This window comes from Phyllopteryx taeniolatus, chromosome 8, assembly GCF_024500385.1.
Source record: "Phyllopteryx taeniolatus isolate TA_2022b chromosome 8, UOR_Ptae_1.2, whole genome shotgun sequence".
NCBI lineage: Eukaryota > Metazoa > Chordata > Actinopteri > Syngnathiformes > Syngnathidae > Phyllopteryx > Phyllopteryx taeniolatus.
The window spans coordinates 8,348,001-8,420,089 of NC_084509.1; the positions used below are offsets into that span (position 1 = coordinate 8,348,001).

The 72,089-nt window shown below is 42.8% G+C and overlaps 1 long non-coding RNA gene across 1 annotated transcript; it reads left to right on the top strand.

The window, feature by feature from the left end:
- The first annotated feature begins 3,448 nt into the window (after positions 1-3,448).
- Positions 3,449-25,857, top strand: LOC133482140 (uncharacterized). Its single transcript, XR_009789702.1, has 6 exons — positions 3,449-3,695; positions 8,766-8,936; positions 10,964-11,097; positions 13,828-14,069; positions 15,500-15,770; positions 24,372-25,857. It is a non-coding gene; the product is annotated as an uncharacterized LOC133482140 (long non-coding RNA).
- Positions 25,858-72,089: the final 46,232 nt, after the last annotated feature.

The window sequence follows — 72,089 nt, forward strand, 5'->3', positions numbered from 1 at the left end:
ATTGTTTTTTTATGTTAAAGTTTTAATTCACTGTTGCAACTGTTTCTCTGACATGAATTACGCATGGTGCAATAAATTTTTGTTTTCTTTGAAAAACCATAACTCCAGAAATAAAAGTTGCATAACTAAATGAACATTACTGACTTCTGACTTTTGAATTACGGAGCTTGAACCGCTGGTTTTGTTACATTTTCTTCTGTGAGTTAAACAGAGGAAACCGGTGCGGAGGATGTGGAAAATATAATGCTACTGTAGCAGTTCAGTTATGAGGTGCTTTCTTTGGAACGCTGCAATTCCAGAACTGCATTCCCTCTGCAAAAGTCAGGGGATCATCACGTTGTAAAATCTGGTCACTTGTGTGCTGTCGTGCTTGTCAAGTTTTTTTTTTGTTTTTTTTACAGTTTAGTGGGCACACCCGTTCAATTCTGCTTGCATATTTAAGAAGTGGCAGTACAATGTGTGTAGAATGTGTCAGTTTTATTTAGGTGAAGGGAGGTGTGTGGGTGGTGGTGATGTGCCAGCAGTCATGCTGAGGTTATTTCAAGGGAGTATGACATTGGATATGTAGGTCAACATAACTTTCATCCTCAAGATGCTCCATTATGCAACTTTAGTGTGAGTCACAATGACAAGTACTGTAGAGGCACAATTTGTCTATAAGGCTATTATAACCCTTTGCTGGGTAATGAACTGTTATTTATTGATGGATTGATTTGATTTTGTATCTTTTATTGGGAAAGTAACTATTGATTTATTTTGTACTGTATTTAGTAATTTATAATATAGCCCTTTATTGGACAATTAATTGTTTCTTTGTGTATGTACTATTTAGTTCATTATAATGTAGCCCTTTAGTGGTATTGTATCTATTGATAAATGACTTTATTCATAATTAATGACTTTATTTATAATTTAGCCATTAAGGAACTTTTTTTAAATGCATTTATATAAGTTTTATTGGTCATGGAACTATTGTATCTATTTGTAGTTATTATGAAGCCCTTTTATTATATTATTTATGTACTCATTTATAAAATAGCCCTTTTTGGACAAAGTATTGATAAAATGTTGTTTTAATTTGTATTATTATTTATTTCGAGGGTGGCAGTGGACGACTGGTTAGCACATCTGTCTCACAGTTCTGAGGGGTTCAAATCCCAGCCCCGCCTGTGTGGCGCTTGCATGTTCTCCCCGTGCCTTCGTGGGTTTTCTCTGGGTACTCCGGTTTGCTCCCACATCCCAAAAACATGCATGGTAGGTTGATTGAAGACTCTAAATTGCCCATAGGTGTGAATTTGAGTGTGAATGTTTTTTTGTTTATATGGGCCCTGCGGGCGGCACGGTGGCCGACTGGTTAGAGCGTCAGCCTCACAGTTCTGAGGTGCGGGGTTCAATCCCCGTCCCCGCCTGTGTGGAGTTTGCATGTTCTCCCCGTGCCTGCGTGGGTTTTCTCCGGGCACTCCGGTTTCCTCCCACATCCCAAAAACATGCATTAATTGGAGACTCTAAATTGCCCGTAGGCATGACTGTGAGTGCGAATGGTTGTTTGTTTCAATGTTCCCTGTGATTGGCTGGCAACCAGTTCAGGGTGTACCCCGCCTCCTGCCCGATGACAGCTGGGATAGGCTCCAGCACGCCCGCGACCCTAGTGAGGAGAAGCGGCTCAGATAATGGATGGATGGGCCCTGCGATTGGCTGGCGACCAGTCCAGGGTGTACCCCGCCTCTCGCCCGAAGATAGCTGAAATAGGCTCCAGCGCGCCCACGACCCTAGTGAGGATAAACGGTACAGAAAATGGATGGATGAATGGATGGATGGATGGATTTATTTTGATAAAATATAAAGACGGCTAAAGTGGCCTTCAGTAGTATTCACGATGCAGTTCTACTCCCGTCCTGTAGGTGGCAGTACTGCACAATATAAAGTGGGTGCCAAATGCCACCGATAGGAATTGGTAGATGCAAAGCTAAGGTAGGTAAGTCAAAGTCGTCAGTGCATCCATGTGTGTGGACAGCATGAAAACCAAAAGACCAAGGATGCCAGCCCATTGTGCTGCATTCGGTTGCACACAAAGCTGTACAATCACAACAAGGGAACTGGGATAACGTTTCACAGGTGAAAATATTTTCTTAACTTTTTAAAGAAATGTAATGGATTGGTAGCACATGCTTTGGTGTTGACAAAAAAGTAAACCTCGTGAAAATAGGAGTAACATTGACCTCCGCAACATGGCCGCCACGTAGGTATGTCGGTTAGCCGGGCCGCTACAGCGCGTTGGCGTATCTACTCTTCATATCTATGCCCAAATGCAAGCTTTTTTGGTTCACCACAGCGCCCCCTGCTGGATCTGATGGGTCACTTCGCCTCAATGCAAGCGGACTGTTATGGCAAAAAGTGACAAATACATTTTTCATATCTGCAGCTTTACCCAGATATGTACCACATTTTGGGGGATTATTTGTTCTGGCCTACCTGCAAAGATTGTACAAATGGATTTTGTTGTGTGTGAGTGAGTGTGTGCATGAGTGTGTCTGTGTGTGTGTGTGTGCGCGCGTGTGTGTGTCTGAGTGTGTGTAGGTGTGTGTATGAGTGCATGCGTGGTACATGAGGTCAAATGCACTCTCAAGAGTTTCGTAGTTCATGTTGTGTCGAAAGCGCTCACAAGATCTGCCAAGCTGTATGGACCACTCTAGCCAACTAACATACAGAGAGTGAAAAGCATGGACAAGTGAAGGATGTGTTTCATCCTAAGTCCAAATGCTGAAGTCATGAGAAGCTGTCCGTGAGTGCTGGCTGGTGAATTTGCGAAATTATCAAAAAAATAGAATAATTTCACGTTTGGCCTACACGTAAGAAGTGGCAAACACACAAATATGGTTTCAGTAATCAAAGTGTTTGATTGCTGAAGGTTTGACACCCCTCCCATCACTGTATTTTGCATGTTTCATGTATTTGTTGAAGCCGTTAAAATTAGGGGAGACCATCCAACATCACAAAGTGCTTTAATGCAGACTCAGTCGATATCAATCACATGCATCAAAACGATAGAATAGGGAATAGAAATTAGACAGTGAAGACTGTGGTGGGAAAAAAAAAGCAGACTCAGGCAGTCATCTATAGGTATAGAACTTTTGGCTCATGTTCCTTAAACTTCACCGGAACGTGACGAAAGGGAACGCAGTAGATGGCAAGTCGGCCTCACAGTTTTTTTTCTTTTTCAGGTTCTCCCTGTGCTTTCCTGGGTTTTCTCTGGGTTCTGTGGATTCTTCCCGCATTCCAAAAAAATGCCCGGTTTCATTAAAGACTCGTAATTGTCCATGTACCTGTAAGTGTGAATGGTTTTCTGTCTCTACATGTAACTGCTCCCTGTGATTGGCTGTCGACCAGTACAGAGTGTACCAGTGAATGGGAGCGTCAGGCTCAGCTGGGACTCACAGCTGCTCCACGCTGGTCTTCCAGGAAGAGCCACGCCACTCGTTGCTATTTACCCGCAGACACTTTGCGTGGAGAAGTACAGAAACAGGCCAGGTCCACTTACGCTGTCCTCCTCTCAGCTGCCCCTCGTAGTTTGCAGCTGGATTCCTTGGAAATATGCTCGAAAGAGTGATGAAGTCTGTGGTCTGATTCTAACAGAGCATTTGGCTTCCATTTGGGTGGTGATTGGCTCTCAGAAGCCAGCACAGCTTCACTGGCCTGTAAGTAAGCAACATTAGATTCTGTACCACAAAAACGCTTGCCAATAAGCAAATCGTCATTCACACACCCCCGCGCCTGTTTGTGTCTATCCATGTACTTTGTGCTTCTCTTCCTGTTACACTCTACGATGGCACCCAAACACCCTGCTCCTTCTATGGTGCTATGTTAGCGGAGGAGTTGCTAGTGATGGGTCTTTTTACGGTATGCGACGTGGCGAAACGCATGCAAATGCACACTACTGCTTTTGTTACCATAACAACTGGGGATGGAGCTATGGCGTTGCGACGAAGTGAGGGCATATACACGTTTTATTGCTATATTTAGCAACTGTTTCGACCCCACCAGGGACTATTTTTGTAAATATCGGTGAGCAACAAATTTAGCCACTTTTTGGTGGTGTTACTGGAGACCTCTGGAGACTCTGAGATTCCCTTTAGAGCAAAAGACATTCGACCTCTCTGCGTCCAGACTGCAAATGAATCATGCTTGCGCAAAGCCACCACTGGCTAATTTAACCATAGAGTCCTACCCTCCTCGAAGATCAGATTATATTTTCACTTATCGAGGCAGGACCTAATCGCCAAGCCGCTGAATTACCGTAGGCCTACACTTTGTCAATTAGTGTGCATATCGTCAAATCACCCAAAACAAATACCCCCTACCTCCATGTTTACCACTTAGTCGGACATTCAAGCATGTAGTGCTTATCAGAAGACGCCATTTTGGTAATGCTAATCTGCAGCTCTGTTTAACTTTTGGCTTTGACATGATAGTGCTTACCGGCTCGGTCCCTATCCCCGAGAATAACACCCACACCTTTCCCGCTGTTATCAAATAATACGACCAAATAATATGGAGCTTCCACTGCAGCTATTGAAACTATTACAAGGTCTGCATGTTGTCTCATACTGTATGAACAAACAGACCAAACGTCACTGAGTTTGCCTTGCTTGTCTCACAGTTGTGTGAGTTGTGCACAGGGGACCACAAAGGTATGTGCAGGTGACAAGAGAGCAACGCCCACCCCCACGTGTCTCAGTGGGAGGTCTCGTGTGTGGCCGAGGAGGGGCGTGCCAGTGTGTTGGTGCTCATGGAATGTTTCTCTTTGCTCGCTGCAAGGGGTTTCATGTTCAAAGGAAATTCCCCTGAAAATCAGCGTGAAGCGTGTGTATGAATGTGCGTCAGTGTGTGTGTGCGTGCGTGCATGTGTTTGATTGCCTGGGAATTGAAGTTTTGCTTCTCTATACAAAAAGGGAACCAAATGTCCCAATCAAGAAAGAGTCAACCGAACGCCAAAAATGACATTTGAGCATTTTGTGTCAGATGTGCTTTAAAATCAATAGAGTTCTTGCTCTGGCACTGGGACAAAACCCCTAAAGGTTTGAAAAATAGTAAGCAAAATAATTGTATTAATCCAAAATGAATGGAGTTCTTTGATAAAGAGACTAAACAATCCCTTGAACTTTATATGGTTGGTGTGTGCAAAAAACTGTAACCGCAATTGTTAGCTTAGCATTAAGATAATGCTATGGAATTTTAATATTCTATGTCTCAGCATGATAATGAAAATCATCATAATAATTCACAATGAATAGAGTTCCTGCTTTGGTAAAGATACTAACAGTCTGCAGTGCAAATCAAGGTACGTGACATTGTTAGCTTACCATTAGCTTTAAAAACACTAGGTAATTTTACAATATTAAGGCATAGCAAAGTAAGCAACATAATAGTATTAATAAAAAATGAATACAGTTCGTCACTGATGGTGTCGTGGTACACTCGCCTGGCTTTGGTGCGGGCAACGTGGGTTCAGTTCCCACTCAGTGACGGCGCGAATGGTTGTCCGTATCTATATGTGCCCTCCGACTGACTGGCGACCAGTTCAGGGTGTCTTCCGCCTTTCGCCCGAAGTCAGCTGGGATAGGCTCCAGCACGCCCGCGACCCTAGTGAGGATAAGCGGTTCAGAAAATGGATGGATGGATAAATAGCGTTCTTGCTTTGTTGGAATGAAAAAAGCAGTCCCTTGAAGCTGCTATGGTCGGTGGATACAAATCGGGGTAAATTGGTAGTTTAGCATTAGAATTACCAGCATGCTATGAAATGCTAATATTACTTTTATGGAGCAGAATTGTGTCAGGGAAATAAACAGTACTAATCCAAATGAATAGAGGTCTAAACCTTCAAACTGCTCCAGCCAGCGGGTGAAAATTGGGGTGACTGCAATTGTTAGCATGAGATTTGCAATGATAATCTTATTGATATGGAGAACCATAAAAAAAGGTTATAACATTTGGAAAATTTAATGACGGGTAGAAATATAAGAACAAATGCTCTTAGCTCTGCTTAACACGAGCATTAATGAGGAACAATGTAACACTAAAACTGTATTATTTTTATGGAGCAGCGTTATATTATAAGCACTTTTGGGAAATATTGTGCCTGGTCAAAACCTAAAAAGAAAAATTGTTAGCTTCGCATTAACACTGAGAGCATGAATGCTTATACATGTTATACTGTACTATAATTCACTGGACCAGTTTTTTGGTGCATTTGGATGCATTAAGCACAACCATGTTGTATTTACTCTGATAAAAGAACCCTTAAAATATCAGTTACTGCACCATCTTCACCAATTGTTAGCATTGTTCTCAGTCACTTTGTATTCTCGCCTCTGACTCATCTTTTCCCCCCAAAATGTTCCACTGTTTTCAAGTTTAGCGTTGTTGTCCATCTATGTGTGTATTTTGGTATGTGTGGTACAGATCGAGATAAGAAGCAGCCAAAACGGCCTCAGGAGTCCGCCGTCATGCACGTCTTGCAGGCAGGCGGGAGGAAATGTTTCCAAAGAGGCCTCAGAGAGTCAGCTGTGTATATATTCAGTGGGGATCTGAAAGTGGCCGTGTACAAGTCCTCCCTCGCCTCCCACCATCCTCCTCTCCTCCGCTCCACAGCTTTCTCCCACAGTTGGGAGCGCTGGCTTGTGTGGCGGCCTGTTTATACTGGAGCGTGGACTTCCTAGTGGCAGCCTGCACCTATCTAAACATCCCCCCGGCCGCTGCTCTATGTTCCCGGCCTCACACTGCACTCCCCCTTTCCCCTCTCTGCCCACCTTCCTCCCATCCACAGCCTCCGTGCTCGATCTCACACCCTTTTTCAGTTGCACCACTCCTCGTCCTCTTGCCATCACCCTGTCGTCTTTTTCCACTTCTATCTTGTCGTGACTTCTTCTTCTGCAGCAAAATTTGTTTTGTGTCAGTATTTTGTCTAAGTAGCTCATTTAACAGCGCCTGCCCTATTTTTGTGAACGACATACATCTGCCGCAAGGAGGCGGTGCAACTGTGTGCCAGAGCCAGGTTCGACCGGTGTTAGTAATTTCGTGCACGAGCGCCACTGTGGGAGTGTTTACAACCAACTTCATTCACCGCCAATCAAAGTGGTTCCTCTCATTCCCTTTAAATGTGGCGCACTCACAGTCTCGCATGGAGACATCTGTGTGAGAAAGAGGATGATGCTTAATCGCAGTGATCCGTGCGTGAGTGTAGCATTATCACTGCTCTAGCCGTAGTGTGGAAACAAACGATGTGAGCAGGTATACAGAATGTGCTGGTGAAGACCGCTGGCGACTTATATATTTCTGCGGACCTCATTATCTGTCTGCCTGTGGCCTGATCAAATTCACCAAAATCCCGTTAGACCAGCGGTCAGTCTGGCACCAGTATTTAGATGTGGTCTGAGCAAGCATCTAGGTTTAGATAGACTTTCTGCCACCAAATTGTCACTCCGCCAGGCGCATTTTGCAAGGATGCACCCTCACTGCGTGGAAATGTCCAGCTTGGCGCAGACCGGTCTGCTAAATTGGGAAACACAGGCAACGAGCCTTGCACTGCTGCTTGGGCAGCCATGGCTCAATGGTTAAGATCATCGCCTGCTACCGTGGGGGACATAGGTTCAAGACCCTGACTGGACCATCCGCCAACATCACCCGGACTCATGGCTGTGGTGTCCTTGAGCAAGACACTGATACCCCGAAATGCTCCCCGGGCGCTTCAGCTGCTCCCTGCTCCAGTGTGTTCCACTAACATGTGTATGTCTTCACTGTGATGGGTTAAATGCAGAGAACAAATTTCGTGTGCATGCATGCATGTTCATGACAATAAAAGGTGGTTCTTCTTCTTCACTTGCATGAAAATCAGGATACGTCGGCATTTGCACCCCGCAACGGATGTTCGGTCTATAAGAATACAGCTATACTAAATACTGACTTCAACACACCTTTTTCCCCATTTTGCTTTCTCTGGAATGGGGAAACAAAGGCAACCTGGCAATTTTCCTGTCTTGTCAGGACAGTTTGACTAAACGTTTGACACATTTTTCCCACCCTATTGTGTTGAAAGCAATTGTCGCTATCAGATTAATATTATTATTTTTATTTTATTTTTTTATAATGCATCACACCAGACTACTTTTTTGTTTCCCAGGTTGCTGTTCTGTGTGAATCGTACAGATATGGAATGGGGTTGTTGAAGTTGACCCTCGACTTTCCCGGCTTCCGATGTAGTATTCAAGGTGGAACTGCATGTGTGTAAGGGGATAGTGGGAAGCCAGGACAATAGTCTGAACATCCATTACTCCTGCCCTGTTGTGTTAAAAGCAATCATCACTGTCTGTATTTTATACATCACACCAGGTCCTGGGGGCTCAGTTCATGTGACATCTTTTTCCAAGGTCTCTGTCCTGTGTGAAAGGTACAGATACAGAATGTGGGGTTGAATTTAACCCTTGAATTTGCCATTTTCCAACGTAGTATCAGAACCGACCAGACTGGGGAATAAGGTTGACCTTGGACCTTGCTGTTTTCTGTGTTGAAAACAAAAGCCCCTTTCAAACTGCCAATCAAAGTTACTATCCTGTGTAAAATGTACCAATATGGAACTGGGTGGTTGAAGATGACACGCGAATTTGCATGTTTTAATTTTATTATTTGTTTAGTGAATCAACCAATTACTATTTAAAATAAATTTGTTTTTTAAATGTATTTGTAAATTTCTTTATTTTACTGATTTTTAGGAAAGAACGGCTAACTGAATGCAAAAATGTTGGACTAAAGAACGGTGGAACGGTGGACGAGTGATTAGCACATCTACCTCTCAGTTCTGAGGTTGGGGGTTTGAATCCGGGCTCCTGCCTTCCTGTGTGAAGATTGCATGTTCTCCCCGTGCCTGCGTGGGTTTTCTCCAGGTACTCCGGTTTCCTCCCACATTCAAAACACATGCATGTTAGGTTCATTGAATATTCTAAATTGTCCTTAAGTGTGAATGTGAGTGTGAATGGTTCTTTGTCTATATGTGCTCTGTGATTGGCTGATGACCAGTCAAGGGCTCCAGCACACCTGCCATACTTTGCCCACCCCTGATATAAATCAATACAGAAGCACATCTGACAATGAGAAAGAATACTGGCTTTTTCCTGGTGTAGTGCCCCACAATTAGTGTTTTCATATAAAAACACGAATTTCACCAAAACTACTTGACTGATTTGTAACAACTGGCATGTGGAGTTGTGTTCACTTTCAATTTAAATTGTTTCCTAAATATCAGTCAAAATGCATGGGACAAAATTTAGGCCTTTACAAACGGTGGTGATCTGAATCAGGATCTACTCAGTGACATTCTGAATGATGCGGCATCAAATTCTGACCTTCTAATTTTTATGATGATTTATTTCCTTTGCATTATTTGGGCCTCTCCTGGGAGCCGTCACCTTATCATGGTGGAGGGGTTTGTGTGTCCCAATGATCCTAGGAGTTAAGTTGTCTGGGGCTTCACGCCCCTGGTAGGGTCACCCATGGCAAACAGGTCCTAGATGAGGGACCAGACAAAGCACGGCTAAAAGACCCCTATGATGAACAATATATATGGATCTAGGTTTCCCTTGCCCAGACGCGGGTCACCGGGGCCCCCCTCTGGAGCCAGGCCTGGAGGTGGGGCTCGAAGGCGAGCGCCTGGTGGCCGGGCCTGCACCCATGGGGCCCGGCCGGGCACAGCCCGAAAGGGTAACGTAGGTCCCCCTTCCCATGGGCTCACCACCTGTGGGAGGGGCCTATGGGGTCGGGTGCAGTGCGAGCTAGGTGGTGGTCGAAGGCAGGGACCTTGGCGATCCGATCCCCGGCTACAAAAGCTGGCTCTAGGGACGTGGAATGTGACCTCTCTGGCAGGGAAGGAGCCCGAGCTGGTGTGCAAGGTCGAGAAGTTCCGACTAGATATAGTCGGACTCGCCTCCACACACAGGTTGGGCTCTGGTACCAGTCCTCTCGAGAGGGGTTGGACTCTCTTCCACTCTGGAGTTGCGCACGGTGAGAGGCGCCGAGCAGGTGTGGGTATACTTATTGCTCCCCGGCTCGGCGCCTGTACGTTGGGGTTCACCCCGGTGGACGAGAAGGTAGCCTCCCTCTGCCTTCGGGTGGGGGGACGGGTCCTGATTGTTGTTGGTGCCTATGCAGCAAACAGCAGTTCAGAGTACCCATCATTTTTGGAGTCCTTGGAAGGGGTGCTGGAGAGCGCTCTCGCTGGGGACTCCATCGTTCTGCTCGGGGACTTCAATGCTCACATGGGCAATGACAGTGAGACCTGGAAGGGCGTGATTGAGAGGAAGTCCCCCCAAGCATAAGGGTGTCCACACGTGCACTTGGTACCAGGACACACTAGGACGCAGTTCGATGATTGGCTTTGTGGTCGTGTCATTGGCCTTGCGGCCGCATGTCTTGGACCCTTGGGTGAAGAGAGGGGCGGAGCTGTCAACTGATCACCACCTGGTGGTGAGTTGGCTCCGATGCTTTGGGCTGCTTTAGATTATTTGCATGACTGCGAACCAACATCAATGATGGTTTACTGTTTGAAAGAAAACAATGCATCCTGGCACTGCACTTACTGATTCCAGAGTTGTAGGGAGAGGAATGACAATTGGTGTCGCCCTGCAAACATAGCTTTATTTTTGTGTAAAATACCCATTACATTGATGCATGCACATCACAGTTCACACCTCCCCGGCGGCTTTCCACATTTTCCACCAAAATTTGGTGTTGGCGCTCTGCTCTCAATTGCAAATGAGCACCTGCGATAGGTAAAAAAAAAAAAATAATAAATAAAAAACATTTTCAATACACATTGTGATATCAAAGCCTCAGGGGATTATGAATAGCGGTATGAAGTATGATGGCAATAAGTCAAACGGTTTATGGAGAAGTGTGCTTCATATTTCCTATTCAGGTCGCATTTCAGTCAAAGCTGAGGAGCGGCTGACCTCAGCTGTACTGTGAGCCGCACCCTGTGAGCCGTTGGAACTGCCGAGAAGGATGACATCATCATGGTGATGCCATGCACGCAGAGGCGCTTGTTCGCAAGTTAGATACCTCCTATTTCTTTGTTAATGTGCGTTATTACATGGGGCATTCTCAAATTGGAAAACAATTTAGTCACCAACATTTTTTAAAAACTGTTCATATATTTTGTAATTTTCTGTTATGCTTAAAAAAAAACATCATATAATTTGATTCGTCAACCATCGATATACTTTTTATGAGATTTTTATTTCTCACAGCATATATTTTGCTTTCTTTGGGTAACTGTGTTACAGATACTGAGTCACCTGAAAAATATACTGTAGGTATATTTTTAAAACATTGCTGAATAAATTATTATCAAATTCTATCCATCCATCCATCCATCCATTTTCTACCGCTTATCCGAGGTCGGGTGGTGGGGTCAGTAGCTTTAGCAGAGACGCCCAGACTTGCCTCTACCCAGCCACTTCATCCAGATCTTCCGGGGGGATCCCGAGGCATTCCCAGGCCAGCCGAGAGACGTAGTCTGGGTCGTCCCCGGGGTCTCCTCCCAGTGGGACGTGCCTGGAACACCTCACCGGGGAGGCGTCCGGCAGGCATCCGAATCAGATGCCCCAGCCACCTCATCTGGCTCCTCTCAATGCGGAGGAGCAGCGGCTCTACTCTGAGATCCTCCCGGATGACCGAGCTTCTCACCCTATCTTAAGGGAGAGCCCGGACACCCTGCGGAGAAAATTAATTTCGGCCGCTTGTATCCGGGATCTTGTTCTTTCGGCCACGACCCACAGCTCGTGACCATAGGTGAGGGTAGGAACGTAGATCGACCGGTAAATCGAGAGCTTCGCCTTTCGGCTTAGCTCCTTCTTTACCACAACGGACCGATACAAAGTACGTATCATTGCAGACGCTGCACCAATCCGCCTGTCGATCTCCCGTTCTATTCTTCCCTCACTCGTGAACAAGACCCCAAGATACTTGAACTCCTCCACTTGGGGCAGGATCTCATCCCCGACCCGAAGAGGCCACGCCACACTTTTCCGACTGAGGACCATGGTCTCAGATTTGGAGGTGCTGATTCTCATCCCAGCCGCTTCACACTCGGCTGCGAACTGCTCCAGTGAGAGTTGGAGATCACGGCTTGATGAAGCCAACAGAACCACATCATCTGCAAAAAGCAGAGACGCAATACTGAGGCCACCAAACCGGACCCCCACTACGCCTCGGCTGCGCCTAGAAATTCTGTACATAAAAGTTATGAACAGAATCGGTGACAAAGGGCAGCCTTGGTGGAGTCCAACCCTCACTGGAAACGAGTCCGACTTACTGCCGGCAATGCGGACCAAACTCTTGTATCAGGGGGTTCGGTACCTCATACTCCCGAAGCACCCCCAACAGGACTCCCCGAGGGACATGGTCGAACGCCTTCTCCAAGTCCACAAAACACATGTAGACTGGTTGGGCGAACTCCCATGCACCCCAGTGACATACAGTGACAGGCAGAACAATTAAATGCTCTTCCAATAGATGGAAGAAGGTCCAATTATTCTTTGTATCCACCTGTTGTTCTTAATACAACAGATTATTTATTTTTTTAAAACTAAACAGGCCTTGATTTCACACAGAGTACGTAAAGTAAATTTATGAGTAAATTGAGACGATGTCATTATTATTGCAGTTTGCTTTTTTGACATCATTGTTTGGTGAGATTTTTGACATGATTGTTTTTTTTATTTGAGATGAGATTTTCTCATAAAAAATATGTTCCTTGGCTCTATGACGATTGGGAAACTCCGTCCTCGTCAGCGGGGTGACGCTAAATTACAAAACTGTTTAGCGAATGCCATCTAATGAGGCCGTTTTTGTTTGACGATCCATTTAATGATTTGCCATGAAAAAGGGAGTGCGAGGGCTCGTTCATTGCTTCTTGCACCTTTTATTATTATTATTATTATTATAGTAGGAGTAGTAGTATAATTATTATGATGATGATGATGATCAGACATTCTCTAAAATAGCAGCAACAGGATGTCAGGGTGCAACACAATAGCACAGGCTGTTCCTGTAGCCTCAGCCTCTGCGTGCATCTCTGTCGCAAGGCTAAAGCTGCATTCCTGAAAACTGGAAAGTCTGAAATTTCTGACCTCCGTCTAAGAAAAATGCAGTGGAATTCCATTCGTAGTTCCTATTTGCCTGGCAAATGGATTTACTGTACCTCGACTTCACAGGGATGCATTTGACACACAACAACGGTACCGACAACTGTGAATGTCCAATAATTCATTCATCTGTTTTTTATACTGCTTTTCCTCAGCCCATCCCAGGGAGCGAGGTGGGGAAAACCCTGGCCTGGTTTCCAGCCAATTGCAGGGCACATATTGACACACAAACATTTGCACTCACATGTGAAAATTAGTCCCCTCAAGACTTCTGATTCTTAGCAGGAATTAAAATTGTTCTTCACTTTTGTATATAAATAGTTAATGGAACGGTGCGATATATCGCTGAATATAGGAACCAAATCGTTAAGTTGGCAACACTGACTCGGCTTTTGTACAGTAGTTAATCGCTGTTCGCAGTCATGTTGTTAATGGAAGCAGTGCTATGTTTGACCATTTCAAATGAACTATGATCATCGATTAAAAGCCCAACCCTACTTTACACTATCCTACCTCCCTTGAATGTAGCACAATACCAAACTTGTCCCCCTTCCACAAAGATGAACGTACAGCACGTATTTGTGAGCTACTTCCTGAAGACACGCATGTGTGTATGTGTTGATGTTCACACTAGATAAAGAATGTGTGCAGCTTGAGGATCGGTGGAAGAGCGTGAAGCTCGGCAGACCGGCGAGAGCGGCGGCCGCGGAAAAGCTCAAGTGAAAGCGCCGCCGTTGCCGCTGCTGACAGATGAATGACTCTAATTAGAAATCCATAACATCCTGCCACATGGCCGCCTTATCCCCAGCGCGCTTCCTGCTCTGGGCCGGCCTGACGACAGCCAGCCCAGCTTGCTCCTTCCGTCACTCAAAGCCAGTGAGTGTCTCAGCCAATTGTCTTATCGGCAAGACCCCCACGGACCCCCTCCGCTATTTGTAGCCACGCGCATGTGTGTGTGTGTGTGTGTGTGTGTGTGTGTGTTTGTGTCATCCTGCTCTTTTGTGTCTGGTTCACAGTTCAACTGTCTCTATGACTTCCGCTGTTTTTTCCACACAGGGACACTCAAATGTCTTGGCTTTTAAAGGACCCCCTCATAATCCTAATGCCAATTAAACACAAATACCATATGTAGCCCTAAATTCCATAGGAATTAAAAAGGTGCCAATTTTACAGGGGAAAAGGTTGCATTGTTTATCCATCCATTTTCTATCCCACATTACAGTGGTTCTCGAACTTGTTATACCTAGTGCCACCTCAAAAAATACATGGCTCTCCAAGTACCATCATAATGAACGACATTAAAATACAGTAGCATAGTAGGACAAAGTGTTAATCAAAAATGAGGCAAAGGTTTTCTTTCTACAAGGTGTATTTCATATTAATTGTAATCCACTGTACCATTACGCACAGTTTAAACATTATCTCTGCGCTTATATATAGGAAAAATCCAAAAACGACTTAAATAATTATTCCATTAACTTGTATTGCACATGAAAGTTGAATAAAAATGGTACCTAAAAAAAGGTTGTCCTCTACTGGATTAGGAGGAAAAAAAACATTGAACATTTAATTCAGTGATTCTTTTGTTTAACACTAGAGGCCCACATACCAGTTGGGAGAACCACTGGCTTAACCTCATTTGGCTCACGCTGGAGCCTACCCCAGCTGACTTCAGGCAAGTACACCCTGGACTGGTATAGACAAGCAAACATTCACACTCATATTCAAACCAAATGACAATTTAGAGCCTTCACTGAAACTGATATGCATGTTTTGGGAAATTCGGAGAAAGACGGAGTATCAGAGGAAACAAACCTCAGACCTCTAAGGGGGATTGTGCTAAATTGTTTTTTTTTTTTTTTTGTGGATGAAAACAAGCTGTTGTCTTTACAAGAACAAAGACGTATTTTGTAAAGATAAAAAGTCGTAATGTTACGATAATAATGTATTTTTCCAAGATAGTAAAAATATTATGATTTCAAATTAAAATTTTAAAGAGGAAGGAAAAACATATTTTAACAAGTGAATTTCTAAAATACAATTTTGTTGTCTTTAAAATTAAGCCTTTTTTCCTTGATAAAATAAAATATATAAATAATAAAATGAGTTTATTATATATATTTGTGTTATAGTCACACCAGCCTCCATATGCTCTTTTTTATATTGTATTTTTTTTTTGCAAATTATTTTGTGGGACCCCAAGCTATAGCTGGCGAACCCCAGGGGGTTTCCGGACCTCGGTTTGAGAGCCACTGCTCTATCCCACTGTCTACCTCCTCCTTCTCATCCTCCTCCTCCTCTCCCAGCCATTCCTCCACCTCCCCCCCACGGTGTCCGGACCAGCCCAGGGCACGAGTTGAGCAAGTCCAGAGAGCAACGCTGGGAATCCAGACGATAACACGAGCTGCAGGCCTGGAGGATTCTCGAGGTGCCAACTCGGAGGATAAGCAGCAGCAGTGGGCCAGGAGAGGAACAGCCGCTCTCATTAAACAAGACATAATGGGCTTTCACGAGACATCATGAGCGCTTGCACAAAACCCTAACGGCCCTGCTGCAGCGTCTCCGCACCATTATGAGGTGAATAGTGTAAGCGCGTCGGCCCTACTGAGCGACGAGAGCGCTCACGCCGAATGTCTCTCACGCGACACACTTCATTAATACTCTCACATTTGTGTGTGGCTGTGTGTGTGTGTGTGTGCGGTGGGGCACAGAATGGTGTCCCAATGGGCTCGAATTTAACACTTGTTAGTGGGCGAGCAACTCACAATATGGTGAACTTCTGTTACCGTTCGTGTTGATGGAAACGACATTTTTGAGGGCCTGGAAGCACAAACTGCCTTTCAGAGTTCAACCACAAGCCTTATTGTCACAGCGTGAACTGGAAGGATACAATTCTTGCTCACGCATTGTGTTTTCCACACAACAACAATGGTGGACGACTAGGCTGCAATTGTGGCTCTCACAATCGAGAGTTTCCTTTCATTTTCAACAGTATATTTACAGTCCGAGGTCACTTGGGGAAAAATGCTGTCACTTTATTGATCGGACACACAATGTCGGTCAACGTCCACTTGGGGTGTCTGGTTGAAGAGTTGCTTGGTGGTTAAGTGCCGCCTCCATCAGTCAAAAAGCAATCAATTCGCATTCATTTATTAAGACTAGTCGTCATGGTGACCAAACGAAAGTCATACTTGCCCTTGGCCCCGAGTCGAGGTGAGCGTGGTTAGCAATGGCTCATTTGCATGTGACAGGAATCTCTTCGCAAAATAGACTGATTTCATACCATAATCCTTGGCATAATTTGAAAAAGGAATGTCACAAACATGTTAGTCACACATCTGGAAACTGAACAATACAAAGCAAAATATGTGTCCTTTTAGAGTTGTAGCTAAGAATTTAGAAACTCGTCATGTTACCAAAGAAAATCGAAATATTAAGAATTTGAATTGTAAATTGTTACCAGTTTAAGTCCGCAGGTCATAATGTTAGGAGAATCCGCAAACAAACCAAGAATAATGGGAGTATTTCGGTTTACGATGCGGTTGCATTGCGTCGAGGTTCGTTGCCCAAATTTGTGCATTCTTGCGCGGCTGCGCAAAAATTAGTTCATTGCACTTTGTCCGTTACCGCAAAACATTGTGTCGGTTAAACTAGGAACCGGCTGTAAAGTAATGATGTGAAGCTAATAAGTTCTTAATGGTCCTTAAATAAACTAATAAAAAAATTTCAAAAGGCAACGTTACAAGAATAAAGTTGAAATGTTACAAAAAAGTCGCAACGTTAAGAGAACCGGAAAAATTGTGATGTTGAAAGAAAGAAATTGTGATAGTATGGCAAAAGTCAGAATGTTAAGATAAAAAATGATTAACAGTACGCAAACAAAACAAGGTTAAAAGAACGGGTTGTCCTTTGTTGAGAAAAAAGTCATGATGTGCACTATTTCTGCTAGGAATTTTGGTAGTTACGCTTTTTCTTATTATTGCTATTGGGCCCTCAATAACCCATTTCATTCATTGTTTGTATTGGAATGATAAATAAACACCTCGAATGATTAAATAATGTTTAAAGATATGACGTTGTAATTTTATAAGAAGAAATGTGTGATTTTACACAAAAAGTCATAATGTAATCATAATAAGGATGTCATGTTAGGACTTTTTTGTAACATTATAGCGTTGTTGTCTTAATGTTAACAAAAAAGTCATAATGTTATAAAAAACGGAAATGTTAACTTAAAAAAGTTTCGACTTCATGCAACCTTTTTCTTGCAAAATGTTCATTTTTTTGAGAAACATTCAAAATTCTGTTGGGTTTTTTTTCATATTTTTGTTCAATAGAGATCCTTATACTGCTTTGCACATTGGCAGGTTAGTAAAAAGTAAATCAAATAGCACGTCAAGCTAGGATCACAGGGCTACAGCGAGTCTAGCGTGAGGTTTTCACGTTGTTTTTAGCTTCATCAAAGTGTTCAATCAACTCCACTTCCCTGTGGCTAGAAACACTGTCTTCCTACCAGAAGCGGGGAAAAAAGTTTGACTAGTGAGAAACTTTCCAAAGGATGGAAGCAATCAGTGGGAAATGGTGTTGCATTTGTTGGCATTTATTGTGTCATCCAAGGGGGGAGATTAGACCAAAACCAGAGCAGGAAAACTCACAACACCTGCTTTTAATCAGAATTTTTTTACCCTCCATTTGATCCTGGCAAGTGCTTTATTGCCTGGTACTCTAGGCTGGTATTTCATGGCTGGATTTCAAATGAAGTGTCACGACCTTGAACGAAGGGGGGGGAAACTGCACCTGAGCTTTTTTCTTTTTCTATTTTGCGTTGGGGGGGTTAATTTTGCGCAGACAAAGTGATGTGATGCACAGCAGTCGACTGCACCCAAGATGTGCGTCTGTGGCGGAAAAACAACAAGGTCCAAGGAAGTCTGGACTGCACTGGACGCGGCTGGCTTATTGTTCTCATCCCTTTTTTGTCTTTTGGGTGACCTCGCGTACACATGCTCACACTCACTAACACATGTGAGCGCCCACACACAGGCACCTTGTGGATTGCTTGCTTCACGTCTCAAATATGTTGTGCGTGCGTGTGTGCGCGCGCAGAGGGGCAAAAGTGGGACAGGGGAGCGTCAAAAGGAAGAAGTCCACAGAACAACGCCGCTGCGAGCAGCTGTGGCACTCCCAGATTCCCCTCTCGCCCCCCACCCCTCATTGCCCCCTCTCCCCCTTGATTGCTTTCAGCTGGTACTTGAACCTTGGGCCTTTTGGGTTTTGGAGACCAGCCCAGATCCCCCGAACCCCCGCCCCGACCACCCCGGCACCCCGTCCCAGCTGCATGACCCCTCTCTGACCCCGAGCTGAGGATAGGAAAATAAGAGCCGTGCCAAGCCAGAGAGACTCTTTTATTTTGCCTGCTGGCATGCTGCCGGTGACCAGGCCTTACATAATGGGAAACATAGCGGGACCCGGGAGAAGGAAGGCAGCCCCCTGCCCCTTGACTCCCTTTTTCCTCCCTTTTTCTCCCCATTTTTCTTATGCTCTCTCTCTTGCTCTGTTTGTCATATATCTCTTTGGGCCCACTCGCCCAGGAACATTTATTACACACAGCCTCGACACAATCCTGAAGCCGAGCCACCAGCAACATCAGCATACACGCAAACACACACGCACACACACACACAAACACACAAATAAATGCAGTTCAACTCGCATGTGGGCGTGCATTAGCATACTGAAGAATGTACAGCTTATGCATCCTGGTGCGCTTTAATGGAAGCTGGGAATGTGTAATGAAAGAATGTTCCACTTTCACTTAAGAACACACAGAAAGTTCCGATCTACTGTTCTTGCAATAACTTGATCTGAAGTAGATCAGTTGACTGTGATTAACCCGAGAGCTGAAAAGAAACACATTTACTCGTCTGACCTTAAACCTTTTGCCCTCATACTTTAAAATCAATCGAATTTTCAGCTCGAACGCTGAGTAGAAATATGTAATCATTCATCTGATCTTAAAACTCAGCTCCCTCCAGGATCTTGGATCAGACATCCTTCAAAATCTACAGTGGTCCAGCTGTGACGCATAGCTATAATTCCACCTGAGAGTAAAATGCGGGGACTGCATCAACTTTGATGCACGTCACTTGAAGACTGGGATCGCTAGAGCACCGAAAAGAAATGTGTATTTACTCATCTGACCATAAAACTCAGCTCCATCCAGCATTTTCGATCAGACGTCCGTTCTAGCTGTGACACACAGCTGTAAATCCAGTTTAGACTCAAATTTGGTGACGACGAGGGACGTAGCCTTGGAACACCGTCTCGCTCTCAGTCTTAGACCTGACTGCGTATTAATAAAAGGATTTCTTCTCTGTCACACAGATATAATTCCACCCTATTGTTCCGTTTGCAGAGTCCAGCAAGTCTAAAGAAAGTTAAAGATTGTGATTGCTCGAGTGTTCAAAAGAAATACACAATTACTCATCTAACCATAAAACTCAACTACCTCCAGCATCTTGGCTCAGACTTCCTCCCAAATCTAAAAGCATTCTTTCTGTGACACAGAGCTGTACATACTTCCAAGTGAAAGTAAAATTGGGGGTCATAAAGTTTGAAACATCCATCCATCCATTTTCTGAGCCGCTTCTCCTCACTAGGGTCGCGGGCGTGCTGGAGCCTATCCCAGCTGTCATTGGGCAGGAGGCGGGGTACACCCTGAACTGGTTGCCAGCCAATCGCAGGGCACATAGGAACAAACAACCATTCGCACTCACAGTCATGCCTACGGGCAATTTAGAGTCTCCAATGAATGCATGTTTTTGGGATGTGGGAGGAAACCGGAGTGCCCGGAGAAAACCCACGCAGGCACGGGGAGAACATGCAAACTCCACACAGGCGGGGCCGGGGATTGAACCCGGGTCCTCAGAACTGTGAGGCTCACGCTCTAACCAGTCGTCCACCGTGCCGCCAGTTTGAAACATATCAGTTGAAAATTGTGATTGCTAGAGTGCAGACAAGAACCATTTAATTACTTACCTGACCTTTGAACAGCATCTAGGAGCAGGCATCCTTCAAAATGTACAGTTTTGTAGCTGTGACAGAGCAATAAGCACATCTGAGAGTTAAAGAAATAATTCAGAGATTTGTTTCTTAATACATTATACATGTTTGAAGATAATCGCTGAAAAGTGCATAGACTGGGAACTATGCAGTACTCAATTGGAGCTATAGCGTTAAACTGATAGTCGTCATTTTAGTCACTTTTCCTGATTTTGGGGGCGTGGCTAAAACGACGGCGTGAGTCACACTTTGGAGTCTGGCATGATGAGCCTCTCCCCACTACATGGCTCAATTGTGACAAGCAGTTAGCTCGCTGGCTATGCCTACACCCGAAAATGCATTTTCCCTTTCAATAGTCCGCTGGCGTTGCCTCTTTAAGAGGGCCTCATTGTCGGCCGTAAGTGCGTGCACGTCACGGAGAAAAGGCTGAAGAGTGAGTTAAAAAAAACAAAACTTTTTTTGGAAATGAAGAGCCTGACGTGACAACCAGCATGTGGACAGGGTCTTTAGAGCGCCTCATTGTCGCGGGAGAGAAGAGCCCCGCTATGACCCAGTGGGTTATATTCTAGCCACCGGAGGCCTCAAGCGGATATATTTTTGCGGCTCAAACATGTAGCTATGTGCAGCCATAAGAAAGATGCTAAACGAGGTAGAATAAAATTTTCCAAATTTTGATTGACAGTTGAGCAGGGCGTGTTTTTTTGCGCATTCAGCGAACAAAGTTCGAGAGCGAAGAGAACGGCTTGATTGTCTACAATTTTGAAGCCTCATTTTATAATTATATATACTACAAATTTGGCAGGGTTGTTAATGAGACTCTTCTCTGCGGTGTGTCAAATTTAGAAGACATTTGTTTTCAGGGTTAGGGTTAGGGGGATTTTGGCTTTCTGTTGCAAGTTTGAAAAAAGTCGGTTGAAAATTGCGACAGCTGGAGTGCTGAAAAGAAACTGACAATTGACTTTGGAAACAAGTATTTAAATCAATTGCCTTCAAAGTCGACGGGGCTCTAGCAATGAGGCAGACAATTAGCTCTGCTTAAGAGTAAAATTTGGAGACTCGTTAGAGCGCCGAAAAGAACATTTTACGTTTGCAACATTTGATCTCATCCTTCTATCCCTTATGAATCTAATAATGAATTATTGCTTTCAGAGTACAGTAATCACTCTGGTTCTGTTTTGTTGTGTGTGTTGGTTGGCGTCACATTTGTACTACTCACAAGGATATCGAATGGCTGAATACTAATAACGCATTTGTCTATTTTCATTACATTCTGCTCTATTTTAGCTTCTTTTGGCTCACGCGTCCCGTCTGTGGTTGCTCGTCAGGCTTCGTTTAATGGGCCCCTCAGAAGAAGTCTGTCATTTTAGCAAAGCTGATATTTTAATGTTTAGTTTTTCATTTTGCCGTGGCAGAGCAGTGCTGCTTGTCAAAGCAGCGTGACTTTTCCATCCCAATGGAGGCCAATGGGAGTCAATTAGGAGGCGATGGCAAGCCAATTAGCAGCACAAGTGTTTTTTAGGCTGACATCACCAGAGCGCCGTGCAGCAGTTTTGCATAGGCCAGCCTGGGTGATGCAGAACCCACAAAAATAGAGAAAGGAATAAGAAATACAATGAGATCCAATTCAAAAACTGGGGGGGGGGGGATTCTGCCGTTATGTCGTAACCTCTAACAAGCCTTTTGTTTCCTGTTAGGTGAACAAACCGTCAATTACAAGACACATTTTGCAATATGTGACCACCCTGTAAGTACCACTGCCGCCTAAGAGATATTGTACATTTAGACTCTCCAGCCATGATGAAAGAAAGTGAGTTAAAATGGCTGGTGCGCTGAAAAGAAACAATTGTTAACTGACTTTGGCTTTGACTTTGAATTTTGCTACCTCAACCATCTTGGCTCAGAGCTGTAATTCCACCTGAGAGTAAAATGTGAGGACTCCATCAAGTTTGAAGAAGGTCAGTTGAAGAGTGTGTTTGCTCAAGCGCTGAATAAGAAATGATCAGCATCCTGAATCAGACCAACCTTCAAAATCTATAAGGTTCTAATTCGACCTCATTTTTACATTTGGAGATTCCATCAAGTTTTAATGAAGTGCTGAATAGAAACATATTTTCTCATTTGACCTCAAAACTTAGCTACCTCCAGACAGCATTCTGGCTGCGACACAGAGCCATGAATTTCAGCAGGAGAATGTGATTGCTCGAGCGCCGAAAAGGAAATGTATTTACGCATCTGACCTTAAAAGTCCTACCGCCAACATCTTGCATCATACATCCTTCAAAATCTACACAGTTTTTGCAAGATCAAAGAGCAACAATCAAACCTGGAGGTAAGATTTGTTGGCCCCATAATTTTTGAAGAAGTCCGCTTGAAGATTCTCATTGCTAGAGCGCCGAAGAAAAACTTGTCTTTACTCATCTGAGACATTTCACCTCAGCTACAACAAGCCTTTTGGATCAATACCCTTCAAAATTAACAATGTTCTAGCTTTAGTTCTGCCCGACAATAAAATTGGACTACTTTAGCACAGTAGATTAGACCACCGTCAAAACAGTGATTCTAACTGTAAAACACAACAATAATCACATTTGTAAATTTTGGCTTTGGTTGAAAATTAACGGGCGGCACGGTGGGCGACTGGTTAGAGTGTCTGCCTCACAGTTCTGAGGTCCAGGGTTCAATCCCCGGCCCGCCTATGTGGAGTTCGCATGTTCTCCCCGTGCCTGCGTGGGTTTTCTCCGGGCACTCCGGTTTCCTCCCACATCCCAAAAACATGCATTCATTGGAGACTCTAAATTGCCCGTAGGCGTGACTGTGAGTGCCAATGGTTGTTTGTTTGTATGTGCCCTGCGATTGGCTGGCAACCAGTTCAGGGTGTACCCCGCCTCCTGCCCGATGATAGCTAGGATAGGCTCCAGCAGACCCTAGTGAGGAGAAGCGGCTCAGAAAATAGATGGATGGATGGATGGATGAAAATTAAGGATTTCTAGAACATGTCACCTTCATGAAATCAAGAATTTGGGATCACTATCATCAATATCTTTCAACATTGATAGGTTTCCAGTTGTGACTCAAAGCTTTTGTCTTCCTGAGATTAAAACAAGAAACATTTTATTTCAGCTACAAATATTTTTGATAAATCTAAAGGGATTTTGTTCATACACACTGCAAAAATCCCACCTGAGAGTAAATTTCGGCCACTCTATCAACTTTAAGACTGCCGTTCAAATGTAATGATTGCGAGAGCATTATGTGTAAAAAACTGAAAGTTCTTCAATCCCTTAAATTGACTTTTTGTCAATGCCTATGACCTACATGACCTTGAACTAATTGTTTTTTTTTCCATCCTCGCCGAGTCACACCTACCAGCTGGCTCTCCAGTTCACCTCTCCTCTCACTCATGCGCTCCGCTCCTCTCACACATCCTCCACTCCTGAAAAGCTCTCAGTGGAACCGAGCGGAATAAAATTAATTCACTGGGCAAGCGTTGAGGGAAAACGCTGACCTCCTCTCGTCCCTTTTGCACTCTTTCATTTTTCACTATTGGCTCTTTTTCTCCCCTTTGGCGCTCCTTTACACTTCCTTCTCCTCCTCCTCCATCCCCACCAACCCCCTTCGGGCCTTCTTCTTCCACATTGTAATAACAGTCATAATGATAATAACGGTGATGGGCCCAGCGATGGTGATGTAAAGAAACATAATATTAGAATAACAAACAGCCTCTCGAACCAGTGGACATCATTTGACCTCTGTGCACATGTGTGTGTACGTGTGTGTGTGTGTGTGTGTGTGAACACACAGAGGGAGTTTGCTGGCATGCTGTATATACGGTCACTTCCTCTCCAGTTTAAACAGAGCAGGCTGTGCTGGCAACCTCTGTTCCCCTCTCTCCAAATGGTTTGCATCATGTTTGAACCCCCTTCCCCTGCCACCACCCACCCCATATCCCTCCCTCCCTCTGCTCCCTCTCTCCCTTCGTTTGTCTATAAATCATCAAAATCTCAACATTTATGTGCCTGAAAACAGAGACAATCCTTCTCCTTGGAAAGAGGGGCATGCATAAGAAAAAGCTATAAAACGGATTTCTTTCCACTTCAAACAGAGCCTCTCTGCTTACAGCCCCTCCACATCTCTGGAGGCCTGGGCCAGCCTCTCGTCACCCCGGCATCCTGATCGTGGGTACTTCCCTGCTGGATCTTGAGAGGCTGCACTACAGCGCCACATCAGAGGAGCTTGCTGATCTCCTGATCTCCACCAGCCTTAAAAGTCCTCCATGGCGAAGCCAGCCAGTTGCTTGTGGTAAAGTAGTTCCCTGCCAAGACGGGGTGAAAATTGTCATCAGTAGTGTAGTCAGCCAAGGAACATGAATGCACTATTCTGATCTTGGACCTCAACTACATCAATCATCTTGGATTGGATGTCATTCAAAATGTATCGGTTCCTACGGTGACACAGATCAATCATGTCCGAAAGTAAGCTCTGATTGGCTGAGCTCGCCAAAGGAACATGTTTCACTCACCTGACCAAGTATCTTGAATCAGTTATCCTTTGAAAATAATGGCATTGTTCGATTGTTCGACGAAACGATTGCGATACGAGTTACCCAACATACGAATTTTGCAAGGTACGAGCTGCTGTTTGGCCGATTTTTTTATGCTTTGAGATGAGAGCAAAAATTTGAGACACAAGCGCTGTCTGGTGGCACCGATCTCAACCCAATTAATTTCAGTTTGGCAGGTAGGGATGAATTTTTCAAAACAAGGGTCTTCAAGCTGTTTATTGCCACTCCTGATTGAAGTTTATTGTCAAACTAAACATATCATATTCAGAATTACACATTGTGTATTTAAAATTAACCAAATAGCTTGGCTTAAAGTCCGCTTAGCTTAATGCTAGCAACACCAGGAGGAGCAGCACAATCTCCATTGAATTGAAGCAAAAAATGTGGCAAAAACTATTTTAATTCGTTGCATTCTATTGACCTATGTCATTTCGGCACATTTTTATAAAGTACAATATTGTAGAGTGCTACTAATAAAAAACACATTCAAAAATGTTTCGCTGGCTGGAACGTATTAATGGGATTTCTATTCATTTCCATGGCGAAAGATGATTTGAGATACAAATGTTTTGCGTTACAAGGGTGGTCACGGAACGACATGAACTCATCTCACCACTGTATCTTGGTTTGGAAATACAGTTCTTCAAAATCAATAAGGTTCTTGCTGGAAGACACAAAGATAATGCCCAAAAACAAAAAAATGTTTTGCTGCAACTGTGATTGCCAGTGCTCCGCATGGTTCCTTCGTAATGAAAAGGATTCTTGCAGTGAAACAGACACTTTCATGTCCACTCATTATAGAAAGAATCCAACTCCTATGCAGTGTTCTTGTTGTCCTATATTGGACTGTTGTAATACTGTTATTGTTCTCTGCTGTTTTTGTTCTTTTCCGTGTCTGACTGCATTTTCAATAAATATCCATCACAATGCAAATAACCACAGGGACACGATATTAAACCCACAATAAAACAATACAATAAAATTCTTCCGGTATAAAAAGGCATACAGATCGGAGCCTAACAGGACTAAAATGTAACCCACATCCCAGGTCATGGCTTTACGTTTGTCGGCCTCTCCAGACAGTCATCTGCAACTTTTAATTACTGAGGGAGGTATTTTTCTAATATTTGGCACATCCATTCACATGCTGAATATGACTGCTCGCTCCACCACAAGCCACAGTGACCTCAAAAGTCAACATAAAATAAGAGTTATTACCTTCATGACACAACAAACAACAACATGTGAGAAACCTCTGCCACTATGTGTCATCTTGGTTCATTAGCAGACAGGTTCTTTGAATGCTGAGCATTCTTGCTAACTGAACGAGCGGCTCATTTGGTCATTATCAAAGCAATACAAATGAGACTTATTTGAAGTGAGAAACCACCGCAGTGAAGGCAGCCAATGTTGCATGCTTTAAACACGGTGGTGCACCAAAGGGGATTAAATGTTCCTTAGTGACACAGGTCACACTGCTGCTTATCTGATCATCGTGTTTCCTCGTGACAGGGTTGCAGCATCTTTTTTGGACGTCCCTTTGGGACACCCAACGCTGCCTTTAAGTCACAAAGCCTCAGGACTGAATTAGACGGAACATTTTGAGAGTCACCCTGGCACATGCATACACACGCACACACACTAATGTACACACGAACACATTTTTGGACATGAGTACCTAGTTGTGTACTAGTGATCACAACATAAACCTTCAGCGTTAAAAATAAGCGCACACACACACACACACACACACACACACAAAAACACTTACTCACTTTTTTCCCTTTTTTTTCCCTGGGCCTGATCCCGCCCCTCGATTGATTGGGTGGGGTCCTCAGTCGCCGCGGTCGGGCCACAGAAATTACAGGGCACTTCTGTCAGTCTTTGTGCATGTAAAACAGTATCAATTCACTTGAATGTATCCGCAGACACACACCCCTAGGACTCTTTCACTGGGTGTGGGGTCACGCACTTACTGCGACAAATAACTCATGAATATGCAAATCGCGTTTGTATCCCCTCACTTATACTCTCGGACTGTAGACCTTTATAATTCACATAATGCCACCACACTTCAGTTGCACAGCCGGGTTCACGACCCTGGTCCTGCATGCTTCTTCTCCTGTCCTGTTCTAGCTTGTCCTGTCCTTCCCTCACAAGGTGTAGCACTACAGCCCCATGCAACACTCATATTTAATGTTTCATTGTTGTAGATAATGTAATGATTTACTTCTCTTCTGTTTACAATTAGTGCTTTGTCTTTTGTCTATGTTTCTCTCTCCCTTCTAGAAACTTTGTTCTGTTCGACTGATCAAGTCAGATTCTCAATAAACTTCAATTATAAGACCACAGCGGAAGCTTAAAAACTCCACTGTGGCACAGTAAAACTGTTCCGGCGTGAAAGGGATACAAATTTTCCATTCTGCTTGACAAAAAAAAACATAAACCTTCAGCGTTAAAAATACACACACACAAAAAACACTTACTCACTTTTTTCCCTTTTTTTCTGCAAAACCAAGACAAATAGAACATCTCTTGCCTTGCAGCATAGAAGTTTAATTACTGTGCATGTGATTTTAGCACACTCTTAATGTAAACACAAAAATACCAATTCTTAGGACTTGCGGAGACTTAGTCTTGTATGTAGTGATCACAACTAAAACCGTCAGCATTAAACACACCTGTGTGCGCACACACACGTATACACACACACACAGACACACACACTCACCCAGATAGCGATTGATTTGAAAAGACAAGGCACAGCAACATGGGTGGGCACACATTACTGTCAAGTAGTGCTGATGAAAGAGTTAAGGCTGATGGAGACGAGGCAATGTGGGGACAGCGCAGACAGACACTGGCATATATATACAGAAAAAGAAGCCTCAGTGGAGCATCTCCCGAGAGGAACGTTTGTTATATTCCTACGTTACTGCACTGAAGCCTCAGTGTAGAAAACCTTCCACATGCAAATGGCATCGCCACTACAACACAAGCATTCCGCTCACTCGGCAATTGATCCGTAGTGATAAATCAGCAGGGGAAATCACCACTGTGGGTTTTGGTGGTATCTGGAAGAGGAGCAGGCATGTCTCTTTCAAACAAACAAAGTGTTGCCCTGCAGCGTGTCTCAGTCTATTGGCCCAGGATCAGAACTTCATCCACAGCCCCAAATAGTGAAGAAAAGCATACACCCCATGAACTCACCAGGTGTGACAAGAAGCATGTGAGTCTGAAAATCTTGTAAAATATGTCATATGTAGTAAAATATGTCAGTACTTTGACCTACCGTTGCTGACTAGACCATTTTACTGGCAGAGAGGCGGCCTTCTGCCTAAAAGTGTGTGTTGGGGGGAACGACTTTGAGTTGGTATTCCTGAGACCTGACAAAAAAAATCGGCCTTTTTAAGAAGACGAAATAATAGACAATACGGATAGTGGTTTTGGAACCATTAAAAAACAGCTAACTAACATAAGTACATATACTGAGTGTAAAGTGGCTAATGTGCAAATACCATATAAAGTATGACTGAGCAAGATTGTGGGACTTCACTCATGGCTTGCTTAAACCAAGGAATGACTTGACTTGCTGGAAATTTAGTTCGGCCTTGACTGGACTTGTTTGATGATTGCCACAGTAACTTGAGACCTTTTTGAAACTTGAAGGTTCAGACTTGAGACTCACTTAGAACTTGCGCATATGTGACTTAATTTGACAAAGTGTCGCAGCAACTGCTCTGTGGTCAGTGCAAAAGGCAAAGGTGTACAACTCTGCCAATTTAGGACCTTTGTGTGAAAAGTCAGCATTTCCGCTTTTTTTTTCGCATCAGTGTTTCTGTACAGAGTGTGTTGTGTTCAAAGCCGTAACAGAGACCTAACGTTATCAGCGTGTAAGGGGATGAACGGAAGCTGGGACCAGGGTGTGAAGTCAACACCAGATTTTCACTCCTCCGACCCTGTTGTGTTGAAAGCAATTGTCCCTGTCCGCTAAGTATTTTGTACTGTACATCACACAAGATGCTAGCCCTAATGTCATCTTATTATCGGACTGGGATGTTTTGTAGCAGTGTGAAAGTGTACACAGTTGCAGCAATAGCCCATATTCGCTGGGTTCTGTGTTAAAAACAAAGGTAGACCAATGCCACATCTTCTGTCATGGTAATTTGGCCGGATCTGCGTGTAAATTGGGCAAAAAAAGTAACTTGGAAATGCTGAGTACTTCATCTTTTGTGTTCTCATTTAACTTAAGTAATGCATTTTAATCATTAAATGTTACTATTTTAATACTATCGTCATCTTCCCTCCTGTTATGTCCTGTGCCTGATAAGGTGTTGATAATGTGACACAGGAATCATACAAAAATAATATAGTCCATATAGTCATAGTAATTAGACCAGCAACAAGCTTATGGCATGTTATTTTCAAAGCAAGCATTTACGGTCCAGTATATACAAGTCAAGCACTTTCAAGCAAACCCTAATAAAGTCCATCCATCCATTTTCTGAAATGCTTCTCCTCAGTAGGGTCGCGGGCGTGCTGGAGCCTATCCCAGCTATCATCGGGCAGGAGGCGGGGTACACCCTGAACTGGTTGCCAGCCAATCGCAGGGCACATACAAACAAAAAAACCATTTGCACTCACATTCACACCAACGGGCAATTTAGAGTTGTCAATTAACCTTCCACGTCTGGACAGACCACCTGACCTCCATCAAGGCCAAATGATGGTAATTTCCTCCCTCTGCTAATTTGAAAACATCTAATACTTAGACAATTAAATATGCTGGAGATGGTGACCTCATATGTAAATGTATTTTTCTGTTAATAAATGAGGAAAAACCTGCTGCTCATGCTTATGAATTACAGTGGCTAATGTTCCCCTCTGGTCTTGTAGGTGGCAATAACGAGCTTTACGAAGCGGTTGACAACTGGCAAGTTTTAAAATGATAAATGTTAATGAAAGCTCAATAAAAAGTTCCTGCCATGTATTTTGAGGCTTCGCCTTACCTTTCTCATGATCATCTTCACTCCTAACCCTCTTTAGTGTAGCATTGTGCTGGAGCAAATACTTTAAATTGCTATAAAATCATGTTTTCCTTTGTTATTTAAGAATCTACACAGCGAGATATACAGGGGGATGTAAATAATTTATGATATCATGGAAAACTATTACTGTTAACTATAATATATCTATGTTTTAGCAATTGAAAAAGTGACACAAAGTGAAGTATTTTCTGATTTTATTTTTTACAAAATTTGCCTTCTGAAAGTATTTTCCGACTGTATGTGTTGAATCAATCTACAACGGCAATTCCAATGAAGTTGGGACATTGTGTTAAACATAAATGAAAACAGAATACAATGATTTGCAAATCATGTTCAACCTATATTTAATTGAATACACTACAAAGACAAGATATTTAATGTTCAAACTGATCAACTTTATTGTTTTTAGCAAATAATCATTAATTTAGAATTTTATGGCTGCAACACGTTCCAAAGAAGCTGGGACAGGGTCATGTTTGCCACTGTGTTACATCACCTTTTCTTTTAACAACATTCAATAAACGTTTGGGAACCAAGGACACTAATTGTTGAAGTTTTTTAGGTGGAATTCTTTTCCCATTCTTGCTTGATGTACAGCTTCAGCTCTTCAACAGTCCGGAGTCTCCGTTGTCGTAGACAGGTCTGGACTGCAGGCAGGCCAATCTAGTACCCGCACTCTTTTACTACGAAGCCACGCTGTTGTAACACGTGCAGAATGTGGTTTGGCATTGTCTTGCTGAAATTAGCAAGGGTGTCCATTAAAAAGACGTTGCTTGGATGGCAGCATATGTTTCTCCAAAACCTGTATGCAGCTTTCAGCATTAATGGTGCCTTCACAGATGTGTAAGTTACCCATGCCATTGGTACTAACACAGCCTCATACCATCACAGATGCTGAATTTTGAACTTTGCATCCATAACAGTCCGTATGGTTCTTTTCCTCTTTGGCCCGGAAGACACGACGGCCACAATTTCCAAAAACAATTTGAAATGGGGACTCGTCAGACCACAGAACACTTTTCCACTTTGCATCAGTCCATCTTAGATGAGCTCGGGCCCAGAGAAACCGGCGGCGTTTCTGGGTGTTGTTGATAAATGGCTTTTGCTTTGCATAGTAGAGTTTCAAGTTGCACTTACGGATGTAGCGCAGAACTGTATTTACTGAGATTGGTTTTCTGAAGTGTTCCTGAGCCCATGTGGGGATATCCTTTACACATTGATGTCGGTTTTTGATCCAGTGCCGCCTGAGGGATCGACGGTCACGAGCACTCAATGTTGGTTTTCGGCCTTGCCGCTTACATGCAGTGATTTCTCCAGATTCTCTGAACCTTTTGATGATATTATTGACCGTAGATGATGAAATCCCTAAATTCCTTGCAATTTTACGTTGAGGAACATTGTCCTTAAACTGTTCGCTTATTTTCTCACGCACTTGTTCACAAAGAGGTGAACCTCGCCCCATCTTTGCTTGTGAATGACTGAGCAATTCAGGGAAGCTCCTTTTATACCCAATCATGGCACCCACCTGTTCCCAATTAGCCTGTTCACCTGTAGGATGTTCGAGACAGGTGTTTGATGAGCATTCCTCAACTTTCTCAGTCTTTTTTGCCACCTGTCCCAACTTTTTTTGCAATGTGTTGCAGCCATAAAATTCTCAGTTAATGATTATTGCTAAAAACAATAAAGTTGATCAGTTTGAACATTAAATATCTTGTCTTTGTAGTGTATTCAATTAAATATAGGTTGAACATGATTTGCAAATCATTGTATTCTGTTTTTATTTATGTTTAACACAACGTCCCAACTTCATTGGAATTGGGGTTGTATATAATAGATACTGGATGAGAAGGCCAACATTCCACAGGCCACAATCACAACCTGATCAACTCTATGTGAAGGTGTGTTGGACTGCGTGAGACAAAGGTCAAGCCAAGTCAAATCTATTTGTATAGCCCTTAATCACAAAAGAGTTTCAAAGGGCTTCAGAGGCCCACAGTTGGCAATAATTGACGACATCCCCTAATCTATACCCCCCAATCGAGCAAGGAAATACTCAAAACCCCATTTGGGGGAAAAAGAAACCTTGAGAAGGGACCGCAGATGAGGGGGTTCCCCCTTCCAGGATAAGCAGGATGACGAGTGGGCAACATTTATCACATAGTCTGGTGCTGTACAATGGTCATGGTCATGGTCACACCAGATACTGACTGCTTTTCTGACCCTTCCCAACACCCACAACACAATAGAACTGCACATTATAGAGTGGCCTTTTGTTGTGGGCAGCCTAAGGAAAGGAATACCTGTGCAATAATCATGCTATATAAACAGCATCTTCATATGCCACACCTGTGAGGTGGATGGATCGTATCTTGGCAAAGGAGAAGTGCTCACTAACGCAGGTTGAGACAGAAAATATTATAAAGAAATAATACACAGAAAAAGTCTTACGTTTGCATTCCACTCATGAAAGAAATGGAGCAAAAACAAAAGCGTTTATATTTTTGTTCAGTTGTATGAGTTTCACTTGTTCAGTTGAACTACTGAAATAAATAAACTATCCTACAACATTGTAAGTTATTCAAATTCACCTTATTTATTTATTTATTTATTTTCAGTTTTAATGACACATGGGCTTTGGCTAATTCACATTGATATATTTATTCGGGTCACTGTGGGAGCTTTGTGCCATGTGTTAGCATTTCCAGCAGAGAATAGTGATTAAACAGCGTGTGGATCCATGCACTTTTGCAGCTCGGTCGTAAAGTGTGCCCTGCTCAAGAAGTCTCTGCCATGTGCGGTACAACTGTGGTTGCAGGCCCTGCTTTAATTAGCCAAATTAAACAGGAGTCGCTGCTCACTTTTGCTTTCGACTCTTCTCTTTCATAATTAAAGTCATCCCAAAACCGCACGCACTCGGTCAGCTAAAAATAATGCCAGCATGTGCCATTATTTTACAGTGAGGAATCGCGTCACGGCCCCATTTTGGGATGCGGAGAGCGGGTTGAAAGGTTACCTCGTTGCCAGGGTTCACTGGCCATTTAAAACATTGAGTTTGCATCCAAAATTGGTGACTCAGACGCCGTTGACAGAGTCCACACTAGGTCTGCGGCCCGTGCAAATAGAAACCAGATGACCTCTGAAGTGCAGGTTAGACGATCACACACTGATTGACGACCTTGTGTTTTCACTGCAAGCGGAGTGTCGTGGTGTTAAATGTGGGCGCACGCACATTAAGTACACATTCGGTATTAAGTACATTAAGTGCCAAAGCCATCTAAAAGCAAGTGAATTCACCGTAAATCTGTGTGGTACTTGAGACGTACACCTGAACTATCTACACTATACAGTAAAATCCTCTATTTCAATGTATTCATGTAGGGCTTCAGATGAGGACGAAGGCAACGAGTGACGCCCGAAGATGTTACCGCATGCTTACAGGTGTGATCATGATGTGATTAATGATACATTAATGACACACTACACGTATAAACAGGAGAGGACACGCGGCCAACATTCTAACATAGCTAACAGGTGCATGTTGCGGCATTTGGCTTCGTTTTGCATTTCTGGGCTACTCTGTGTAAATGTCCTCATTGAAGCACACACAACATTACATAATTATCATTATCATGTCATGTGGCTTGCACATGACATCATAACATTTTCAACAAAAGCGCTCAGAGTAGAGTGCATTAGGTTTTTACAATGGTAAATTCCAGTTAATAATCCAGTATATTCCTTATACACTGGAAAGGTACTTAAGCATTTCACTTCTGTTACTCTTCTTTATTGAGAATGTGACAAATAAACTTAAAACAGCACAATTGCTTTCACTTTTTTTTCCCACAGCTAAATCAAGGCAGATACAAAAGAAGAAAAAAAAAGATAAATCAAATATGCCATTTTAAATAGATGGCATACCCCCATGTTATAAACATGTTAGATTCCCAAGCATTCACACAAGGAATACCTGTCTTACAGTGTCAATCAAAAATGAGTATTATTCCTTTTTTAAAGGGAGAATTTCATTGGCTCTTTTTCTCGCCTCATCCTTCACATTCCGGTGAATTTGATATTAATGCTTTGAGAAGACCGTCCAACGGTCTAAACCAAATGTCGTCCCAAAAAAACAAAAAGCATCAGAATTTATACTTGAGGAAACGTTTATATCTGCTCTTAAATGTGTGCCAATCCATCAAAAAGAAACTGATGAGTCAGAAAAAAAGTAGTATTGTGAGTTTTTAGGATGCCCCCCTGGGGAGTGCTGATGGCTATAACACATTGATGGCAAATCATCTAAAGAGGGTGAGTTCATTGAGGATTTATGCACCTGCTGCTCGGTCACTTTAGATATGTCAGAAGTCTTAACGTTCAAAGAAAAACTGCCTGGGGGTACCTCAGAAGGCTCTGGTTTCATCATGATGCAATTGATTCCTGACAATTACTGTAATCCCACCACTGCAAAGACAGTCGTCACATAGGCAATGCAGGCTTCGGTATTAAATCAAAATGTGTTTCGGGACCCTCCCAATCATCAGGTGTGTGCGTGCATGTGCATGCATGGACGTGCATGCGTGTGATTTCTGGCCCTTCTTGTGGCTACAGGTGCTTCACATTACGCCTCGTAAAACCCAGTGAGAGAGGAAAATTACTGCCACAATTTGTTCAGGGGGTGCGGACGGGAGACTGGGAAGTGAAGGGGTCTGGGGGGGTACTTGAGTAGAGCCTTATGGATAAAATATTGACATATGAATTTGTGACTGTGTTGTGTCTGCTAAACGCTTCAGCATTCCAATCCTGTGCCAGGAAAGGCCATATTGTTTTTGAATGGAATGATTTAGCGCCTGTGTGTGTGTGAGTGTATCGTAGGGCCAGCTGGCATGCTCCTCGGCCCACGGTGTGTATGCCATACGCGCCGGGGAGGAGGAAGGTCACGGGGGTTGCTGGGAGGGCATGTTGCCGAGAAAGGAAGGCGAAGTAATCTCCGAGATGGCTGGCAGCTTCCTGCCTCGCTCACCGCTGCACCTTCGGTGTGGAATTCAATCAGGACTTTAAGGCCTTCTAATAATAGTGGAAGTGGGGAGGCGAGCTTTAAATCATTTTCTGCTTGATTTGACTTGACACCCGAGTTCACTCTGTGTTGGCCTCGTAGTCCTCTCATTTTTTGTTACAGAGTTCCTCCGCTACATTGGGTTAACCTTTCTGCCCCCCCCCCCTCTTTTGTCACAGATTTTTAAGCATTTTTTAATGGGTTTTTACCTCCTTCAGTGTAGTTCCACGTTGTGTCACATGCGCCACACATGTAGTATAGCAGTGATTCCCATACATCCTGTGGGAGATCACAGGTTCCGCAAATTATTCTGAATTTCCATCCATCCATCCATTTTCTGAGCCGCTTCTCCTCACTAGGGTCGCGGACGTGCTGGAGCCTATCCCAGCTGTCATCGGGCAGGTACACCCTGAACTGGTTGCCAGCCAATCGCAGGGCACATACAAACAAACAACCATTCGCACTCACAGTCACACCTACAGGCAATTTAGAGTCTCCAATTAATGCATGTTTTTGGGATGTGGGAGGAAACCGGAGTACCCGGAGAAAACCCACGCAGGCACGGGGAGTACATGCAAACTCCACACAGGCGGGGCCGGGGATTGAACCCGGTCCTCAGAACTGTGAGGCTGACGCTCTAACCAGTCGTCCACCGTGCCCTATATTCTGAATTTGCAACGAATAATGTATCTTTGTTTATCTGTCTATGCCAGCGACGTATAGTGACAGACCGAACAATTGAAAACTCTTCCACAGGATGGCAGAAGTCCAAATTTACCTGTTTCATACAACGGAATAATAGCTTTGTGTTCAACTAAACAGGCCCACATTTCACACTGAATAAATTCATTTGTGAGTACATTTGGATGATATCCTAATGATTTCAAAAGCTGTACATTTTGCGACATTTTTGTTTGTGGGGGGCTTGGCTCAAGGTCGGGAAACTTCGGAAGCATAGTGTATGAAGTGCTTCCTCTGTGAGTTAAAATGCTTTGATTGTCTTCTTGAGAGCTCACTGTTATTCTACATGTTCAGCTTGAAGCTCTTAGTGATTTAGAATATAAGCCAACACATAATAATAATAATAATAATAATAATACAAATAATTAACAAATACTACATAACACCCTAAACACTTAAATCCGTGTTTTACTGTCATCTGCAGCTGCGATTGTAGAACAAGAAAAAATAGCAGTCATGTCAACAAGTTTTCTTTGTTGATTCTTTTCCTCAGAATTTGGACGTTGGTGCCAAACGAAATCACTTGGTGGTCAAATGTTTTCCCTGAGCCATGTTTTACAAAGGCCACCCTTGATTTGGAGCAAGAAGGCAAAACGTCTGCGTTTTCTCCAAACACCACCACCACAAACGGATCCAACGCAATGAACAGAAACAGTCCTCAACATTTCAAAGTAATCTGTCACTTTTTTTATTCTGTGTTTGCTCGGCTTTGTCAACAATAAAAAGCTCCTTCACGCGGCGCTGTGACCTCTTCATTTGTCGTTGAATGAAAAAATCCCCACTTTGTCAGTGTCTTTTGACTGATGACATTTTGATTTTTCATGCTTTCATGTCTTTAGATTTCCCACCGAAGTGATTTGATCACCAGCCAGTAGATGTATTGCAGGCAACAATTCACCACTTTAAGGGGATTTCCCAAAGCTGTAAAAATATTTCTCGGCCTTTCAGTGCAGTTATTAGCATGAAAATTGACAAGCCAGCAAACTAAACTTTGCATGGCTTAAAAGATGATTCTCAACTTTTTTAAATGATGCGTTTTTTGCGCAATGTGGGCCTTGTTTATGGGTGCTTTTTGCTACTTTTTACTTATATTGATTGGTTTGTAATTAGGGTTCTTAGGATTAGCATTAGCTGGTAAACATCCTCCCATTCCCCAAAGCAGGAGATGAGTCATGGGCTATTGAATAGCAATGACAAAATATAAGAAAATAAAAAACACTTTCAAAAATTTATTGCAAAACAAATATTTTATTTTATTCCTAAATTCTGTCATACAGCTGTATAATTAATTAATGATAGTGAAATAACCAGTGATTATATGAGTTCCACAATGTGTGGAGGACCACATGCGTTCTCTCTCCTTTTATATTTGAATTCACATTTTTGTTTGTGTTTTTGCTGAAATTGCACCGAAATGTTTTTGTATTACATTCACATATGGTGTGGTCAATAGGTTTTTATTGACTAATTCTTGCCTCATTAACTGCACAAAGTGAACTACATGATATTTCAAGAAGTGTGCATGTTTTTTATATTGCTTTCAGTCTGATTTAAGAAAGTTGTTTTAAGCCAGTTGATCCTAATCAGCATTAACATTAAATGATAAACACCCTCCCATTCACTACACAAGGACATGAACTAGCTTTTTAATTCCAATGAAAACATTTTAATAAGAACATCCATCCATCCATCCATGTTCTGAGCCGCTTCTCCTCACTAGGGTCGCAGGCGTGCTGGAGCCTATCCCAGCTATCATCGGGCAGGAGGCGGGGTACACCGTGAACTGGTTGCCAGCCAATTGCAGGGCACATACAAACAAACAACCATTTGCACTCACATTCACACCTACGGGCAATTTAGAGTCTCCAATTCATGCATGTTTTTGGGATGTGGGAGGAACCTGGAGTGCCCGGAGAAAACCCACGCAGGCACGGGGAGAACATGCAAACTCCACACAGGCGGGGCCGGGGATTGAACCCGCGTCCTCAGAACTGTGAGGCTGACGCTCTAACCAGTCGCCCACCGTGCCGCCTTAATAAGAACAAAAATGCGTAATTTGTTTTCAATATTTTAAATAATATTGTATAAATTTAATGGAGAACATTTCTCAACATGTAAAATTAAACATGGGTGGCACGGTTAACTGGTTAACACATCTGCCTCACAGTTCTGAGGACCCGGGTTCAATCCCCGGCCCCGCCTGTGTGGAGTTTGCATGTTCTCCCCGTGCCTGCGTGGGTTTTCTCCGGGCACTCCGGATTGGCTGGCAACCAGTTCAGGGTGTACCCCGCCTCCTACCCAATGATAGCTGGGATAGGCTCCAGCACGCCCGCGACCCTCGTGAGGAGAAGCGGCTCAGAAAATGGATGGATGGATAGAGGGAAGCACCACAAGGACCGCATGACCGTTTTAAGCGGATATATTTGACAAACATAAAGGGATGTGTAGGCCTGCAGTATGCTAGACATATGAACGAATATGGCTAACAGGTGAAAGTTGTACAGAGGGTGTTTTCAGCTTATTTAGCGGACACGCGCACAGTGTCTCCGAGCTGAGAGAACGTCTTTATTTTTCAGTTTTCGAGCCTCATTTTATATACAACCCCAATTCCAATGAAGTTGGGACGTTTCCATCCATCCATGCATTTTCAACACCACTTATCCTGGTTAGGGTCACGGGGCACTGGAGCCTATCCCAGCTGTCTACACCCCGAACTCATTTTTGCCTTCTGAAAGTATTTTCCGACTGTATGTGTTGAATCAATCTACAACCCCAATTCCAATGAAGTTGGGACGTGGTGTTAAACATAAATAAAAACAGAATACAATGATTTGCAAATCATGTTCAACCTATACTTAATTGAATACACTACAAAGACAAGATATTTATTGTTCAAACTGATCAACTTTATTGTTTTTAGCAAATAATCATTAACTTCGAATTTTATAGCTGCAAGACGTTCCAAAGAAGCTGGGACAGGGTCATGTTTGCCACAGTGTTACATCACCTTTTCTTTTAATAGCATTCAATAAACGTTTTGGAACTGAGGATACTAATTGTTGAAGCTTTGTACGTGGAATTCTTTTCCATTCTCACTTGATGTACAGCTTCAGCTCTTCAACAGCCCGGGGTCTCCGTTGTCGTATTTTACGCTTCACAATGCGCCACACATTTTCAATGGGAGACAGGTCTGGACTGCAGTCTGCAATTGTACATTGAGGAACATTGTCCTTAAACTGTTCGACTATTTTCTCACATTGTAACATTGTACTCTGTGTGCACCCACACCCTATGTCTACACACTTTACAAACCTACACAGCTGCTTGATGAGCTTCAATGGTTTACAAGTTGTTGTAATTACTGGGCCTAAACCCTTGTTAAACAAAGAAACGTGTACCAAATAACGATTAAACGACCTGTGCAGATTACATCTCATTTCAGCAGAAGCAGTGTCCTTGAGCAAGACACTGATACCCCGAAATGCTCCCCGGGCACTTCAGCTGCCCCCTGCTCCAGTGTGTTCCACTCACATGTGTATGTGTTCACTGTGATGGGTAAAATGCAGAGAACAAATTTCGTGTGCATGCATGCATGTGCATGACAATAAAAGGTGATTCTTCTTCTTCTTCTTCTTCTTCTTCTTCTTCAGAACTTACTGTACGTAGTGTAACAAATGTTTTCATCTTTTGATCGGCTTCACTTCAAACCAGATTAGAAATAGCCCGAGGGCAACTAAAAAACAACATGAAATGTCTTTGAAAGTGGCAGCAACATGTGCCCTGGACTGAATGGTGGATGTGAGAGGTGTCACCTCCAGGACAGCGTGTTGGGACATGGACTCACTGTGTTTCACCGCTCCACAATACCACTCATTTCTCCCCCTCTTCTTTAGAAGAATATATCAGGTTCCTACTGGATGTCGACTGCATAATCAATACTTCTCCTACTTTAGTCTATCCCTCTAAAATACAAATTTGTCTCCCAGTGACAATGTTATGAAGCACAAAAAAATATGATCAAATTTACAGTTAATATCAGTACAATATATAATGTGAAGTAAAATGCACAATAACATAAAACATGTCAGTGATGGTGTTGTGGTACATTGGCCTGACTTGGTGTAGCCAGCGTGGGTTCAGTTCCCACTCAGTGACGGTGTGAATGTGAGTGCGAATGGTTGTCTCTATGTGTGCTCTGTGACTGACTGGCGACCAGTTCAGGGTTTAAGATGTCTGATGACCCTGAACAGGATAATCACATTTCTGTGGCACGCTTTCAAGTATGATTAACATATTTTTACAGCATATTTCTTGCTATGGTGAAATTAGCTCATTTTAGGGACTCACAGACAAAATAGGCGGATAACTAAAGATTTACTTGGTTGTTTAATTTCACGCTTGATGGGTGGGCAGGCAATCTAGAGACCCAACTATTTGTATCAAAACAATGAAAAGTCAATTTGCCATAATATGGTATTCCACTTCCCTTCTGCAGGAGGACAATCTACAGGACAGCTCCCCACTGCTGCAAAGTGCGTGCTTTCCAGCCGCCTACATTCCCCTCCTTCACCTCCTACCTCCCAGCCTGGGAACGGAAGCGCTGAGCCTGGAGGAGAAAACAAGCAGACAATCAGGTAGAGGGGAGAGAAGGAGCGCACAGGAGGGGAGGGGCAGAGCTAATGCATTGGTCAAGCCCCCCTCGGACCAGCGGGGATAGCGAAGCTTTTAGGAAAAGTCAACACATGTAACCGGCTTTGTTTGTGTGTTTGTGTGAGCATTTCCTTCTCCATCAAAGAAAGAGAAAGGATGTGTCTATTTATGTGACATGATCTGATATTAAAGAGAGAGTTTGTGTTTGTGTGTGTGTGTGTGTGTGTGTGTTTTGTCCAAGGCAGCGAGCAGTAGAGGCCAGGGTGGGCTCGGGGCAGGGCAGCGTGACGTCCCACAGGGAGGTGTAGATGTTTGTGGTGTCCAGACTCTACATGGGGGTTCCTGCGGGCCTGCACGTATTCAAACCCTCTCGTCACGATCGAGGGAAGCGTAGCCCTGATACAGCGAAACACAATCCATTCCAGAATGATATTAACCCCCCCCCCATTGGTTTAGATTTGGATTTGTTTCGTCATGGTAATTAATGTAATGTCTGTTACCCTCATAAAACCTTTAATAACTAAGCCATGGTATAAGTAACATTCATACACTCAATGACATTTTGACATCATCATCATCATCATGACACACAGTTACAGTGAACCCCAATTTACCCCCGGGGGGTACGTTCCGACCCACCCACAGCAGGTTTGCTATAGAGGAAGCAAACCCTCCCATACACTTACCGTATTTTCACGGCCATAGGGCGCACTGTATTAAAAGGCGCGCTCAGTTACGGGGTTTATTTCTGTATTTAACACATACATAAGGCGCACCGTATTATTGGGGGCAGGTAAAACATACATTAGCTTAAAACATAAGCTAGCATGCATGCACGCTAAAACAATATTTTTAAAAAGGCAGCGGGAGCAAAACGGAGTTCGGTTGTACTTTATTGAAGTATTTAACAATGTACTCATGTTATTTTTCGATCAAGCCTAATGCACAAATCCATCAAAGTCCTCATGTTCTGTATCCGAAATGAACAGCTGGGCAAGTTCTCCATCAAACACGCCAGGTTCGAGTCAGTCTCGTTGCCGTGCGGCTCCTCAGAAATGATGCCGGCTTTTACGAAAGCTCGAACAACAGTGCAAGCAGACACGTTAACCAGAGCATCCACAATCCATTCACAGATTGTGGCGTAACGCGCCCGGCGCTGCCTCCTAGTCTTAGTAAAGCTGTGTTCGCCATCTGTCATCCATCGCTCCCACGCCGCTCGCAACTTCACTTTGAACGCCCTGTTTACACCGATGTCCAGCGGTTGGACTTCATTAATCCATTGTTCGAGTTGATCTTCTAACTCAGACCACCTCGCCTTGTTTCCACGGAAACTCAACTTCGTCTTCTTGACTTGGCGAAGCTCGTTTTCCTGCTTCTTCCACTTCCATGGATTTGTTGAATTCGCGGCTGCTCGATTCCCGTGTTCCTCCGCGTAACTGATAGCTTGCAGTTTAAACTGTGCTTCGTAAGCGTGTCTCTTCGTAGGTGTCATTTTCCGGTGTCCTTCGCCAAACCGACCCTTGTTTTGCACAATGCACAGCCCGGAAATGCTCCCAGACAGTATAGCGGTAAAAATAAAAAATACATTACAAAATTTAAATAAAAAAATAAAAAACACCCCGGCACTATATACCTACTGGGGGCGTGGCTTTAGCGTCCTACTTCACGCACCCTTCCCCTGTCCTCAGGCACGTCCCCTTTTTCTCTGCGTAAGCAGCGTGTCGCCGGGAAAAAATAAATTTAAAAAAGTCAAGCGCAGCGCTCATCACACAACAACATTTATAGATGTTGGAACTCTGTGCATTATAAGGCGCCCCGTCCATTTTGGAGAAAATGTAAGAGTTTTAAGTGTGCCTTATGGTCGTGAAAACACGGTAACTTAACAAACATTTAAACGTAAAGAACAAATACTTTTAAAAATATTTGAATACACACACAAAAAAAACTGCAAGCGTCATATGTATACAAAAATACACAGTGTCTGTGTACGTGACTGAGTCTTTAAATACACGCTGGCACATGACATCACAGTGTCTCTGTGAGAGCTATGGCTGAAAGCAGCTCCTGCCTGAGTGTGCTCTTTAGGTGCTTTACACTTCCCACGGCGTTCAATAAAAGGGCTGAAAAGTGCATCGGCAACTGTGACTCACCTTTCACACTTGCAAGAGCATTACAATAAATAAGTATACTGTAAAACCCATCAAAAGAACTGTTTGAAAAACAGTTTAAAATGATTACCCGCGATACCAGAACTCTCTGAATGTAATATTAAAAACTGAAAAAGAAAAATGGAAGTGTTAAAATTAATGGCAAAGGTGATTAATGCGAAGGTGATTTGTGTGTGAGCCTTTTTTTAACATTCTTACATTAGGTGTCGAACAAGTTCATAAAGAATTTTACCACTGTAATGCAAGCATAAATGAATTAAACTGCTTTGAAATATAAATGCAATAAAACAGTTTCAACTGTAATGACGAAGGCGTTACGTGTACAGGTGTAAAAAGAAGTCAGCTACTGTACAGTGAAACATAAAACCAATCAAACAGTGTGAAACTTGGTACAGTGGTGCAGTCCAATTTGTATGGGTCATCCTCTGTGAAACAGTACACCACAACACATCCATCCATTGTAGCTTTTATCCTCTTCAAGCGTCACGGGTGAGGTGGAGCCTAGCCCAGCGGACTTTTGGCGAGAGGCGGGATCCATATAGACAAACAGCCATTCACGTTCACATTCACACCTATGAGCAATTGAGAGTTTTGAATTAACCGACACGCATCTTTTGGAATGGGGAGGAAGCTAGAGTGCCTGGAGAAAAGTCATGAAAATGCTACACAGGAAATCCAAAGACTAGAACTGTGAGGCATATATTCTAACCACTTGTGAACCGCCACTGCCTCTACTAAGTACCATTTTGGTTAAACTAGTTTTGATTGTGTTTTTGTTGCATCCACGGCAAAAAGCAGCCGCCGCTCTGCTGACAAATCCCAATCCAAATCTGACAGCCGTCCAAGTTCACTTTGGTCTGGTTTGTTTGAATAACAAGTGCTGAAAGTCAGGCTAAAATCAAATGTTTGCTCTTTTGGAACATGAATGTTTTGGTTTTTTTCCCTCATTTCCCGCCCACATTAAACTACTCAGCAACTTAATCATAGCCATAAATCACCTTGTCTGAAAACAACAGCAGATAAAAAAAATAAAAAAGCTTCTGGCTGAAGTTCAAGTGTTTAGGGTGCATACTCTTTTCATAAGCATTTGCATTTTTCCGCATCCTTGGAGGCAGAATGCAGGATGCTTGGTGAAATAGTGGTTAGCACATTTGGCTCACAGTCGAGAGGTTCTGGGTTCGGATTTTGGCGCAGTTTGCATGTTCTCCCTCATGCTTGTGTGGGTTTTCTCCACACTCTCTGCATGTTAGTTTTCTTTAACTGTAAAAACTAACTTAATAGACAAATTGAAGCATTAATAGACTGTCTTTTATGTGTAAAATTAACTATTTTACACACCTATTGTAACTTGTTTTCCCTCATTTGTCCTATTTAAATATCATATGTTGTCGTTGAGCACAAAGTTTGCCAACCACTGCTCTAAATTAAAAGATGTGAATGTGAGTTTGAATGCTTGTTTGTCTGCATGTTGGTCATTCCAGAATTGGACGACAATTTAGGCAAGAGCATGAAAGACTGATTATTTTTTGTAATTTTGTAATTCCATCCATCCATCCATCCATCCATTTTCTGAGCCGCTTCTCCTCACTAGGGTCGCGGGCGTGCTGGAGCCTATCCCAGCTGTCATCGGGCAGGAGGCGGGGTACACCCTGAACTGGTTGCGGCCAATCGCAGGGCACATACAAACAAATAACCATTCGCACTCACAGTCACACCAACAAGCAATTTAGAGTCGCCAATGAATGCATGTTTTTCGGGATGTGTGAGGAAACCGGAGTACCCGGAGAAAACCCACGCAGGCACGGGGAGAACATGCAAACTCCACAAAGGCGGGGCCGGGGATTGAACCCCGGTCCTTAGAACTGTACTGCCATATTTTGTAATTATTATTATTTATTTATTTTTTGTTACATTTTCAAGAAAAAAAAAGTAACAAATCATTTATCATCAGTGGTACGTTTTTTTTTTGTTTTTTTTTGTCATATCATATATTTTGTTGTATTTGATGTCATTTCTGCTGAGTCAGGTACTGTAGCTCACTTGTTTTCTTTTCGTCTAGATGGCTAAAAGGGTTCCTGAAACGGGTTTATGCGTATGTTGAGAGACAACTTCAGAGCATAATTACTGCTATTTCAAATTTGTCTGATAACACAAAATGTTTGAACAATTGCCAAGGAGACATCCACAAAATCTTTCCAAAAACAGCTTATTTAAAACTTACTTTATCTGTTATATTCGATGTGTGAGTTTAGTTTGGTAGTTTAAATCATATTTAAGAATCAACTTTTTACTATAATTCACACAACAAGTGCATGTATTTCTATATTATATACGTGGATTATAATTTTTTTTATTTTTCATGGTGTGAGACAGAAACTCTACTCCAGTTCTAGAACAATCCATGTGCCCTGTGACCAGTCCATGGTGTACGCCGCTTTTCTCACTCAAAATCACCTAGGACAGGTGAGGGCCAGAAAATGGATGGATGTCAGTGTCTCCTCTGAGTGAACAACTTGAATGAAGAAGTGCTACTTGAGCTGTGCACCCTCAGCTTACACGCTATTCAATTTGTCAGCTTCAATTCTAAATACACACAACTGAAACACAAAATCGATGTCAGGTTATGTTGCAACGTGGATTTTTTTTTTCCGCTCTGTTCGTACAGAATAGAAAAGTCTTGTTGAAGCTGCCATTTCATTAAAAGGTTGAACATGTTTTAAGAGCTTTTTGCGGTCGCATTGAGCCATAAATCTGTCACGTCGCTCCCTACTGCTCTCTTCACGCGTTTTTCTCATTGCTCATTGAATGATCTGGTCTGAATTTTAAGAAAAAGTTGAGTGCAGTGTACTAAGAGAAAAAAGAGGAGAGAAGTTCCCCTATTAAGCTGCAGTAATAATCATTGTTCTCGCAAAGTAGAGAGAATATAGAATATCCCTGGGAGTATTGTTGTATGCGCTGTCGTTTGTATGTCTTGCTTTTCCGTGTGTGTTAATGTAGCAGTTGTTTGAAGGTTTACAATTAATCTAACATCTATGCTCATTTCTGTTAGCCCATCTCAGGCATTTCGCATTATAAGTTAGCATTATGCTTGCAGAGTTTCGTTATGAATTATATGGTTTGGTTGAGCATTTTGGTGCTTAATTATCCAATTTTTATTTCTCTTTTTTAAGTGTCAGTTTTTCAGTTAACTTCAACTGGGAAGACAAATAAACAGCTTGATGCAAGCTTGCTTTGCTTCTTATTTAGAGAACTTTTCTTTTCCTCAAAGTGATGTTATAGATAGTCTCCCATTTCTTGATAGCAAGAGAGTCAGAACAGACGCTAAGGAACACATTGGTCCCTTGAAATACAAGGGGCCTGACATAGGAGTTTTTCAAGATAGAAGCTGTCGTTTGGCTGATTTTTTGCCTTGGACTTGCGAGCAAAAATTTGACATACAAGCGCTGTATGGTGGCAGTGAACTATTATTATTTCATAAACAACAGTTAGGCATATAGTGAACAATTCTTCCAAAAAGAGGCTTCAAGCTGTTTAATGAAGTTTACTGTCAAATTAAACGTAAAACAAAGAGAATTATGTATTTAAAACAACCACATAACTTTGTCTTAAAGTCTGCTTGCTTAATGCTAACACATAATGGGAAACGCCTTGGACGGGCAAACAAATAGCATCTATGTGGCAGTCTAATAACGCTTCAGGCAATGGATACTTGAATACAACACACGTATACAGAAATATTACAAGCACAGGCATATACTTTTATCCTCTGTGAAAAATGCCTAATTTAATGCAGCTTACTGAGTCACTGAGAGTTGTTGTGAAATTGTTCTTTCTTTGTGTCTGACTGTATTATACTTGGCGGCACGGTGGCTGACTGGTTAGAGCGTCGGCCTCACAGTTCTGAGGAGCAGAGTTCAATCCCCGACCCCGCCTGTGTGGAGTTTGCATGTTCTCCCCGTGCCTGCGTGGGTTTTCTCCGGGCACTCCGGTTTCCTCCCACATCCCCAAAACATGCATTCATTGGACACTCTAAATTGCCCGTGTGTGCGAATGGTTGTTTGTTTGTTTGTACGCGCCCTGCGATTGGCTGGCAACCAGTTCAGGGTGTACCCCGCCTCCTGCCCGATGATAGCTGGGATAGGCTCCAGCAGGCCCGCGACCCTTGTGAGGATAAGCGGCACAGAAAATGGATGGATGGATGAAGGGATGTATTATACTGCCCCAAGTGGTCAAGTCACGTATATCAGAAGGAGCTACAATGAATTCATCATAAATTACGATATGTTTCTATAAAGTAAAATATCACGTAGTGCTATTTTATTAAAAACACACATTACTAAAATGTTTGTTGTTTTTTCTTGGGGTGGCTAGAACAGATTAATGGCACTTCCTCTCATTTCAATGGGGAAAGATGATTTGAAGTAAGAGTGTTTCGAGTTGGTCACGGAAGGAAGGAATTAAACTCAAATCTCACGGCACCACTTTAAAAAGTGTGTTTTATTACATTCAAGTGTGTTTTAATGAGTTGAAATGTCTTTAAAGCGTATGTGGAAGGTGAAAATTCATTAAAAAGTGTCTTATGGTCTCTATATCGCAGGAGGGTTGGGAACGTACCCTCTGCCATCAACGGGGGGTTCACTGTAAACCAATCCGTCAAGAGGTCTCGCATGATTTCAGGTGTTTTATTGTATTTGATCCGTTCTGTCAATGAGTTGCATGAGTTGTGGCTAATGGCTACCACATGTGCTAACGTGATCATGAAGTATCTTAAGTACGTGCTCTATTGACTGTCCCAATTCACAGCTCGACCCCGGCGATTGAAGTGTAGAAGGGGGTTCAGACGGTGGAGGGTAAGGGGAGTGTGGTGGCGGCGGTGGTGGTGTTGTGTGTGGACGTGACATCCCCAGCTGGCTTGCGACATCGCTGCGGCTGGGGGCAGGAAGTGAGGGAGTTGGGAGGATTCGGGTACAGTAGGTGACATCAGAGGAGTCCGTCTGGGTCTCTTTGGCTCTCCAGCTGGGTAAACTTGAGACAAAGGCGCCGGGGAATACACACACACGCCCTCAAGCTCGACCGGGCCGCGCACCATCCACCCCGCCATCCTTGCCTTTGTCTCCGTCTCGGCACCCTCTCTTATCCGCCTCCGTGTTTGTAGACACGGGCTGCCCTCTCGCACCGAGCATGCCATGTGTTTCCTCGCACTGTCTCCCTTTAGCTCACTCTCCCTTTTATGTGTGTTTATGTTTGTGTGTGTCTGCTCCCCATCCGCCCACCCCCCTCCCCATCCTCCACGTTATGCAAAGAAACACATTTATTTACACGGGCAGCTTTTTAAGAGCACAGAATTCAATCCTATTAGTTCGCCTACGCTGCTTATATGAAGTTGACGTCGACATTGATGTGAATGTAAAACATTAAGCTTGACCTCTTAATATTTAAAATAATCAGTCAAGGCTCAAGCTTATGCAGCATTTGAGAAAACTGGGAGGTAAGCTATTTAGTTCCAGTCAAAAGTAAACATGGCTGTTTCAGCTCACTCATAGTTATCATGTTATATGTATATTACATAGGTAACAGTGTCTTAAAAATCACAGGCGCTCCCTTGTCGTTTTTGGCAAAGTTTATCATTGGCCCAACACTGCGCCTTTCTGCAATAAATGTCTGTGTGAAACATGGGTTCCGGCGGTGCAAACATTGGTCCTGGTGGAACTTTTGTGGGGGCGGGGGGTTTGATCCCAGTGGAGCTTTCGAGGCAGAACTTTTGTGTCGACCTATTTTGGAAGTCGACTTAGCCGAGTTATTCAATTTTTTTCCCAGCCCCACCTGTGGGTTAACAACATCAAAAGTGAATAATGACAAAATGAAAATCATTTACCAGCCTTTTTTTTTCTGATCAAAAATGTATTAGATGGAGGTATTTATTTGTCTTAAAGAAGACATTTGCATTTTTTGCCACAATCTGAAACTCTGTCTTTATGTAACGCCTGTGACTTTTTCTTTAAAATACCCCAAAAATGACTAATTGCACCTTTTTATTACCCTCATAGAAATCAGGAATGCAACACATTTTCCTCTGGAGTCACTTTATTGAACTATTAATGTTCATTTCTGTCAAAAATGTGTTTTAAGTGTCTCAATAAATAATCAAAAGATGAAATAATTAACGAAAAATGGACCCAAAAAAAAATCTTCCCAGAGGAATCAAAGCTGTTTTCTCTGGTTTCTCAACTCCATATTTTATTGTTTCCTTTCCTCGAGTTGGACTGTATCGTGGTACTTTTGTCCACATTGTGTATGCACTTGAATGCATAATCAATATGGTCGTAGCGCTCTCCCCTGTGTGCACATCAACAAAAAAATATATCTTGTAAATGTTCTTTCCGAGAGCGAGAGCGCATGATAGAAGGTGCTGCCACTCAAATGCGGCGGTTGGCCGGTTGGTTTGTGCACATCTCCGTTTTTGAATGTGAAACACATGTTAATGTGTGGGCGGGAGTCATGAGAATAGAGGAGAGGGTATCCATGTCTCGATATGAAAACAGCCAGTATGTCCATCTGCAAGATCATTTAATAGCACACCAGTAGACCTTTTTCCCATCCTTCCCACCGCTCTTTTATCACACGCACTTTTTTTGTCACTTTATAATTCTATTTGTTAGCTGATAGCCTTATATTATTGTATAATGAAACATGCATCTTAATTCATTGGATCGTTTCTGGATAACTATGTGCTCCCGTTTATATTTTCCGAACATCTTTGGGAGATTTGGTTATGGTTGGATGAAAACAAGGTTGAACTTTTTGGCTCTACTTTCAAAAGGTATGTTTGGCGCAACACCAAAGCTGCACCATACCGGCAGTGAAGCATGGTGGTGGCAGCATCATCCTTTGGGGCTCTTTTTTTTCTTCAGCTGTAAATAGCAGTCAGTGTTGTCACAAAACCTTCCAGCTTCTACTCCAAAGAAAAATGAATGTCAGGAAAAGCCTTCTAGAACATCTGAACTTTAATAGGGTCTAAACAGCATACTTTACAGGCTATACTACAGTATACCAGGGCATACAAAAAATAAATACATAAATAAATATACAATCATTTAATAATAATAACAATCAAAGTCTGAATTTTCGTATCATGACAACATTAGGGCGGTGTCCATTTTATGACCAGTTTTTGGTCTGTTGTGTTTTTTTAATCTTAAATTTATGAATTTATGAAACATTTATGAATATACAATTTTCTTTTATTAAATATAAATTCTTTTACTCAGTTTATTTGTCTGAACATGTCATGTCATTATCATTACATTACTAATATGAATACAGTATATCCATAGAATGTATTGGTAAATTATTATTTTTAATCATAACTTTTACATTATTATTACATCTCTTTGATGATCGGCTGAGGGGAATCATGTGCTTCTACTGCCTTATATTGAGGCATTTTACTTACAAATATGGTTCCTTGCCCTTATAAAAATCTCATTGTTTTAGTGTTTAAAACCCTTTATATGGTACTCATTGAAGTACTACTAAAATAAATAAATAAATAACTCCAGGCAATTATATTAGATTGAGATTCAGATTACCTTATGTATTATTTATTACACATTTTATAATGCATTTATTATCACTTACATTATTATCATAATGTAATGTCTCTTTGTTGATTGGCTGTGGAGGAATCACATATCTAATATGCCACAAAAACGTGCTATTGTTGCATTTCAGCCCGATATTTGGAGTGTGTGGTGACACAGTTTGCCTTTTTTTTTGGTGCTGAAGGTGCTTTATTTTCATACAATTTTTGACTATGTATGGCATTTATGTAGCACGATGGCGAGCATGGGCAGCGCGCTTAAGCGAGAGACAAGGAGGTGGGCGAGAGCCAAGTGTGTGCTTGCATTAATCTGCTCTGCTATTGTCATTAGTGGTAATCAAGGGCTTCCTGCGCCCGGGCTAGATGACCGGGGGTTGACTTGCGGGCAAATATGATACAGTGAAGGGACCAAGATCTGCAGCGAATATAAAAAATTTGTGAATACGTAGTAGACTAGACACCCCACCACTCCACCCCCTGAAAAAAAAGTTTAGAATTTCCCATATTATTAGTTTAAACCAGCGGTCACCAACCTTTTTGAAATTGAGAGCTATTTTTTGCGTACTGATTAATTAACTGATTAATGCGATGCCCAACTTGATACATACTTCTGAAATAACGAATTTGCTCAAAATATTTTGGGGTAAATTATCTCCACATCGAATTCTATGGTTTGGGCACGTAAACAAAAAAGACCTTTGACCTAATATCCATCCACTTTCCATACCGCTTATCCTCACTAGGTTCACGGGCGTGCTAGAGCCTATCTCAGCTGACTCTGAGCGAGAGGGGGGGATACACCCTGAACTGGTCGCCAGCCAATCGGAGGGCGAATATAAACAAACAACCATTTGCACTCACATTCACACCTATGGACAATTGAGAGTCTTCAATCAACCTAGCATGCATGTTTTTGGGACGTGAGAGGAAACTGGAGTACCCGGAAAAAACCCACACAGGAATGGGGAGAACATGCAAACTCCACACAGGCGAGGCCGGATTTGAACCCGGGTCCTCAGAACTCCGAGGCAGATGTCATAACCAGTCGACCACCGTACTGCCCCCTTTGATCTAATAGATTGTTTTTGTTTTTTGTTTTTTTATGTAATTTCCAGAGTTACACTAGTGCAAGTGTGATTTCCAAAGGAATAGCAACAAAAAAAAACTTGCAGCTCACTGGTAAGTAGCGGTATTTTTTTTCGATAAGCAGCTATTACTAGAGCAGGCCTTCAAGGCTACTAATGTAGTCCATGCGGGCTACCTGGTGTAAACAAATATATCCCAAACTATGACCCCAAAACACTTCGCTACCTTTTCAAACTCATCTAACAACATTGCTTTTAAAAATAAACAGCTTTCAGATGGTTACATTTTGAAAAATGCACAGGAGGTGTGCATGTGTGTTGCCTTCGCAGCCCTTGGAAATACAAATTGTCAAAAATAACAAGCCCTCCGTCGATTGTTCCCTTGAGCTTTTTAACACAGCAGAGCAAAAAGATACACATGCAGCAGAGACTCTGTGTCTTCCGCTAACAACCCAGGCTAAACTTAGCTTCTTCCCGACATACAAAGATCTTCACTAGTCAACATGAATCACTTCAACGTACACTGGTGCCTAGAGATACGAGTGACCCGACTTTCAAGTTTTTCGACATATGAGCCGTCATTCGGATGATTTTTTCGCTGTGAATTACGAGTGCAAACTTGCGATATGAGCACTGTATGGTGGCAGTGAACTCAATTCAATCAGAATCAGAATCATCTTTATTTGCCAAGTATGTCAAAAACCCACTTCACAATAAGCAGCAAATTAGCAAATATTGAACAATTCACCAAAAACGAGACTTTTTGGTGAATGAAAAGCTCGTGCCACTCCCACTTGAAGTTTCCTGTCAAAGTAAACATCAAACAAAGAGAATGACACGTTGTTTATTGAAAACAACATAGCCTTGACTTATGAAAAAGTCTGCTAAGCTTTTGCCAACAAACATTTCACATGCTAATGGTTAGCATTGATAGTCGCGGTTTTAGAAGGATATTTGAACATAAACAGTGGGGCAACACATTTAGACAGATAATATTCCAATACTCAGAGGCATATATTCTTTATCCTTGAAGAAAAATTACTAATATTACAGCTTAAGATGCAAGTAATGATTATTTTCATAATTGATTAATCTGTCGATTTTTTTATTATTAATATTATTAATCGCGTAATCGGATTTAAAAAACTATATTTAATTGACATCCCTTTATTAAAAAACTGAACATTATTTAAAATTGACACTGCAGAAACTGCACAAACATGAATTTATTATGATTCAGTTACAGGTTTAGTTCCATAACATGACAGAAAAGGGGCAAAAACGTTGATGATTGTTTTCCAAAGTAAAAGAAGATGTTTACAAATGTAGAAAGATATTCAGTCTGCTCTATTATTATACTAAATATAATGATTAATATTTACTGTTGAGAGGCTAAAATTCCGAGGATTTGGTCAATTTTAAGTTAAACAAGGTCTCTCAACGATAAATCCATTATCAAAAATCATTATTGATGAACTTTATAATCAATTAGTTGTCGATTAATCATTGCTCCTCTTTCCTTCGTCACTTACAGTAGTAGATGACGAAAGTATTTGTGTCGTCATTACTGTACAGGATTACACTGCCTCCTGTTGGCCATTGAGTGCTATTTTTCCTGATTTTAAAAAACACCAGTTGGGTTTTTGGGCGGCACGGTAGACGACTGATTAGCACATCTGCCTCGCAGTTCTGTAAGTGCGAATGGTTGTTTGTTTATATGTGCCCTGCGATTGGCTGCCGACCAGTTCAGGGTGTACCCCGCCTCTCGCCCAACGATAGCTGGAATAGCCTCCAGCATGGGGGGGGAGGGTGCTGAAACGTACTATTGGCATTTCGATTCATTTCAAAGGGGAAAGATGATTTGAGTAATTTGAGTTACAAGTGTGGTCACGGAACGAATGAAACTTGTATCTCAAGGCGCCAACGTACCTGTAAGTATCAATCTAAAAAGTCAGAATGTTTAAGGGTCTCCCAAAACGAAGCATGCCTTATAATGAGATGGAGTGAGCTCACCTTCCGGAAGGACTCAAGGACTTGACCCTGGCACTGCGGTGGGGGGCGGGTTGAAGGAGCTGGCACAAGAGACCCACATCCTGGAATGTGGAAAACAATGACGCACGTATCACGCGTTAAATCATCTGCGAGACATTTGGCATGTCGGGTACCTACAAAGGGTGGACATCTGCACGCGTGTAATGCGAGTGTGTCATGCCATCTGTGAGCGTTTAGCAGCTGTGAGCGCATGTGGCCACCACAGCATATCGATGGATTCTTTGGGCAATGTATTTTAAAAACACATACACACAATAGGAAGGAGAATTCCACAATGCAAATGTCATAAGTGGCCCTTGCGCATTTTGCCTCTCCCTGGTTTCATCGCTTTCTCTCCATTTGGAGACTGGCTAAGACGAATGAACGGACTGGGTGGGCCAAAGGTAGCTGTACACTTTAAGAGGGTTACGGTCCCAAAATAGGGTTTCAAGGCAGCTGTTTGGATGTCATGGAGGCTTTAGGGTTTCAAGGTAAAGTTATAAAACAGGATTTGGGTTTCAAATGAGAGTGTCAAGGCCAGTGTTAGGGTTTAAAGTCCACGCATGGACGTGTGTGCATGCGTGCGCGTGTGTGTGTGTGTGTGTGTGTTCGTGTGTGTGTGTTGACCTGGTGGAGACCCTAAAAGTACCAGGGACCTCTTTTCTTACTTTATATCTTTATTTCCTCCCGTTCCTTCCTTTCACACCGTCCTCGTTTCCTTCTTTCCTTTCTTCCTACCCTGCTTCCTTCCTTTCACCCTCATACCCTACCTCCCTCCTTCCCTCCCTCCCTTCCTCCCTACCTTTCATACATGCTTCCTTCCTTCCTTCCTTCCTTCCTTCCTTCCTGTAAAACATTCTTGTTTTCATCCTCGTTTTCTTCCTTCCACACATCCTTCCATACATCCTTCCATCCTTCCTCACTCTCTTCTTCCTTCCTTCCTTCCCTGCTATCCTTCCATCTTCCATTCCTTCTTTCTTTTTCTTGTATCTATCTATCTTTTCTTCCTTTTATATTATCCTTGTTTGCTTCCTTACAACCTTCCTTCCCACCTGAATTCATTCCATCCATTCCCCGTTCTTCCCTCCCTCCATCATATCCTTCCTTTTGCCGGTCCTTCTTTCCTTCATCCATCTATCCTTCCACCCTCCCTCCCTTCCTTCCAATACCTTCCTTCTTTCCTTCATCCATGCAGCCTCCGTTCTCTCCTACCTTTCATACAATCCTTCTTTTCTTGCTTCCTTCCTTACATGCCTTCCTTCTTTCTGTCCTTCCTTCCATCCATCTTTCGTTCCGACGTTCCTCGCATCCTTCCTCCCTCATTTTTTCCTTCTACCTTTCTCCATTTTTTCAGACTTCTTGTTTCTCTCCTTCCTTTCATACCATATTTGTTCAGTTCTTTTTCATTCCTTCCTTCCATCCAGCTTCCCTTCCTGCCTTCCTTTTTCATCCTTCGTCCCTCCCTTTTTTCTTTCCATCCTTCCTTCTTTCCTTACATCCATGTTCCTTTTTTTGCACTTCCCTTCCATACTTTCCTTCATCCCTTTGTCCTTTGCTTTCCTTCCTTTTTATGTTCGTGTTTCCTCCCTTTCATCTGTCCTCTCTTCCATCCTTCATGTCTCCCTTCCTTGAATAAGTTCATTAAATAGGTCTGCAGGTATCCCTTTTTTCTTCTTCTTCTTTTTAGCCAACCCTGTATTCAAGATGTCAAAATTAGCTTGTGAAATCCTTGCCCTCTGAGGCGCCTTCCCTCCCGACCGCTTCAAACTTTTTAACAGTTCTCATTCGGCGTCATTTTTTCATCCGTGCCCTGGGCTTTGCAATTGATAGCCGCCGCCTCCTCCTCCTCTCCGCACCCCACTGAACCCCAGCCAGCCCCAGCTGCCTGGCCAGATGTGGACGCGGAGGCAACAGGGAGGTGAAGGAACGCTGGAGGACAGGGATAGGCCACCTCCTGTGGGAAGAAGAGAGGACGAAGACACAATGGCAACAAATTGACAATATCAATTGTTAAATGTAGGCAAGAGTGACTTATTCCCATACCTGGCCTTCTCATTAGAGACCACCTACCCAGACTCCCCCCCATCCGCAGCTCCCTCGAGAGTTAGCAGGGTATAATTCAGTGTTTCACCAACTTCACAGCACTTTTCACACTTTTAATCACTACACGAGCGCAAAATGGCCCTCAAAAAAAAAAAAAAACAGAACATGCATTTGTGTTTCGTAGGCAGCAGGCTTGATTTATGTGCAAGGTCCACGCTCGCACCATTCTCCCGAGGGCTGTCTGATTAGAGATAGGGGAACGAAACCATGCGGTCACACACCCCACCATTTGGTTCTCATTAGACACATGTACTGTAAATGCACACCGCAAACACACACACACGCACACACACACACACACACACACACACACGCATGCTTGTGCAATACTGAAGTTGCCGGGCAACTCCTCGTTGGTGTTGTGAAAGTGGAGGGCATCGCCGTGGCAGTTGGAGTGCGGATGAATGGTTCACGATGAGCAACAATTTTGTGCAATAAGACACATTGTACAAGCCCGTTTTCATTGGAATTTGGAGTTTGAATCGTCAGTATATGTGTGACATCGGCAGATTTCTTGAGAATTCAGCTCAGTCAGCATCAGAGACTGCAGTTCTCGAACTTTTTACACCAAGTATGACCTAATAAATACTTAGCTTCCCAAGTATCACCATCATGTGCCACATGACAATACAGAAGTGCAGTAGGTCTAAGTACACATAAAAAAACCGAGACAGGTTTCATTCTTGTGAAGTGTTTAATATAAGTGTTTGTAAATCAACATAAAACAGTTTGAACATTGACACTGTGCTTGAATATAGAGAAATAAAAAACTGTCCTTAAATAATGATTCTGATTTCACATAAACGTTTAAGCCACTGTAACATTATGCAAAGTCTGAACATTTAATTCAGTAATTCTTTGCTTCCCACTAGAGGGAGCCGGTGTACTATCAGTGTTACTTTTACCACATTTTGAGCATTACTGATCTGCGGTTAGACTTTTTATTTATTTTAGCAGAATTTCAATGAGTAATCTATATTTGGTAATAAAATAGACATCACACCATAGGGAAGAAGAACCACAAAGACAAAGAGAGATAATTATGGAAACGTTATAAATACAATAATGATCTACAAATACACTGACATACAAACAAATACTGTATGGAAATTGAACTTATTGAAACAGGAAAGTTTGGATTGAACAAATATCTTGGGGAACTTCCTGGAACCAATCCAGGTTCTCTAGTGCACCGTAAAGATGAATTTGATTTACATTATTTCGAGGACGATAACAACTTGGAGGTCGAGCAGTGTGCCAGAACAGATTGTGTTCATCTTTGGAGGTTCCGCTAGGTGACGAAAACCTTAAATGTCTCGTTCGTCCCTTTTAACACTTTTTCCAATAAAAGCAATAAGTGTTAACGACCTCTTTCCTCAGGATTCTTCACCACATCCTATGATATAGTATGATAGATCTTTTCAGACCCAGTTGAGTTTTTTATACCTTGTTGCAGGACGGAGCACCATGCTGTTTAACACCAGTGTTAATAAGAAAAGGACTGTAAACACTCCGCCACACCGTGCAACTGCTTCTCCGACCTCAATAAGATGATGCGAGGTAACATGGGCGCTGGAAGGGTCATTTAATTCCAAGCAACAAGAAAAAAGAGGTGATTTTAAAAGCTAACCTAATCTATTTGCAGCACCTCATCCCCTGACCCAGACGCCTCACCCTGAGTGACATCAGCCGCCTGCAAGCGAAGCAATGGCTGGAAGCACGTCACAGCCCCTGGAGAGGTCACACGGATGACGCTGCAACTCTGATAGGTAAACCAGCTGCCTGGACACACATGCCACATACACGCAGCGTGACCGCACACGCGGAGAGAAAAGGTCAAGCAAATAGCCCCTCAAGAGGAGTTAAAACCATTAACATTTTACACTGCTTGTAATTCAGCAACATATCTAATGCAATGCGTATTTATTGCTTATGGGGTGAGAAAGTCTGTGTGCTTATGTGTGAATCTTTCAAATCTGCCATGTTGCTGTTATTTTCTACGGAATACATCAAGATAAGGTCATAAATAACTCAAGTGTACATTGCAGTGTTGTTTTGGAAATGCTTGAATCAGTTTTTTATGAATGGTTTATGACCAGCGAGGGTGTAAATAATCCCCTGAGTGGAGCTAGTGGAACCCAAGCAGAGGCCACTGAGGTTCACTGAGGACCAGTTGTACCTCCTCAGGGCTCAACAGCCCCCGCTACTGACTGGGCAAAACTCATACAGGGGCCCGAAGAACCTCAACAGGGATGAATAAATCTTACAGGGGAACTTCTTGGGGTGACTAAAGAGGGCCCCTGAAGCTTGCTTGAGGCAATCAAGACTCACTAGGGGCCAACCCAACACACCAGGAGACATCAAAGCTCACATTGGGCATGAAGAACCCCAGCAGAGGGGAATCATTTTCACTGGGGAACCTCCTGGAGACAATCAAGGTTCTCTCAGAGCCCCTGATGTTTTCTTTGAACAGTCTAGGAGCAACCAAAGCCAACACTGGACAATCAAATCTCACAAGTGGCCCCTGAGCTTAGTAGGTGTCACTTAGGTTTACCAGGGTTCCATGAAGCACACTAGGGGCCAACAAAACTCACACGGGATCCCGGAGAACACCAGTTCACCCAGGGCCCCTGAAGTTTGCTAGGGCTAATTTAGTGCCACCAAAGTCAACACAGGACCATCAAAGCTCATGAGTGGCCCCTGAAGTCTGCTAGGGCCAATCAAGTGTCACTAGGTGGCACTCAAGTCCATCAGGGGCCACAGAAGGTCAATAGGGGCCACCAGAACCCCAGCAGAGGTGAAGAGATCTCACAGAGGAACTTCCTGGAGCCAATCACGGCTAATTAGGGGCCCTTAATATTTGCTAGGGCCAGTGTAGCAGCCACCAAAGCCAACATGTGGCCATCTACGCTAACCAATAGCCCCTGAAGACCAAATCTCACTGGAGAATTTCCTGGGGCCACAAGGGGCCCCTAAATTTTGCTAGGAGCTACCAATTCCAACATTGGGCCAATTAAGACTCACTCCGGCCACATAAGTCAACCAGAGGCTCACATGGGGCTCAACAAAGCTCTCCAGCATGCTAATGAACACCAAGAGGAGACAAGTCAATCTTTCTGAGGGACAGCAAGAGTCGCTGGGGACACTTCTATAAGTTCTCTGAGAACCCCTAAGGGTACGTTTACAACTTAGCAAAAGTTATTGGTGTTTTAGGTCCCCACATATGCTGCAGGGCCCCCAAATAGCCAAATGATTTAAATGTACATTGATGAAAAAACTTCAATCAAGTGAGAACCCTGAAAGCTAAAAGCTATTGACATTTACTAAAACCCACCATGGGACCACTAAAGGTGACAGGGGCGGGGTCACTGAATCCCACCAGGGGCCAGTAAACCTGACCGTGAGGAGGGTCGGGGGGGTTGTCCCCCAAGCTGTGTTGTACATCAGGGATGTAGAGGAGACAGATCACACTCTGCTGAGCGGCTGTTGATGTCTGACAGGAAGCGCTGCACAGTGTTCAGCGAGTGCGCGTGCGCGTGCGCGTGCGTGTGTGTATGTGTGGCCCAGTCCACGACAGTGGGTCACAGCTGTACAGTCAGCAGGAAGTGACCCGAAACACAAATTGTACATGGAGATTTAACCCCTTGTGTGCTGCTCTACATGTCATGGAGTTGGCTATGTACAGTCCACTGTATCAATGCTTTGTTGCCACAATGACATCATCCTTGTGTATGAAGTGACAAAGAAGCGTACGTGAGCTTGTATGAATATTTGGAATACTTGAGCGGAGGTACTAAATTTAGCCTCCCCTTGACTTTCCCTCACACACACGCCTCCTCCCAACACTTCTATTCTGAAACAATGGACCCCCTAGGTCCCTCCCCCATTACACCCACCCACACACACACACACAAGACTCTCCCAGTGGTGTGTGTGTGTGTGTCCATGTGGCCTCTGGAGTGCCATAAGGAAGAGCACAATGTTTCAGGGCTCCTGTACTCACTTTGCAAATGTCGTTTCTATGGCGATAGTGACACAGGAAGTGTGTCACCCCGTGGGGGGGTGGGCTTGGGGGGGCGGGGGTCGGCGAAGAAAATTCTCAGATGACCAGCCGTGACTGAAGGTATGCGGCCGGCTCACGGGCACATTTACAAGTGACCTTGAAGGGACATATATGTAAAATCTATTTTTTGAGTGGGGGCAGGACAGGGAAGTAGGGGTCCGCAAGTCCTCATTGCAGTTTTCGGCTCTGGCCTTCATGCGTGGAGTTGGCATGGCTTCCCCTTGCTTGTGTGGGTTTTCCCCAGGTGCGCCGGCTTCCTCCCATATCTCCCAAAAACATGTATGTTTGGTTCAGCGAGGACTCAAAATTGCCCATATGTGTGAATGTGGGTTTTGACGTCCATGACATGATCAGCGAGGCTAGAGGAAGATCCAGAGCCACTTCCAAGAAATGGCTGGAGCAATGGCTTAAGACCTCTTTATACTCCCGCGCTCGCACAGACGACAGCGCCCGCGTTGCATCACGTGACCGACGCATTGGGCCACGCAGCCTCTATGCGGCCCCTATGCTGCATTTGACGCGCACGCCACACAAATTGTCGCCGCACGCAAAATGCCACAGAGCTCATCTCTTGTGATTGGTCCATTTTAGACACATGCTGTGATCACGTACTCAGCTTTCCCCTTGGTTCCTCAATACCGCCATCTTTAAAATACAAAACACCTACGCCGCCGCCTTCTTGGTTGATTTTGCAATTAATGAAACGCATCTTCTGGTTATCTAGGTCCATTTGTCCAAGCAGGCACTGTTCCGCGGTCGCCATTGTTGCTGCTTTGTTCCTTGTTCCGGAACATAAATACAGCTACCGGAATTGGCCATAAAATGTAGAGGAAACGCCACCCTGCGGTCACCGCCCGCAGCGAGTATAAAGAAGCCTTAAGACTATGCATTCTGAAATATGATGACGCAGAGGCACTGTCATGTAGAAACGACCACATAACCTGCCATCATGTCAAAGCAACAAGGTAAGAAGAGCTGCATTGAGTTTTGTTGGATGCAGAGATTACAGATAATAACCAGCGCATGCTTTATTGCTCTGCGAAATAGTCAGATACAGTGACATCCTGCTTACGGGTTTTTCAAGTTAAGAGCGGTCGTTTTTTTATTGCTTTGTCGCTCATCAAAATTTGAGTTACGAGCGAAATTCAGATACAACGCTCCTCAAGTGAAGTAAAAAAAAAAGGAGAGCCATAGTTGCTGATGCACTTTCAGCCATTTATTTATTGAACAGGACAGACAACCAAACAGACAAATACAAAATAACACTCACACCAAGACTATGCAGCCATGTTCTTGATGGCATTCACCAGGCCACGCGCCTTTAAAGGCCCACACACATTGCAGTCATTGTTGTGACTCAGCTTGTCAAACATACAGTTTTTACACTTTATGAAACCTGTTTATTTCTTGACATTCTCTTTTATTATATTTGATTATTCGTTTATGTAATACATGCAATTAGATGTTTATGGGGATGAAAAGTATTAATGGCATTTCAATTCATTTTAAGTGGGAATATTGATTTGCTATACAGTGGATCACCGCACAGTCGAGGTTCAATGATTCAAATATTCATTGAATATTCATTTTTTTTTTTTCAATTCAAAAATGAATTTTTTTTGGTCCAATTTTTTTTTACTTTATGTTGTTTTTTTCTTTTTTGGGAGCGAAACATCCCCGCTTCTTCGAGAAATTTCTGGGTTTAAAAAAAACAAAAAACTGCGGTCCAGTCCCTAACCCCCACGATTAGTGGGGGGTCCACAAGTAAATTGAGTTGCGAGCTTGGTCATGGTACAAATTTGGCTTGTAAGTCAAGGTGCCACTGTATTTGTGTTTGGTGATGTGTCCATACACCAAATACACACAAAATTGTGTATGAAGTGCTGCCTCCATGAGTTAAAATGCTTCTATTGTCTTTATGGCTGCTCGCTTTTTTCACCCACAGTTTGGGCTCTGAACCAGCCAGATGACAAGAGGCAGGCCGTTAAGACTCTTGTTGGAAAGCTCAGGCTCAGCTTTGGTCGTCATGGTAAATGATTGCATCTCTAATGGCCCAGCGGTATATGGGTCAGGATGAGGGGTGCTGACTTGCATGAGACATGGATGGCCCCTCAAAATAGGCTGATTTCAGCAAGACAACAAAGAGTACTATACTTCGTAATCTTTGAAAGAATGTCACAGTAATGCAAAAACTGTGCATGAATGTCACCTTTAAGCGGTGATCGGGATCCCCAAGAAGCGTCATGCCTATCTGTCCCGCGAGCACGGTGCTCTACGGTAGCGCGCAAACAAGCGGTGACAGGGTGAACCGAGGTTCTTCCTGTTTTGGCCAATGGCCTTGACACGTGTGTCACCTCAGTAAAAAACAAAACAGCCGTTATCGTCGTCACTTGTGAGGAAGCATCATGGCAGCTCATTAGTTCCTCCTATTTTGCCTTTAGTTCCTCCTTTACCACTCTTACGCACACAACCCAAATTCAAGGCACTGGATGCAATTAAAGCAACAATTATTTTTAATGGTATCCAACTCATCATCATGGACTAGTGATTAGCACGTCTGCTTCACAGTTCTGAGGTTCTGTGTTTGAATCTCAGCCTTCCAGTGTGGAGTTAGCGTGTTCTCCCTGTGTTTGCGTGGATTTTCTCCAGGTACTCCATCTTCGTTCCAGATTCCAAAAATATCCATAGTAAGAGTTTGTCAAAGTATGAGCCCTGTGATGCCCAAAATGCCTAAAAAATGCATTCAGATTTCAGAATTCAGATTTGAGCTGTGTTGAAAGTCAATGAATAAAAATGGGCTTCAAGGCAGATTTTACGGCAAAAATGGATAGTGAAGGTGCTTGTCTAATGTGCACCGGGCTGTTGTTCCATAATTTGGGACCAGCAATAAAAAAGGCTCTATCCCCTCTAAGTTTCCGCTTAGGCTTCGGTACCTCCAAGGGGCAGCTGGTCAGATGACCTGAGGTGCCGGGCAGGGACGTAGAGATGCAGCAGCTCAGGTAAGGTGGGGCAAGACCTTTTAGAGATTTAAAGACAAATAAAATCTTAAAATGAACTCTAAAGTGCACAGACATCCAGTGCAGGGAGGCCCCAATAGCAGTTATGTGCTCCCTCTTAGGTGTTCCAGTTAAAAGTAGAGTAGCAGCATTCTGAACCCATCCATTCATCCAGTTTCCATTCTGCTTATCCGCCTCACCAATGTTGAATTTTTGGAGCATTTCACCAGAATTCTTCAAGCCTTCAAGAAATGTTTGTGGCAGGCCCCAATTGATGCGGAAGCAGCTTTTTTTCAGGTGGCCGATGTCAGAGGTCAGATTAGTGTATTTTTCTGTGCTCAACCCACCACAGTTCCTCAATAGATTTCTTCAAACTTTCACAGCGTGGGCGCAAGGCCCCTATTGCTTTGGAATATATTTGCTTGAAGTATCTAATGTCAAACATCAAATTGGTATGCTTATCTGTGGTCAAACCGCCATGATTTTCACCCCTAAAAACACAGGTAGCCAGTGGAGGTGAGGCAGAATATCAGTTATGTGCTCCCTCTTACTTGTTGCAGTTATAGGCCAGCAGCAGCATTTTGACGTAATGTTGAATTTTTAAGCATTTTGAATTTGGTGAATTCTTCACCACATTTCTTCAAACCTTCAAAAAATGTCAACGCAAGACCCCCAATATATTTATAATTCCATTGTCAGTTAATATATAATAATTCATTCTGAATATTAAACACAAATGTTTTGAAATGTATTACCAATAGTAATAGTAGTAGTGATATGCAAAGGTGTAGACTCAAGTCACACGAGTTGGACTCGAGTCATGAATTTGATGACTTTAGACTCGAGTTGACAAAATGTCACAAGACTTGCAACTCAACTTGAACAGCAATGACTTGTGATTTGGACCCGAGCCGACTTGAAAAGACTTGCCACTTCTACAAAAATATTGAGAAAGGAACACTGCAGTTCATGTTTAATCACTGCCAGCCTTCCCAGTTAACATGAATATTATTGGACTTCTTAAGCCATCAATGGCAGTGAATGTGTTAATAGCTCAACGTGCCAATTAGTATTTTATTACAGAAATTTCAAAACAATGTAACCATAACATTGAGATTCTCAATGAATAGGCATATCACTCAGGTGGAGGTGTACCACCATACTTAAGTTTAATTAGAGCTTGTTTCTTCTAACAGTTGACACCCCATTGAGCACAATCAAGTAGTGAAATTGACCAGGAGGTCATTATTTCAGACACTACCTAAAGGAATGGTTTTATATAAATACTCGATTACTAATTGCAGCACTACTGTGTGCAAATTCAAATTTTTTTGACAGGTCTATTTAATCTCACTTAAATCTCTCTCAAATAAAGTGAGAGAAAGTAAGTCATAGCAAAGCACTTTCATAGAATAACTGAAAACCTATAAATCGGTTTTGAAAGGGCAAAATGATGTGGGATGTGGGAGGAAACCGGAGTGCCCGGAGAAAACCCACGCAGGCACGGGGAGAACATGCAAACTCCACACAGGCGGGGACAGGGATTGAACCCCGCACCTCAGAACTGTGAGGCTGACGCTCTAACCAGTCGGCCACTGTGCCACCTATATATCACTATATGTTAATCCATCCATCCATTTTCTGAGCCGCTTCTCCTCACTTGGGTCGCGGGCGTGCTGGAGCCTATCCCAGCTGTCATCGGGCAGGAGGCGGGGTACACCCTGAACTGGTTGCCAGCCAATCGCAGGGCACATACAAACAAACAACCATTCGCACTCACAGTCATGCCTACGGGCAATTTAGAGTCTCCAATTAATGCATGTTTTTGGGATGTGGGAGGAAACCGGAGTGCCCAGAGAAAACCCACGCAGACACGGGGAGAACATGCAAACTCCACACAGGTGGGACCGGGGATTGAACCCCGCTCCTCAGAACTGTGAGGCTGACGCTCTAACCAGTCGGCCACCGTGCCGCCCACTATATGTTAATTAAATATATAAATGTATATATATTCAAATATCAGTTTGTTGTTAAAATGACTTGAAAGGACTACAAATTGAAAGTGTAGGACTTGCGATTTGACTCGGGACTTGCCTGTCTTGATTTAGGATTTGACTCGGGACTTGAGGGTAAAGACTTGAGACTTACTTGTGACTTGCAAAGCAATGACTTGGCCCCACCTCTGGTGATATGTATTAACAGTTTGGTTGCACATCATTAGTTTTGAATGACCACATCAGCAGAAGGCTCACAGATAAAGATTCCCTTCCGCTCAACTCTCGCTCAACGCTCCCCCCCAACCAGTCACTTCCTTTCTGTTGGTGTTCCGCTCTCACTGCACAAATCTGTGCACAAGCATTGTTGTGTGCGTGTGTGTGTTTTGTGTTTGTCCGTGACCATATTCCATGTGGCAGCCTTCCAGTAACAGTGAGCCAGCAAGGGGTCTCCGTCTCACATCCCTCTTCAATCAAACACAAACACTCGCGTCCGGCCAGCCTGGCCCACGCTATCTTTCTCCTGCCTCCTTGTGCCAGATGCACACACCCTGTTGCTGCTTTTGACCCCACCCCCCACTCTTCCACCATCCCTCAATCCCATGAAGGCTCCTCTACTGGCTGTTTTTCCCCTTCCCACTCCTCCTCCCACAGTGGTTCAGCACCCCTGTGCATCACATTGTCTCCTGACTCTTCATCTGTCCCTACTTCCTGTGTCCTCCTCCTTCCTAATCGCGTCCCCCTCACACCCCCACCTCCAAACCCCGGTCGCTCTCTCTCCTCGCGACGTGCCTTTCAGCACGGAAAGTCGGGCCGCTGCCAGAGCGGGCCGAAGATGTTCACTCGCGTCCATGTACGAGCTGGACTGGGATAGGAAATAGTGCAAATCTTTACACCTTATATAACGATACAATGTTTCAATTCAGTGGCTCGCAAACATTTTATAACAGGTACCAATTAAAAAAATACTTAGCTCTTCAAATACATCCATCCATCCATCCATTTTCTGAGCCGTTTCTCCTCACTAGGGTCGCGGGCGTGCTGGAGCCTATCCCAGCTATCATTGGGCAGGAGGCGGGGTACACCCTGAACTGGTTGCCAGCCAATCGCAGGGCACATACAAACAAACAACCATTCGCACTCACATTCACACCTATGGGCAATTTAGAGTTATCAATTAACCTAACATGCATGTTTTTGGGATGTGGGAGGAAACCAGAGTGCCCGGAGAAAACCCACGCAGGCACGGGGAGAACATGCAAACTACACGAAGGCGGGGCCGGGGATTGAACCCTGGTCCTCAGAACTGTGAGGCAGACGCTCTAATCAGTCATACACCGTGCCGCCTCTTCAAATACAGTACCACCCTAATGACCAACATTGAAATACAGTAGTATAGTAGAACAAAGTGTTTGCAACTATAAGGTAGATGTTTTATTCCTAAAAGGTATATTTAATATTATTGTAAGCCAGTGTAGCATTGTGTTTGAACATTAACATTGCGGTTAAATCTAGGAAATTTAAAGTACTTAAAATAATGATGCAATTAAAATGCATTTCACATAACATTTGAATAAAATTGTACTTAAATAAAGTGTTTGAAAGCAAACAGTTCTCAAAGATTAAATGTAAATGTAATGTACATAAAAGTTAAACACAACTGAACTGTCCTTAACCAATGTACTGTACTGGATCAAACACATTAATCACCTTTTGAACATTTAGAATGTTTTAATCAGTGATTATTTTCACTTAAGTATCTGGTACGCATACCAAACTCTACATCTATGTACAACTTTTAATAGTCCTCACTGTCACGCAAGTGTAAAAAGACATCAACCACTCTGCCTTTGATGCCTTACTTGAAGTCTTATTGCTTCGAATCTGAGTCCACTTACATCATCTAACTTTTGTGTACAGTCTTAACAAAAATTTAGGACGGCATTGAGAATATCCGGCATCCCGAACTGCTTTTATGCTGACAATTTCAATTTCAGTGATCCAAATCTTACATTGGGTGGTTCTCTTATACACGGTGTTAAGCACTGCATATCTGCACTATTTGCCCGAATGCTGCTTGTTTTCCGCTTCATTGTGTCCTCTCGATAGCAGTCAGAATATTTACAGCAGATGGGGGCATCTTGCTCGTGACTCAGCACAGAAAAACTTCACAGTGATCGTGGGAACGCCAGAGGAGCTCAAGAGGGGGGGAGATTTTGCAGCTGGTACAGGAAATAGAAGATATGATGCCAGTGGAGGGCACACACACACAAATGCACACACAGGCACATTGAAGCCTGTGTGTGCGTTATCAAAAGGGAGGACATACAGGACCATCTCTGTCTTTGTGTTTATACTCCATCCAAACAGTAGAGCATCGACTGAGGCTAATGGGCTCCTAATCTAAAGATGGATTACACAATCCTCATTATTGTTATTATCATGAAAAACCCCAAAGTGCTTAGTGCCATGAGCAATGGCTCTGCCTTTCCAAAACGGATGCTCGGGTCTGGAATTCTCAAAAATAAAAATGCCTCAAATGTCTCAATGTCTTAAAAGACCAGCTAAACATTATCATTTGTAGCGTAACATGAAACTTCAGCTCAGTGAACATCTAGAGCAGGTGGGCAAAGTGTGGCGCAGTGGTCACATACACCCCACCCTGTTTTTTAATCTGACCCACTGAGCTTTTTACATTATCAAAAGTCCTGCGATGTATGTGTTGCTTTTATTTAGCCGTTTTTTTCCCATCCATCCATCCATCCATCCATTTTCTGAGCCGCTTCTCCTCACAAGGGTCGCGGCCGTGCTGGAGCCTATCCCAGCTGTCATCGGGCAGGAGGCGGGGTACACCCTGAACTGGTTGCCAGCCAATCGCAGGGCACATAGAAACAAACAACCATTCGCACTCACAGTCATGCCTATGGGCAATTTAGAGTCTCCAATGAATGCATGTTTTTGGGATGTGGGAGGAAACTGGAGTGCCCGGAGAAAACCCACGCAGGCACGGGGAGAACATGCAAACTCCACACAGGCGGGGCCGGGGATTGAACCCGGGTCCTCAGAACTGTGAGGCTGACGCTCTAACTAGTCGGCCACCGTGCCGCCTGATTTATTTTCAATAGTAAAATAAACATTATACATGTACATTTAACATTGTTTTTGTAATGACTAATAGGATAATTGGATAATTAATTATAATTAAATTATTCATTAAAAGTACAATTTAAAAAGGAAACTGAATTATTTTATTAATACAAAACCCTTTTTACATATTTTAAATAATTTTAACTAATTTTAACTTATCTTTTTCTTCAAAAACACCAATGTGGCCCACAAAGGTTTTCCTACCCTTGCTCTAAAGGAACATCTTGAATCTCTAATATCTATTTTCATGCACTGCCCCAACTTGTATGTATTTTTTGTATACAGTTACAAGGCAGGGAGACAACTGCACCATCATTCTGAAAAGTTCCCACTTTAATTTGTATGGTGTGATGTGTCAGTTGAGGTTGTCAAGATTTCCAGATGGATGCGGAAATTATGTACATTTAAAATGATTTCAAGATAATAAGTCATTTTATAAAACATACATACAGTATATATAGATCTGTAAGTTGCATGTGTAAATGGAAACACTGATTCATATTGTTAAAATTGTGCTCATTTTTCTTTTAAAAAATTCCGATTGCTTATGTGTTTTCAAACAAGATTTACAAAAATATATTAATTAATAAATATGAATATTTTCCAAATGTACTTGTAATTATTTGTACCCAAAAAAATGAAAAACGATTTATGGCTTATTAGGTCACAAGTCTGACCGACCTCAGTTCAAATTCGGATGAATTGGGACCCTGAATTAAAAGGAGTTTGACACCCCTGCTATACAGCGTTGCAGTTTTGTTGTGTGTTGGTCTATATGCGTTGCTCAATCGATTCAGTGCAGTGAAGAGTTGCTGACTGTAATTTTTTTCCACTTCGATCGCTTTCGGCCGCATCCCTCTGTGTGCGGCAAGCCTTAGTGGAAAAGGCAAACTTTACAGAAAAAAAAGCAATCGCTCCGATAATTTTGGGGAAGCCTGCAACTGCATAAAAGCCATGTAACGACCCATCCTACATAAGATTGCGTTTAAAACTTGGGACAGGACACCCTAAAATCTGCTCCGTGAGAGACCAGCACCAGTTGCTAAAGTGTGCCGAAAAAAGACCCAGTTGTACAGAAATGCAGAGTTGAAAGGAGCTTTGTCAAAGGGGATATGGCATGACTCCTTCTTGTGATTGGCTCCAAATCAGCCCTTAGAATTAGATTGTTCAGAAGCTATAAAATTGCATTGCTCCATAAAGGATATGTCATATTTTTTGTCATGCCACAACAAAAGGCTACCTGTGATGACAAAAAGGAAATAACCACATAGCCAGTAATGGAACATCTCCCTATTCCCTCTACATTACAGCTTCCAAATAGTTCGCCTTTATTTTAGTTTTTTTCCAGTAACAATTTCTTCAGTCTCCCCTTCACATTTCGTGACTCACACACTTTCCCATGACGTCTTGCTCATTACGTTACATTAAACGTCTACAAGGTTCACATACACATACTGTCTGCACGTACACACAGTCATGTGTCTCAGTTGACAAACACATTAGCCTCTTAAGTTCCTTACATCCTAGCTCATTATACACTAAAAGGTTTGCCATCCAAGCATGGCAATTCAAAATGGTGTTAGAGCTAGGGCAAAATAAGAAAATTGCTGAATTTATTCTTGTAAAATAACATTTTATTTTTATAATATTAGGTCTTTATTCTTGTAAAATTATTACTTTTTTCTTCATACAATACAACTTTCTTTGTAAGACTGCAAAGTTTTTCCTCAAAATGTTAAAACGATTTCTTTTAAATTCATACTTTTTTCAACTTTTTTCTCTATCACTTTATTTACATAAAATTACATTTTCATAAAATTACATCTTATTTCTTATAATAGTATCCATTTTTTACATACAATTACCACTTTGATTATAACTTCTGATAAGATGTTAATTCTTTGTAATATTTTGACTTTATTCACATAAAAGTTCCAACTTTTTCTCATATTATGACATTATTTATGCAGAAATCTCACTATAGTAAAGTAAAATGACCACATTTTTCTTCTTGAATTACTTCTTTCACATTTCTTTTTTTTTCTTTTTTTTCTCATTTACAACTTTAATAAACTAACTGAATAAAACTGCACCTCCTGTATGTGAAATGCCAGTGGGGGAGCTCTTGTATATTACAATTTCAAACAAAAGGTTTAATTTAGTTATTTATGATTGCATTATTATTATTATTATTATTATTATTATTACCCTTTATATTATATTCCGACTATATTTACATACAATTGCAACTTTTCTCTGAAAATATTACCTTATTCACGTAAAATGTTTTCTCATATTACAACTTAATTGCCATTGAATTGTACTTGTATGTGACGTTACAAAATTACAACTTTTTCTCTTAATATTATTTACAATAATAATAATAATCATAATAATACCTTGGATATAGCGCGTTTTTCAATATAAGAAGCCAAAGAGAAGCAAAGCCTACAATTTGCAGTGAAATTTCTAAGTTGTTTGACAGATGAGTGAGTTTTGAATTAATTGCTCTCATACTTTCACATGTATGCTCTTTTTTTAATCCAGCACTGGGATATTTCCATAATTAAAACATAAGGGATATGCAGCAACATCCAATAAAGAGTTTGTTTAGGTTATCTTGAAGCACTTCTCCCTTCTTGCTTCCAGTATCTGCTCATGACTAATTCATGATGTCCTAAAAAAAAAAGTAAGAGCCTCTGTTTGTCAATGTGTGGGCTTCAAGATGCAGCCACTTACTGGAAAAAACACTTTGTGAGGTGAACTTGTGCACTGTTGCACTTGTACACAGAGGTGGCTTTCCAGTACACCGTACAGATATCTGTTTTTAAATGTAGGGTGTCAAGTAAAAAGTCCATCCATTTTCTTTACCGCTTATCACTAGGGTCGCGGGCTATCCCAGCTATCTTCGGGCGGGAGACGGGGTACACCCTGAACCGTCCCCAGAAAAATAAATACTCAAGTAAAGTACAGATACCTGACAAATCTACTTAAGTATGGCAGCAAAGTATTTGTACTGTGGTACTACTGTACTGTCATACAGTTAGATGCAGCAGGAGGGTGCTTGTGTGAACTGAGTGAGGCAAAGGACACAGGATGGGTGGACTGAAGGTGCCCACATGTTGGTCAACATGCAGGCAGGAAGTTGCAACTGACACACACACACACACACACACACTCACACAGTATACGCCCACACCATTTGTAACGGCGCCCCCTCAGCTCGTTAAGCAATACTTCCTCTCTGTACATGTCATGCTGCTTTAGGCCGTACCTACTAGAAGTCTGATGTCATTGCTCATCACCATCACCTGATTACCCACACCTACGCTTGGTCCTGTGACACTTCACCTCCTCTTCTGGTCAAAATAAGTTTTTAGTCTTACTTCCACGGAAAAGGTTTTGTCATTTTGGACAGCTGTTATGACCTCCCTGAAGGAGGTTCCTGTAAATGTTCATCAGAATGGGTTGGTTGATTTCTTATCACTGTCAGAAACAAATTTGTTTAGAATGCACATTTTCAAAAGCATAATTTCCCATATTTTTTCATTCCAGTGGATTAGTGGATTACTATTAGGGTTAGGGCTTTAAGCGGTGACGGTTAGTGCTTGGGAAAAGGTTAGCGTAGGGTTAGGCGTTAAGGTTAGGCTTGTCAAACCTGAGATGAATTGCAATTGCTGATTTTGCGTCTTTAAATATTGCATCTGAAAGGCAGGTGCAAACCAGCATGCAAAGCTGTGCTGTGCCTGTGTAGCGCAGGCAAAATGAGAGGTGGCTGAGAGTGTTGGGAGTCAGGGTTGGGAGTTGGGCTAGGAGTTAGGGTAGGGTAGGGAGGTTGGGATTACGAGAGGATTAAGATTTTTGGTAAGAGTTTCGGAAAAGTTAGGTTAGGTTTAGGAGTAGGGTTAGGATAAATTTAGAATAGGGATGGGGTTTAGGGTAAGGTCAGGTTTAGGAATTGGGGTTAGATATTACGTAGGATTAGGGATTAAGGTTATTGAGTTAGGGTGAGAGGTTAGGATTAGGTTTAAATTAGTGGTTGGGGTAGTAGTGTTTAGGTTTATTGGTTACGGTTGGGTAAGGCTATGGTTTAATTTTATGGTATTGTTGGTTTAGGTTGGGGGTTAGATTAGGGTAGGGTTTGGTTAGTAGTCCGAATTACTGGTTAGGGTTGGGTTCGTTAGCCAATGGGTTAATACTGAACCAGTACATGAGGAAGAGAAATTTGATGACATTGGCCACTCAGAGTTTACCTTACTTCTCTGTGGTGTCGGAAAACAGTTTTCTATCCTCTCACAATGCTTTGGTCTCCTCGGCTTAACAGAAGAAGAATTTTATGTTCAGTTAGTCATTAGGTTATTTTTATTGATAGGGTTAAGAGTTAGGGTAGGTTGGGGTAGGTTAGATAGGATTATGATTATGGTTAGGAAGCTGGGTTAGTTTTAGTCATGTTCGGGGTTGGGGCTGCTGTGTTAGGGTTAGAGGTTCAGGTTAGAAATAAAGGTTAGGTTCGTGGTTAGGTTAGTCCTAGGTTTAGGATACATTAAATGTACGATAAGGGTTAGTATAGGGTAGGTTGTGTTAGGGTTGGAGTAAGGGT